At 42.3% G+C, this 72089-nt stretch overlaps 1 protein-coding gene and 1 pseudogene across 1 annotated transcript; both read right to left on the reverse strand.

Annotated features, from left to right (window-relative positions):
• Positions 1-14594: 14594 nt before the first annotated feature.
• Positions 14595-39146, reverse strand: LOC124593689 (tribbles homolog 2). Its single transcript, XM_047131991.1, has 5 exons — positions 38952-39146; positions 38002-38679; positions 35141-35430; positions 16210-16401; positions 14595-16105 (listed from the first exon to the last, which is right to left on the reverse strand). Exons 2-5 carry the CDS (start codon positions 38353-38355, stop codon positions 15865-15867), a joined length of 1077 nt encoding a protein of 358 aa, XP_046987947.1. The 5' UTR covers positions 38356-38679; positions 38952-39146; the 3' UTR covers positions 14595-15864.
• LOC124597049 lies at positions 22069-22186 on the reverse strand (annotated as a pseudogene).
• Positions 39147-72089: the final 32943 nt, after the last annotated feature.

The following is a 72089-nucleotide window of genomic DNA, read 5'->3' on the forward strand; positions in this document are numbered from 1 at the left end:
GGACATCCTTTGTCATGGAAGCAACACAATGCATTCCACACCTTTTGTTTTAAATTGTGCACCGAAGTATTCTCAGTGAAAACAATCAATTTTTTACAGTATAATGTAGTTGTATAGATAATAAGTTTATTCACCAAGAGGCAGAACACACATATGTAATGCCTAATTATAACCCAGTTTTATATGTGTGTTCTGCTGCTGCTGCTGCTTGATGAGGAGATTCTATTATCTATCCAATTATATATGTTGTCAAGTATTCTCAGTGTTTCATCATATCGTACTGCATTGATACTTTTGCCTCTGGAAAGGAACTGAACAAGTGGCGTGCCCTGTGTGTCCAAAACACAGTGCATATGACTTCTTGTGCTGACAACGGTGTTTTAAGTGTTTTGTTTTTTGGGAGATGTGCCTCCATTCAGTCAACTGTTGTGGTTCTGGAGTGACATCACAAACCCAAGATTCATCACCGGTCACAATTCTGCTTAAAAATTCATCTCCCTCATTGCTGTATTGGGTAAGAAATATCACATCCATAAGCATGTTTGGAACCCAATGGGAACACAGCTTGAGAAAATTTGTGACTATCTCCTGTAAAACACCATTCCATCACTCAGTACATTTTCACCATAAATCCTACGTGTTGATGATGAATTTCGGCTGGTTTGATGTTCTTTGTGTTCAAAAACCATATTACAGAAAGCACTTCATTGTTGGTGGGCTCAGAGATAGTCTTAAATATTTTGTACGATTGCTAACAAATGTAAACTCAATAAATCTGGCAGTGACAGCATCAGTGGAAAGACACTGAACCAAAGAGATGAGTGTGGAACTGTTACACTATTGCTGCGGTGGTGGAAGAATGAAACTGTACTCAGTTTCGGAACATGTCTCGCACAAGACTTTTAAATGAGGTATACAGTTGAACCCTCCATGAATAGAAACATTATCTTCACCCTATAAATTTATGGCTCCATAATGCCACTTTCCTACTGTAAAAGCACATACTGAAGGGGAAAGTGCATGCAGCAACATTGTCTGAAAGTTCTTACACTCAATACCAAATGTTAATGTAGTGTTTGAGTATTGTGGTTAGCAAATTGATAATGTATACAGTGAAACCCTACTTTTACACTTTCCAAGGGACTTCAAAAAAGGTGTAAAATGTGGGAAATAACATCTTAAGCTGTAAAAGTTACTTATAGGATACCTCTTGCATTTTATGTAGTATATATATACATAAAAGGCATCAAAAGACTTGTCAGGGACTTTATTATCTAATAAATGTTTATTATCTAATAAAAACCACTGATGTAACTGGAATTGATAACTGTCTGGGAAGTGGAGACGTTTGACTTAATTTCAAACATCATAATCGATGTTTTTGGAAAGCCTGCAGCTGTCATTCATTATTTAAGTAATGAAATACTGCACTAGTTACATATTTTTTCATGCTTATCATGATGCGTTTTGAGAACTTTTTCTCGTTGTCAAGTGCAAATATGTAAATAAGTATTTTGTATGGTGTTTGAATATGTGTTATTCTGCGTCTCTTGCACTGTACTTGTATTTTTGAGGTTATCAAGTACTGTGCCTCATCAGTTACGTAGACCCCCCCATACACACACGTGCACACACTTAAACACAAACACACAAACTATCACTGACATTGTTTGTTTGTGTAACGTTACAAAAAATGCATATGTAAATACTGCACTTGACAACGAGAATAAATTTTTGAATTACATTTTGCTCAGCATGAATACAATACGTAACCAGTGCTGTGTTTACACTAAAAACATTTGAGCAACACAAAGTGAATGACGGTGTCAACTAGTGCTCCACATGGCCATACGCCAAAACACGCTAAATATGGTTCAACAGAGGTGTCACGATGATCACAACAATCACGAAATTGCATTTGCACAGTAGAGACATTTTGGAAATGGTTGTGATTGGCCATGATATCTTCATTCGAATGAACCTTGTTAGTCCCATCAGCCACCATGCCAAGTAGAGCTTGGCAGTGGCGGGAGATCGGCACGAATTGTTACAACTATTACTCATTTACTGGTTCAGATCCACTGAATAGAGTGCCCTGATGTCGAGAAACTTAACCACTTAATATTTGTAAACACTATTCGACGGCCAACATTATGCAAGCATCATATTTTCGCCACAAAACATTTTTTTGTAATGCGTAAATCGCGGGAAAATGATAAATATTTTGACACAAAATCAGGTGCAAATTAACATTGTGGGCATAGGAAATTTGACAGGACCGTTAAGAAATGTCATAAACAGCGGGAAAACGTTAATTCCGGGAATGTAAAAGCAGGGTTATACTGTGTTTCTTCTGGGTGAAACGCATAATGCAGTTTCTCCAGAGATAAAGCAACCAGTAGCACTTTACGTGAAATCAGTGTTCATTTGCAAGTTTGAAGTGATAATCTCCCCTTCCCAAAATAATGTAGCATATTTGTTGTTTATGATCTTGAAATTGCAAATGGGGTGAGTGTGGTTTTAGTGGCTGTAAAGTTGAGCAGTATTTCACCAAATTTTCTCACTAATGAAATAGTTTTATGTATTCCCACTCACAGCTCATCAGTCTTCACATTTCATAGTTTGTGGTTCATTAAATTCTCTGCTCTCAAATTTTCATTAAGATCTTTTGATATGAACTCCATTGTGCATTCTTTACTGTCAACAGAGATAATGAAAAGAAATATTTTATGAAATACACACATTCTTAGTAAACAAATGCACCTTGAATGGCTATGATTCCCACCAAGTACAGGAAGCTATGTGCTCTGAAGTACATCTTTCATACCCAGAAGAAAATGCATGCCTTTGTTGCGCTGTGGGAAGCATCCAGCACATGCACAAAGCTGAACAGGAAAAGAAAAAACATTGTGCTCATCACAGGCATAACCCCTGCAGAATTACCGTATTTACTCGAATCTAAGCCGCACTTTTTTCCGGTTTTTGTAATCCCAAAAAACCGCCTGCGGCTTAGAATTGAGTGCAAAGCAAGTGGAAGTTCTGAAAAACGTTGTAGGTGCCGCCACAACTAGCTTCTGCCATCGAATATATGTAGCGCCACACAGGCATGCTTTGTAGGCACAAAGATAAATACTGGCGCCAAAACCTCTTTCGACCACTGCATTTTCATACATTATCCAACGAAGTAAATACAAATTCCGTATTGTTCATCTTAGAATGTAGCAGCATTTCAATGTACTACGAAAATCCGACTGGCAAGACTGTTCGGAATGTTTGTCAATAAGGCCAGCTCTAGGTTCTGGATTTTTTCCTACCTGTAAGAAGAGATGGTTGCTAATAGGAAATTTTCTGAATTGTGAATCACATGCAGTATTCTCTTCACCATAAGAATAATACGAATATAAACATTTTGCCGTGTATTGTTTCGTGTTTGCTGCTATCTCATTTAAATCCTGCCTGCCTAATAAACTACGAAACTAGAGTGAGACAACAGCAAATGTGGAAGAATATACATATCATGTCATGTTTATATTCGTATTATTATTATGCCTAATAGTGATACAGTCTGAAATGAATTTACTAGATTTTTAAATCTAAGATGACTCTAATTTCTGTGCAGAAAGTAATGTACTAAAGAGGCGCCTGCAAAGATTTTCAAACGGAGAAAAATTTTTGCTAAACTCTCGTTCAGAACATCATCTATCACACGCAGTCTATTATTTGGTTCTTGTTGATCATTATCAAAGAAAGCAGCAGTGGAAGTAACAACAAATAGCAGTCTTTTGCCATTGTTTCGCTAATGAGGCTATTCCTCTCTCTCTCTCTCTCTCTCTCTCTCTCTCTCTCTCTCTCTCTCTCTCTCTCTCTCTCTCTCTCTCTTTTTTAAATTGTAAGCGGCGGTAGCGTGCGCAAAAGCAAGTCATGCCGCGAGCGGTGACAGGCCGTATACACTCATTATCAGAATGTGACAAACAATGCACGACACAGTATAGTAATGCATTTACAGCTTAGAGTGACGTAAACACCTATAGCAAAGAGAAATAAGCAATCAATTCAAACCAGACGAAGCTCGTGAAAAAGGAAGGGTACCCGTACAAATACGGACGGAGCGCCTGACGCATAGCAATGGCTACCTGGTAAAGCTTAACTGCTAAGCTTACGACTCGAACCAAACTACTGTAGCTCTACCGTCATTCATTCGACCTAAATTGTGTCTCATATTACAATGGACCAACTTTGTTTCGATTTGGAGGTGTGGCCTTAAACTTTTCTCTCCCCTTGAATTTCGATTCTCAGATTTCAGGTGTGGCTTAGATTCGGGAAAATTTTTTTTCCTTGATTTCGAGTCTCATTTTTCAGGTGCGGCTTAGATTTGAGTGCGGCTTAGATTCGAGTAAATACGGTAACTGTTAGAGATTTCTACAGTGCCGTACCATACTGGTAAATCTGTTTTACGGTCATCATAGGTAATGTATTCCACGCCTTAAATGCAGCTGCTCCGGGATGACTTTGTGGAAGAGGCCTTATTTGTGTGTAATTGATTAGTTGTAGAAACTTACTGAAGGTTGGTCAGTGTCCCAGGCTGCTGACTTGCAGTCTGATAAGGAAGCAGCTTGCTGTTGCTGAACAGGCAGTGCGTCGTCCTATGGTGGTCAAGTCCCAAATCCTGCCACTCTGTCTTCGGCTCTGAGCACTACTGTGGTCTATCCCATTAGACAGGCAATCAGATACGGAGACAGCACAAAACTGAATACAAATAAAGAAACCAAAAGATATAAATATAATGGCATATTAAATTATGTGGGCAATACCATTATGTATTAGAGGACATGCATCATCATGAGTCTGGTCAGGGTGGTAGGAGATGCATTAATAACAAGCATTTTTAATTCCTTTTGATTCAGTGAAAAATAAAATGTTTCAATCCAGAACTGGTAAGTAAAAAACTGTCCACACTCACTCATCTGACACATCTTCTGTAATTTAGGCTCTTACTTGTTTCACCTACAGAATCTCTTCATCCATTGGGAATCAATTTTCTATCAGCTGAACAGTCACATGTGGCAACAACATGGACCTTTGAGGCAATATTATAGTTTTAGGGAATGTCCATGAGCCCAAGAACCTGAGGTCTACTGCAGCTGAATGGTCAGTACAAATTTTCTATCAGTCTAAAGGACCACTGTCATTATTATGACCCAGACCAAACAACTGGTTATTTTATAAAGTGTGCGTGCTATTTGATGCAGTTAGTTTCATGTAACAGTTCCCGTTGACTAATTCTGGAGTGTGAAGCATGACACACTTCAGCACTGAACTTACAGTAAAGAAATGTCATTATTTTCTTCTTGCAAAATTAAGAAGTTTTAAAGCTGTTTCTATACTATTCTAGCAACATTCTCTGTGAAAACTAGTCAAAGAAGTGAAGTCTAAAGTTAGCTTTCAAATACAGGTTAATGTAACAATATGGACAGTCGAGCCCACACACTGGGGAAATTTAATCGAAATACTCGAGAAAAATTGTCCTGCAAAACAATTAACAGCTGGTCTTTTTCGTAAGGAAACTTCTTGGTAGTAATTAATGAACAGCTCTGCAACACTGTTAGTTTTTGAGTAGAGTGTATTTATGTGCCTGGAACCTACTTAATTGCGTGCACAAATTAAGGAAATACATTAACACTATAAGGATGGCACACTGTAGTTTGTAGCGTATTTGCCTTTGGGAAGTGTTACAGATGTCATCAGTAACTATTTTTACGCGACTGTGAAGTGAGATGTGTCGCTTTTCCTGGTGTTTTTAACTATTTGTGATGCAGTTTCAAGTGCCCAGAAGTAAAAAGCCTGTAATGGTTATAATAATGAGAAATATCTTGAGCAATTAGCTGTTTCAGCTGGGAAGGTATGTACACTTTACAACAGAGCCCAGTTTTTATCTTAGTGTGTAGAATATTTACAACTTAAGAAAATAACTATTAAAATTATTTTCATACGAGACTGACTATATAACAAACACCACAGGAAACTGAAAACCTCTTACAATGCAATATGCCAGTAATCAGTTTTCTCAATCATCAGTCCCACTGAATTGTACCCATCTATGTTGGATATTAGTAGTTGTCAGTGAAGTGTGGGAGATTGCTCCTCAAGACAATCTGCAACAAAGTAAATGTCGTGTAAAAAAGTTGGAAATGGATGACAATTACAGAGAAATAACATGGAGGGAGATGGCACATTGTCCATTGCTCACCGCTGTGCTCATCGTACATCTTCGCCAGTACAATGCCAGCTCATCCCTACAGAAGGAACTCGCTGAATCATTTTATGCTAACTTGTTTCTTTTCCAAATAGTCTGCAGGATGCAATAAAAATTAAATTGAACAATGAAATGTATTTCCGATATTAAAATGTGCTGTCTGACATTCATATGTGTAAAATATATCTAATGAATGCAATACACAAGATATTAACATAGTGAAATTGACAATGAGAGAGAGTAAATGAACATTTTTACTTTAGAGAGTTTGAATTAATTCATTTATGTGAACAGTTAAAAATTTGATGGTGCAGAATGACTCATTATGTTGCTGAATGTGCTGGAGTATTAATTAGTCAGATGAGGAATCAATTTAAAAGCTAGGAATTATACAATATACTCGTGGTTAAGCCATGCACGTAATTTTGAATCTGTTTGTCATACAGTTCTCACTGAGTGCAGCTTTCAATGTTGTTTGACTTTTGTTACATTAATGTCGTCCTCAAAGATGGCAAACATTTATGTACTTTATACAGAATGGGAAAAAAAAAAATTCCAACATGAAGTTCAAACCAGATAGGGAATGACAAATTGAGCTAGCTTTGATTGCACAGCTATAGCCATGAACAGGCAGCCTGTCAGGTACAAGTGCATAGAATTTGCCCCAGCTAATGTCTTTCACTGATGTACTGTACATCACCTTAGATTTGGTGTCAGTGATTCTCAAACAACACAGACAGTACTTTTGATGGAATATAAGTAATGAAAAGGCTAAAGATAACAATTCGACGTATAATTGATGTGTTGTGTGGTGATAGGCACATAAACCAGATATGCAAATATTGCTTATTTTCAGTCTTGTACTAGTTCAGGTTTTTCTGCTTCTCTTTGATGCCCTTGACAGATCAAACAAAACGTGCACTCCTTTGTACATGTTCAGTACCCTGGTTGAAGAGCGAGTCACGTTTCTGATCTTTAGTCACTTTTTTAAAAAAAATGTTTTCAACTTTTGGCTCCTTTAGGAAGGAAATAAGTTGTTTACTTTTGTTTCCAAGTATATGCATTGATATTCATTCATTCAGTGCTCCAATGTTGAAAGTAGATAAAATCTAACCTGAGGGGCTTCTGAAATTTGAAATACCTTGTATTTTTCACAACCATTATTAGCATCAGTTATTCCTCTATTACGACTGAGTCTATTTTTATTGCAGTTTTTAATGTTGCTGAAGTAAGAAGACTGCTGCTATGATACTCTGTTCAGTTTTGAAAATAAATTTTTGTGAGATGAAGAAAATGCAGATTCTGTAGCCACTGCCTTTAGAAGACAGATAATTTGGAAAGTAAAGTTCCTGCTTGTGGAGGGAAAAGCTAGCGAAAGTGAACTGTGTTGCAGTGTGTGTTCTTGCTATATTAATTTTGAGACAGAAGGTTATCAGGCAATTTTTAACCACTGTTTCAATTAAATATATGTGTAACTTTGAAATTAAACTTGGATGACACCAGTTTCATTTAGAAGTTTCTGATGAGACAGAACCTTAGAGTTCAGTATGTATGTAAACAACGCAATGTTAAGTACCACAACTGAACTGATCAGACAGTGAAATCAGTGATTCCAATCACTCTGTGGACTCATCAAATGATATTTTTAATGTTTTTAAGATGATGTTCCCTGGTAGTGTTCCCGGACGTTTTTCACTTTTGTTCAAGAAAATGAGATACCTAATAACTAAGGGACTGGCACCATATTTCCAGGTACATATGTTTCTAAGGTGCATGTTCATCATATTACACATTGAGTTCTGATGAAACTACCAGTGTTAAAGATAAAAATGAATTACAAATAACCATTACATCTTGATCAAAGTGTAAGTTGTCCTGCCGATGATTCAGCCTGCTATATGCTTTGCCAATGAGTGAACTTATGTGATCACTCCAATAATATCATGAGTAAATTGTTACATGCAGGTGTTGAGTGATTCCAATTGTGACTTAACATTTTAATCAAAGGCGTTTTGTGAAGTGCACAGTTTTACTACTAGTTGCCAATCTTTGCATTACTTTAAAGTTAGTTAAAAAAATTTACCGGGAAATCTTCAGACTACATCTTTTCTTTATGTCTATACATTGTCACCATTCAGATTAAATCATTTGTCATCTCTCTTACCAAGTTGATAATGATCAGCTGCTTCAAACTGTGTTGCCTGTGATTGCAGCAGGCCTGTGACAGCGTCTTAAAATTTTTTGGTGGAGATGGTATTGGTAGCCAAGCCATCTTTTGATGTGGTTGAAGGGGTGGAAATTGCTTTGATATGAGCCTATTCTCTAGGGCAAATGTTCAAAACATTTACAGTTGAACTATAGCAACAACTGTTACGACTGCCAGGCAACGTGTGGCCAAGCATTGCCACACAAAAACTAACTCCGGCAATTACTTGGTTTCAATGGATCTTCTTAGTTTTCCTAATGTCCAAGAGGACACTTCTGAATTAGTTACACTTCAACGTTCCATAATGCCCACAACCGAGGTCCTAGTATTGTACTAGAAAATTGTTGCATAATGGCCATTCTTGGCAAGCGAAGACAGTGTCAAAGATGAAACCTGATAATAAGTCCTATTTCTGTGTTCACCGCAATTTTATTATGCCAATTTACATTTCAAAGCCACATCTTCACTAGGGTTTTCTGATGTTGAACCTTCATTGCAATGTCTACATACCATAAATGCCTTTATATGGATTTTGTTAGTATATTTTCTGTTTGATACCTGAATGAAGCAACTCCCAAATGTTTGACTTGGTGACATTGCAGTAATAGTCCACAACAGAATGACCTGATGGTGGAACTGTGGCTTTAAAATATACATTGGCACAATACAAAGTTGGTATTAAGTTTTTTTTGTGGTAGCCCTAACATTTCTCGCTGACAGTTTGTTGAGCTTGATCCACATCATTCACTGTTTTGTATGCATGAATGACTACTCGTGTATCAAACAGCTCGGCTTTATGTCTGTCTGACCATTGAGAAATCTCAAGCTGCTTGTAGACTGGTCATCTACATCACAGTATCTTGCTACCCTGTAAGTACCCACACGTGCAATACATTACTGTAATAAAGGTCTCACCACATTCCGTTATTGCTATACTTTGATTCATTTGAAATTATGTAGTGTCTGACGTGCTTGCTGAATTGCAGAGATAATTTTAATGTTTTAAAACCTTCACATGATACATTGTTTCAGACTTGAGTTTCTAGAACATTTTGTTGGCTTTTTATGATGTAGTTCTTCGTCAGATGGCCAGGTTGTGGGTCATTATCAGGTATGGACTGGTGCTAGGATGTTGAAGTTCAACGCTTTATCCCCATGGAGGTCCCACATGCCTGCGTATGACATCAGATCCTAATCAGTGGTTATGGAAATATGTGGTATAATTCAGCATCATACAGAGTTTAAATAAAGGGAGCCTCTAACCAAGACGTACAGCTTCTCTGACTTGAACATAAGAAAAAAAATCCATTGGAATTTAAACTGTGGGCGATTACTACATGCATCTCAATGGTATCACCCCAGCAAGGCCTGGGATCTTACCCTTCAAAACAAATTAAAGCCAGAATGTAATGATCAAAACATGACTATCAAACAAGAAGTCAGCATAAGAATGACTGAGCAGAGAGAATGAACTTAGAATAGAACATTTGTTGTAACACTGTAACAAGCTTGAGTAGGGGAGGACACTAAAAGGCAATAAAATAGTGATCCAACCTCCTGACATTAATTCATCAGTGTCTTATCATTTTGGTCACTTGACTACAATGTGTGTGTCGGTAATCATGTTGCTGTGTGCCCTCCATTAAAAAGTTATATTGAGTCATAATCATTGCAATCTGTTTTTCTGGGAACGGGAACTGTATCTATGCTAGAAGCGCACACAGACTGCTCATACCTAATGGTTTCCACGAAACAAAAAGCATGCTGATCATCCATTTCATTGAAATGTTGTTTCAGGAAGAATTTGAGACAATTGTCCTACATCAGGAATCGTGATTATTCCACTTAGTACATGTAATGCAACTAATAAAGAAGTTTCTAATTAATCTGTGTGTAACTGTAGCAAATATTTTTTCCCTCTCCTCCAACATTCCAGAACTGTAGTTTTAATGTTGGATTAAATACAATTTCAGTTCTCTGTGATATACCGTGAAGTCCCCAACCTATTATTTCGTGTATCCATAGTGTGATCCAAATTAGTGAACAAGTGGTGCTGAAGCATAAATCAGCTACAACAGAGACAAGTCAACATTTTTAAATATATATATATGTGTGTGTGTGTGTGTGTGTGTGTGTGTGTGTGTATGTAGGTAGGAGGATCAACTGATGAACTGTTGGGGGTCAAGTGACCATCTTCAAATCACAAATTAAGTTACAGAAAGGCTTCATGAATAATGATGATGAAGTCCCGTACTCCTTGACAGAGTATAGGGGATGATGCGGGTGACCCGCACCGCTGTACTAGGCAAGGTCCTAGCAGAGGTCGTTTGTCATTGCCTTCCTCCGGCCGTAATTAGGGATGAACGATGATGATGGTGAAGACGACACAACAACACCCGGTCATCCTGAGGCAGATGAAACTCCCTGACGCACCGGGAATTGAACCCGGGACCCCGTGCTCGGGAAGCAAGAACACTACTGCGAGACCATGAGTTGCAGACATATAGAAGGGCTTATTGGCATTAATTATGTGTGTGTGTTTAGTTGCACAAATGCGCTGCTATTATCTTATGCAATTTTGATCAGTCACTGAAAGAATAATAAGTTCCCTAGTCTGAATTGTGTGGTGTCACCGCCAGACACCACACTTGCTAGATGGTAGCCTTTAAATCGGCCGCGGTCCGCTGGTATACGTCGGACCCGTGTGTCGCCACTGTCAGTGATTGCAGACCGAGCGCCACCACACGGCAGGTCTAGAGAGACGTCCTATAATTCGCCCCAGTTGTACAGCCAACTTTGCTAGCGATGGTTCACTGACAAATTACGCTCTCATTTGCCGAGACGATAGTTAGCATAGCCTTCAGCTACGTCATTTGCTACGACCTAGCAAGGCACCATTACCAGTCACTATTGATGCTATAAAACATGTACCGTCAAGAGCGATGTTCACCAATTATGGATTAAAGTTAAGTATTCCAGAAGCTCCAAGCTCCATACTTTTTTTACTAGACTCAACTCCTTTAACTGTTCCAGACCTCACGCCAGCCTGCGTGAGCTTAAACACGTGTATGTGCAGATGGATGTGTGTGTGTACCTGTCCTTTTTTCCCCCCAGGTAAGTCTTTCCGCACCCGGGATTGGAATGACTCCTTACCCTCTCCCTTAAAACCCACATCCTTTCGTCTTTCCCTCTTTCCTGATGAAGCAACCGTTTGTTGCGAAAGCTTGAATTTTGTGTGTGTGTTTGTATATCTATCGACCTGCCAGCACTTTTGATGGCTAAGTCACATCATCTTTGTTTTTAGATATATTTCTCCCACGTGGAATGTTTCCCGTGTGTGTGTGTGTGTGTGTGTGTGTGTGTGTGTGTGTGTGTGTGTGTGTGTGTGTGTGTGTGTGTGTGCTTCTGCACAATTTCAGTGTATTAATGTGTTCATTGTAAATAAGTATTATAGTAGTTGTATTACATGTTTGTTACCTTATAAATAAATTTTAAATTTTTTTTAATTTTAAATTCAGTGCATTAGTATTTGTAAAATGACTTTCATATAGTGTTCATTAAAAAATTGTGATCATTCCACTTGGGACCTGTGGAATGGTACATTAGCTTATTTGTTTTAGTTGTAAATATTTGTCATGTATTGTTTTTCTGACATGTTCCACATCCTGGAGGACCTCCTCACTATGGATCAAGTGGAATGAAAGTAAATCTAATCCAATCCAATTCACTTCAAGATGTGTATGACAGTTCTGTAATGAATAAAAACTCTGTACTCCAGATTCAGAGGAGGGGAGTAAGTGCCACCTCTTGACCTCCCCCTTGCAAATGCTTATGGAACCATTACATAGGGTAAAATTTTTTTGCTCCATCTTCCCCTTTACCTTTCAAGGAATGTGATCCACAATTCCCATCTCTTTCCAATAGTCCTTTGCCTCACTAAGTAAAAATTGTGAACTGTTTTGGTATTATGTTATTTCCCCACTCCTTTTAAATGCTTCTTCATATCCTGTAATCTTCTGTTGTATCAATATTAAAAACTTTCATCTGTATCTGACTACATTGTTGTATAAAATCTATTCAGTATCAATAAAATTTGGTTCTTGCCAAGTAAGACTCATTTTCCTTCTTTTGGAAACATTTAAGTCAAAACCTGTTGTCAATCTCAGGGAATTCTAGCACTGTACCACATCAGTCATTTCTGGTAGCCTATATCTGAAATACACCACAGAAAAATTATTCTTAAGTTTATGTTGTATTTTATCAATAATCTAATACTATAATTTAGTGGGATTTGCTGTCTCATTTATCTGCTTCTGTAACTTTATAGTAGTGTACCTTCATAAGACCATGTCAGTGTAAGGAACCTGAATGATTTCAATGGCTTTTTTTTTTTAACTCATCCTGCTATTTGTTGAGTTTCCTTGAATATCAGTAATTTTTATATTCTTGCCTCCAGAAAATTTAAACTTTAATTTTGTCCCTGCTATATTCATCTTTAGTTTTTATATTCAACTACAATTAAAAGAAAATATGGAGGTCCATAATTAACCAGAAACTCAATTTTAGGAAGTTGTTATACCTTTAAATCTTTAGGAGTTTACCATTATGAGTCACTTATTTGAAAATTGAGGCAATTCACCATTTTGTCTCCAGATGAGGTAAATATCTGAAAATTACCTTCAAGATTATGCTTTCACTTTCATTTGTAGACAAAGTATTTGCAAGTAATTACTATGCTTAATATGTGGATACTATCCTTGAACCCTGATTATGTGCTAGTCAATGAGAAGACATTCAAAACTGCGTTTCGGAAGGTCAGCGACATTGTCAGTTGTTCAGGTATGTAATACTAAGTGATTTTTTTGTTGTATTTTAGACACACAACGTTTGGGTTGGCTTGCAGTGTGATTTGCAAGGGGGAGGGGGGGGGGGGGAGAAATCAACTAATAAAGTTGAGCAAATTGTAAATGCAAGGAAATCATTTGCTATAAGAGAAAATGCGCTCACACAATGAAAGAAAGTGACATGTTCCCTCAAACTGAGACTTAAGAAGATAAGACAAATGAACTTTCCAATAGCTTTAAACTTTTGTGTAAAACACTGCACATGAGAAACGTTTATTTGATTGTGGAGTATGGAAAAATCTGCACACCGGCAACACTATAAATGAAATCAACTTTGATCCCGAAATTCATGTTATAACTGAGGAACGGAAGTTGTGAAAGCTCTGAATTCCCTCTTACCTAAGATAGCATGCAGTCTATCTAGCTGTATGAGGTGCATGTCACAAGACGATGCAAGAGTGCCACTATCGCAAAACAGAAAATGAAAGGTGTAGACCTTTCAGTATCCTCTGAGCATGAGCCCATCATTATAATTAGTCATATGATCTACATATGTGAACCACACTGGAAAATATTCTTGTGGTATAAATCATTGTAAACAACTAGAATTAGCATGTATAACTTTTTTTCCCTTGGTTGATTGGTATGAATATTTACCACCGCGTTGTTGACTTAAAAATACATAGAATTGAGCAGGTTTATTTGTTGCAATTCCCTAACAGTACATAGATGCGTATTTCAGCCTTTTGTCACTTAAAAGGCATCAGCGCAAAGCTTAATTTCCTGTAATAATGGGGTGCAACAAGTACTGCAAATTGTAATATGAGCAAGCAAATATGCAGCATTCTTTCTGCCCAAAGACATGCATTTGACATTAATTTATGAAGCTCCCCCCATTCATTTTCAATATGCTATTAATTTCAGGGTACAAAATGGATTGCATAGGTCCAGTGCCATCTATTCACTTCTACCCTTTCTTTAACCTATCCCTGCTGGTTCATAACTGATATGTGACAATTTGCAGTTATGACACTGACCTCATATTCAGGAGTACTTAGCTTTTTCCAAATCATTTCAGGCAAATCCCAGGATGGTTCCTTCATCACGACCACAGCCGACTGTGTGTGTGTGTGTGTGTGTGTGTGTGTGTGTGTGTGTGTGTGTGTGTGTGTGTGTGTGTGCGCGCGCGCGCCTTTGCTATAACTAACAAATCCTATGTCATTGTGAGATGATCTGCAGAGGAATAAATAATGTTTTCTCTTATGTGATATAGAAAGTAGAAAACCCACAATTATTTTGAAGTAATTATTTATTACTATTACTAGTCATAAACTAACATATTCACGTAAACTATTTACACAGGAAAAAAAATATATGTACATTTCAGTTCTAGTGTGACATTTGACAGTACACCTTCCTGAGGGCTATCCCACTTCAAAAAAAGAAAGAGATCACAATTTTAACCGAAATATCTCTTCAGACCAGGATGCAATGGAAATTGTGGCAGACTCCAAAAACCCAGCTCTGGAGTGGGTCGTGTAAGCGACACTGGCTTTTTTTTTTCTTTTTACACCAGACATTGTTTTTGTACTAGAAATTTTTGCTATTGCAATTAACATACCAATACTTTTAGATCTTTGGTTGTGTCATTTTTTGCATCCTGGTACTGATAATCAGTCTTTAAAACATAACTGAGTGATTCTGATGGAATACAAGAGAAGATGTGGTTTCCCACAGATGGCAATGGCATTATAACTGCCACTTAAATTTTAGCATTATCAGTCCAAAAGTCTTACTGTAACAAAATAAAAATTAACTTTTTGCTACTGTGATGTATTGCAATATCACACTTTTTGTACCACACAACATTCATACTTTCAAAAATGCCTTCTGGAAGATTTGTTAATTGCTACAATATGCACATCTTGCATAACATGCCAATGAGATCTCTTGCAGCAACCGTAAGCTCACTCTCTCTCTGCCACACACAGACTGGAAGCACACTGCAGTGAGTACAGGTGCACTAGGGGGGGGCAGGGCAAGTGAGGGTCAGGAACTCAGGGAGGGGGTAGTCGCAGCAGTAGGACAGGCACAACAACGACACTACTGGGAAACAACAAATCACGGCTAACACTGCTAAATCACACACATACTAATAAAGGAATATTCAACGGGTACATGTAATCTTTACAATTTCATAACTGATGCTGCTTTGTGCCTGCTCCAGAAGAGCAATGAAGTCACTGATGATGTGTGACTCTAGATGCAAGACACAGGTAACATTGTGCCACAGCAATTATCATATAAGCCAAAACTACAACAATAAATGCGCAACATAACTTTTTGTGAATAACACAAAAATTTACGGTCAATTCACTTTAGAATGACATTTAGGATATTTATGCTCTATGCAGGATACAAAATGCAGCTCCTGGTCCCAGTCAAATTTCATATACATGGCTGTGGAACCTGAAAATGGAAATAGACCCACAAACATCCTTCACGGTTTTAAATTTTTTGGCTTCCTGAAGAAGTCTATAGCAGTCCCTCTGGAGAGATGTTCACTTTGCTTTGAATACTGGAACTACTTGATCGAGCCGCGAAGAGCTTTCCAACTGTTCTTCATTTGCGAGCCACGGGTGTAGCAGCACATCCTCAGCAGACAGCCTTTCACTGGGTTCTCGACGAAGCAGGCTCCTAATTAAGCACTTTGCCCGAGATGATAGGTGATCAGGAATGACGAAATGGCCCCTGCTTATTTTAGCAAATAGACTGGCGTGTTCACTATCATTGAATGGATACCTGGAACAAAGAAAGGCAAGTGAGCATCAAGTGACTTCTGGAAATATATGCTGAAAAATTATCAAGAGTTTAATTTGTGTTTGTTTTTGAAAGATGATGATTACCTTCCAACTAGCATAGTGTACAGAATTACACCGAGACTCCACATATCAGCTGCCCGACCCGAATACTGTGCGTGACTGCGTAGAATCTCTGGGCTGACGTACGCCGGACAACCTCGCTTATCCTGTAGCAAATCGTCATCCGGATCATCCAAAACAACAGCGTCTTCCAAAGTCTCCAGCTTCAGATGCGTTCTGCAAACAAACAAACTGGAATTAAATTTATGCACAAAAATGGCGGAGACAGAGTGACACAGGAAATTTAAAAGTGATTATTTCTTGCCAATCAGTTCAGCAGGAGATGCCATGCACTCGTTTCCAAATTTAATACTCGACTCATTGTGTAAAACCTTTGGCAAAATTATGTCTTAATTAAAATGCTGGCATAATCTAATCATTAAGTCAGTAATTATACAAAATACTGGAAACTATTTCTGATGCCCCCAGAAGCTGTCAGATAAGTCACAATTCCCAGTGGCAGGTTGCCTAACTGACTAATAATATTCTTTGATGAACGGGACAATTATTCTGACGCAATTGTCAAATATCAAAGCACTTAGACGCAAAATTTTACATTGCCACGCATTTCATTTCACACAACACTCAATTGCAAACGCACAGCTAAGTCACTTGAAATACTGATTAATATAACAATTTTCTCCCTCCTCCCCCATAAAATCCTAACTTAATTGGGTTGCACGCGTTTAAAAATACGACCCGAAAGTGTACTCTTGACTACAAATTTGACAATACTGTGTGTCCGAGTGCGATTTTAACAATTGGCACTTCAGCTGTGCACGATTGCGATTTTCTAGTTCTACCTGCACTGTCGAGATTAAGAGGTCGCGAAATGTAAATTCACGTGTGAAAAAGCCCTGAATATCGCGCGTCACATGGCGACACGTCCTGCTCTTTCATCGATCTGTCGTAACTGCAAACAGCTCGTTTCCTGGCCGCCACAGCCGTTACTCAACTCTCCATTCGAAATACGTGACGTCAGACCTTGCAAAACCTTCCGCTTGCCTGCCGTAGCCATCTCCCCTCTTCACACGCCAATCCACCGTCACACTGACAATCCCACAGAGGCGTATGTGTTTAAGTTCGAAATGGGATTTCGGCGTTTACTACATCAGTATACGACAATGAAATTAGTTTTTACCTGCTGTTCATCAAGGAGAGACTGGTCCATCGCAATACCTCTTGACCGTATTCAAATACTTTTCGCGAAATGCGACAGATGAGCGCCCTGGAACCGTATGCGCACAGATGTGTGCCAGTTTATGGCAGTGAAGAATGGCTTACGTCAAAACTCCATCGCCGCTACGCCCCGCAGACAAGAAACAGACGAGACGCAATGAATGTTGCTCAAGTAGACGAAATAAAGCCGAGTGGTATTTCACGCTCGGCCGTTTCGAAATAATTCTCTTTTGTAAAGCACGCGTCTTTCGGGCACCGTATTGCGCAGGCAGCTCCACCTGCCTTTCGAATCGGCTTTCCACGAGTTCACACGTTGCGCCACGCTAAGTGACTGACCCGGTATGCCGGCGACAGCGAACAGATTCTCGCGCGCGGCCCTTGTAACAGCACCTGGGACGTTGCAAATGCAAATCCAACAATGAGTGGTCGCGACAATGACGACGCGTTTGTACAACTGCCACAGGCCGACCTAGTAAACACGTCAAGCGAAACAAAAATGGCGTACCATCTAAATCTGTGGGGCTTTTTTCATTTTTTAGCACACGGTACAGTTTGGGGACGTTGGCGGTGAAATCGGTAAAAGTGCGCTAGATCAGGGGGAGACTGGCCGATGCGGCACGGGTTGCGAAACACGGGCGGCCCATGGCCCGCCGGCGGATCCACTCTCTCTCCGGACGGGCAGCGGGTTGACTGAACCCGGCCGGCATCCGGAGAAAGCACGGGGAAAGTGGATGCGCCCAGCGCCAGCCGGCCTACTCACAGGCGGACAATACGGACTTCGTCTCATTTTCAGTACGGCCTACTCTAATAGAAAGTGTTCACACTTTACGTCTACTGTTCACCTACACCGAGCGAGGTGGCACATTATTAAACTGCACTCTTATTCCGGAACAGCGAGGTTCAGGCCCCGCCCAGCCGTCTTATTTCGGTTTTTTCGTGATGTGCGAAAGATAAGTGCAAAACGATATTTCTTACTTGCTACTCTACGATCTGTGCGGCTCAGGGTAAGGCTGTATTCGCGCCAATGACTGTTTTAATCTCAACTTTTTTTTAACAATACGAATTAATTTATGTTCCGATGTTAGTAATGGGCACAGATTAGGTCAAAACGAAGTTCCCTATTAAAACTAAGCGTCCGAGACGTCTGGATGAGACACGAATGCCAGCCAATGAGCAGTGCTGATTTTTTTTTTTTTTTTTTTAGTATTCACCTTAATGAATGCTGACCAGGACCCACGCTTTCTCAGCAAGAGTATGCAGGAGAATTAACACACTATGACAACATCTGGAATACATCCGATTGCAATGATACTATAGCCCCAAAAAAGTTGCTGGATTACAGTTTGTACTGCGCGCGAAGGATCGATTCCATGCGATTAACACGTTTTCAGCCCCCACAGGTTCCCTTTACACAGGGTCTTTCTTAATCCTGAGACGCCATTATCTCCGCTTGAAAAACCAAAAGTTGAATTAGAAAATTAACAAGATTTAACGAAACAGACGCTACCCATACTATCTACGGAAGTGAATACGAAAACTGCAAAAGTGGTGAAAAATATGACGATTTCAGCGTTAAATACTCGACAGAAAGACCTTTAATTGCTGCTCACTAACATCGAAGCGTCAAGTTACAGTCTCTACACAACTTCTTTTAAGACGCTAATGCTGGACTCTTGAATAGATGTATATACACAACGAAAAAACACGCAACTTTAAAGGGCCCTCACATGCTCAAAATAATATTGACCGCCTGACAGAAAGATTGGTATTGACGGTTTGTGCAATATACTGAAGACTGCAGAGCTTTATTAATACTGACACCCACGCAGTATATTGTGCAATACAATGCAGTTTCTGCGTAGACCGAGAGAAAGTTTCGCAAAGAACTACAAAAAGTAAAGTGTTAATCATCAGGAAGTAGTAGGTGGAAGATTTATATGGAATCGCCAAGTGGTACTTTGGAGAAATGAAATTGCCAGATACCTCGTTTTCCAAAATAGCTGCGGAAGCTAAAGATGGTTTGCGTTCTGGGTAACGTTAAAAAATCCATTATTTTCCCCCATTTAATTTCTAGCACAGTTTTTTTATGAAAGCAACCTTAACACACATTTCTGCTAATTTCATTAATTTCTCTCTATTTTAAACCACACTGTTAAGACCTGAATCCGTTCATTCCTTGTTCGAACATTTCCGTATTTTTGCTCGCAGAGACATTTCCTTTTCAGTTTACCACTGTCTTATCAGAACAGGTTAGCGAGTTTCTTTCGCGAGAGCCAAAATTTTCTATATTCGTGTAACATGCAAATAAATTTATTAGCACTACATCCGACAAGATAATTCAGCAACTGTGCTGATATCTAAAAAACTACTTTTTTTTTTAAATTTGTTAGCAGTTACGCGTTTTTTTCGATGCTTATGATATGGCTATACAGGGTGAGTCAAAAAAGGCTTTACAACTTTGGAATAGAAATTGGAGATAACTTACAGAGGGGTATGTCAGTTTACAACAAGCAAACTCAAGATTCACATAGAAGTTTCGCTTTGGTTCGACATGACTACCATTTGTGATGCGGCAAACACCCCTGCGGTAGTTAATTTCTTCCCACACTCGCGGTAGATCGGGCATAACTTTTGTGTAACGGCAGAGTATATTTAATTTTTCATGTCGGTGAAACTGTTTCGCGCGGGACGATCATACACACAGTCTTTGATGAAAACAGTGGTGTCAACCAAACACGGCGAGCACGCTCCCTACGAGTATCGGGTGGCGGAATGGGGAACTGATGCACTACGTGAATCAAACTTCAGGTTGTTCGCTACAAAATGGCACATTTAAAGACTCTGTAAGTTAACTCAAGTTTATAGATCCTTCCAAAGTTGTCGTCATTTTTAACTCACCTGTATTTATTTCTGGTCGCGCCAGATCGCAAGTGGGTTCTTGGTAGGAGGGAAAAAGCTGACTGCACGTAACAGCCACGGAGTAACGCAATGGGCGAAATCGACCGGTAGGAGGTAGTCGATCCCGTCGCGACATCGGCGTGCGACCTATCGGTGGCCTGTGTGCGCTGAACTTTGCGGCAGTGGACAGCTGTTTCGTAAGAGCTGTAATTGGCTCCGGCGACCACACGACTGCGGCACAGCGCAGCGCGTCTTCCGCGTTGCCACACCAGCAGCTCGCCAGGTCGATACATATTTCGAGAGGAGAGGAGAGGCAGAGCCTTACGTAAGGCCCAAGAGACGGCCGGTTTCTCCAACGGCCGCTGACGATGCAGCAACAGGAGCAGAGCCGACAATGTGCAGGTGCCCGCCGGGGGCCGTTCACCCCGGCCGCAACTGGGTTAAGGCCTACTTCAAGGATTTCCCAAGCGCCGGCGCTCTCTCCCGCCAGTCGCGGAGACACACCACGGTCACGGACTTTCCTACGCAGATCCTGTTCTGCTTTGTTCCGCGTCGCGCTTTCTACGGATCCAGGGTGCTAGTGGCTCCGGGCAGGAAAGAGTGGCTTCTACAACCCCAGCTCTCCAAATAACCAGTGCACGACGTCGTGGAGGGCTTTGAGATGGGTGCGATGCCACGATCAGGTCTCTCATTTCTCTCTCCCATGTGAGCTGTGAGAGGCTCGCGAGAAAAACAGGAGGAGGCTGATGCGACTTCCAACATAAAGTGGTATCCTGTGAGCTGCCGGCCGCTGTGGCCGAGCGGTTCTAGGCGCTTCAGTCCGGAACCGCGCTGCTGCTACGGTCTCAGGTTCGAATCCTGCCTCAGACATGGACGTGTGTGATGTCCTGAGGTTAGTTAGGTTTAATTAGTTTTCAGTCTAGGGGACTGATGACTTCAGATATTAAGTCCCATAGCGCTCAGAGCCATTTCAATCATTTTTTTTTTTTATTCTGTGAGCTGAAGTCTCTTTTGCTTGTGCCTTTATACCGCGGTTCGCAGGGTCGGCACGGATTTTGGAAGGTTAATGGTAAGGGGTGGCCGGATGCCCTTCCTGCCGCCACCCTGTACCCCCCGGGACGGAATTAGTGTACCCCACCTGTCTGCGTCTAGCGTAATCCATGGAATAGCGCAGACGTGTTCCGATGTCCGCGAGTCGTGTAACTGAGGTGGGGTGTGAGGACCAGCCCGGTATTCACCTAAGGGGATGTGGAAAACCGCCTAAAAAACACATCCCAGCTGGCCGGCACACCAGCCCTCTGCGCGCCTACCAGAGTCAAGGAAGGAACGCATTAGCGCTCTCGGCTAACCTGGCGGGTTCTGTGAGCTGAAATAGAAATAATGAGTCGCTGGCTACAAGACAGAGCACGCAACAAAATTACAATTCTTTGCCTTGAGAACATTAAGTACATACTCTAATTCACGTAATTTTCAGTGTAATAAAATAAAATTGAATAATCATCGGCTGCTGAAACTACTTGTAGCGCACTTAATATGTCACCCTATAACCAACCACATTACTGTGCCCGAAACAGGCCATGAAGGCCCAACGTTACCGACCAGCCGCCTTGTCATCCTCAGCGCACAGGCATCACAGGATGCGGAGATGGAGGGGCACGTGGTCAGCGCACCGCTCTCCCGGCCGTATGTCAGTTTACGAGACCGGAGCCTCTACTTCTCAATCAAGTAGCTCCTCAGTTTGCCTAACAAGGGCTGAGTGCCCCCGCTAGCCACCAGCGCTCGGCAGACTGGATGGTCACCCATCCAAGTGCTAGCCCAGCCCGACAGCGTTTAACTTCGGTGATCTGACGGGAACCGGTGTTGCCACTGCGACACGGCCGTTGGCTATATCCAACCACACGAAGGGTGAAAACCTGTTGGGTTGATGGAATATACTGCTGGGTTCTAGCCGAAGACTGAGCTGAACAGTCTTAAGTTTCCCAATGCCCAACAGTACAGGTACTCCACCTTATTCCCATCATTAATTCGATTGGTAAAAAGTACAAGCCTGCATAAGAGATTCCAATAACTTTATGACGACGATTGAGAGAATATAGCTCTCTTTTGGAAGTTAAATCCAAGTAACTGTTAGAATGTGCCAACAGCAAATACACATGGGATTGTTATTACCGCCGATTTTCAGTTGCTTTTGAAAAATGAGCTAAACTACGATAGGAAACATGCTGCGTTTGTTACATGACGGGAACGGCTGGACGAAGGCGTGCTGAAAATATTCAGTGCAAGAGAAAAACATGTAAATTGTTAAATAGCAACCACAAAACATTTTGTAATGCAGTCGATCGTTCAACCAACAATGCACAAGATTCCATATTAAACCTAGGCGGAGAAAGTAAATGAAAATTGATTACAGACGTTCGGTGCAAAATTTTCAGCTAGTCAACGAAAAATAATTACTAACTGGCAATATCAAAAATATTCTTCAGTGTCAGTTTACGCATGAGTATATTCTTAATGTGGCTGATGTCAGTGAACAGCATTCTTTGTACGATTTTATTGCTCAGTTTTCTTTTTATGTCCACGCAACGTCTTTCACAGTTAAAGTTATTACCGCATGGGGGTGGCCCCCACACGTGTCGGGCACGTTCCAGGACGGAACCACTGCTTTCAATGCCTCACTTCCGGCACCTACGATTATTCCCGATGTGGCGAGAAACGATTTTCCTCTCCTTCGAAAGCAGTTTGTCTGCATGTGGGAGTAGAGTGTAGGGTGGAGGATGAAACATTTCCAAGCAATCTGGTCGGTGCTGAATAAGGGCTCAAGAACACGACAGGTCCTGGAGAGTGTTGTTCAGAACGAGTGAGTACGCTTTCGATATAGGAGGGGGCGGGTCTGCGTGACGTGTCGCACGCGTGAGCCTTTGGCAGTCTGCGTCATCAGCTGTGACGCACAGGGTGCTGCCCTCGAACCACCCCAGGGCGGTGGTCTGCAGCCAAGAGCCCAGGAGGCGCTGACTCACGCGGCCAGCATGGGAACAGCGAAGGGGGACGCGCTGAGAGCTGTGATTAACACACTGCTTACAGTTCAGACTCAGGTTTCACGAGCTTTTGCGAAGTGAATTCGAGACGTATACGTCACGTATTAAGGAAAAGCGACGCCCCACAGCGGATGAAACTGGTGCTGAAACGCTTGGGTAGGCGAAGAGAAAAACTGGCCAGGGTCGAGGTGGACTTGCGCACTGACGGTACCGTACAAAATTAATTATGTATACAGACAGTTCACCCGTTCCAGGACTTAAGATATTGACAGTTTTTGTCTGTTACTGACATTGATACTAGGAAGACATCGGTCCCAGTGATTCCAAGACTTTCGAGGATGTTTTAATGTCAAGTTTGAAGTCTGATAACAAGCGCGAGAAAAATGTTTTTTTTTTCGTATGATATATTAACAATTTCGGATTTTTGCTTTTACTTGTACGCTGAAACTATTCTTGCCAAATTTCATGATTATAGACCAACACGAAGCACGCTTTGCGATTTGAATGGTATCAAAATGTGACAAATGGTCGTATTTTGACTGCACTGACTAAGAAGCTTCAGTTTTTTTACATCACCAAGGGACCGTAGAACTTAATGTGACAAATTTCAACTTGGTATCTCTACTCGTTCCTGTGAAGTATCTCTACTCGTTCTATCTGTACTCGTTCACGTGAAAAGTGTTTTGAACCATCTGAACAGACAGGCGGACAACTAAGTCATTAGATAAGGGTGCTGTTTTTACCGACTGAGGTACAGAACCCTAAAAACAATTGTGTTCTGCAGGAGGCGAAGTTACAAAAACCAGAAAGCATTTTTAACTGAAAAAAAATCATGCTTCAGCATTTAATTTTTTCAGAAACGAAATCTAATTCCTTCTGATTCAGATTCCACTAGTTTTCAATTGATCCAGCCCGGAATTATTTTGGCGGAATGGTTAATTACTTACGTCGGAACGAAATGCTAAGTGCCAACCCGTTTTACGTGTAGCAGCCTCGACAGTAGGAAGTAGGTTACAGTACGCTTGTTCGCCCACTGCTTGAATACTGCTCAGCAGTGTGGGATCCTTACCAGATAGGGTTGACGAGCTTTTGTTGAGGTTTCGAGAACATACCTTCACCGAGAAGTCAAGCAGTATATTGCTCCCTCCTACGTATATCTCGCGAAGAGACCATGAGGAGAAAATGAGAGAGATTAGAGTCCACACAGAGGCATACCGACAATCCTTCTTTCCACCAACAATACGAGACTGGAATAGAAGGGGGAACCGATAGAGGTACTCAAGGTACCCTCCGACACACACCGTCAGGTGGCTTGCGGAGTATGGATGTAGATGTAGATGCCTGTTGAAATGTGAATGTTTCTGGTCTCTAAACGTATCTTCTTCTGGCTGGGAAACTGCATAACAAGTTGTGGGAGAGGCATCCGAAATTTAACATTCTCCTAAATCACGCCTCGGAAACCACCTATGATTTTCTAGTGTCCACAGTTGCGATTTGGGCCTCCCATCGCGTAGACGGGTAGCTTGGTGCATGGCTTTAAAAAACGCCATTTGGGCGAATTGCGTGTCGATTAGGGTGAAGAGTGCTCAGTCCTTGAGCGGAGAAAAATTCCAACGCAGCCGGGAATCGAACCCCTTACTTGGCTTTCTGCCACGCTAACCCCTCAGCCACGGAGCAGGCAGCGTCTATACAGTGTTTCGACGTGTTTTAGTATTTTGACCCCAATTTCTGGTCGCTCCCCCCCACCCCCAGCTGTTTACCGCCGAAAATCTCGAGATGTTGCTTTGCGTCAAACTAGCAAGTTACTTCGCCTGTCGGTGTAGCAAATGCTGATTTTTGGACGGCACGTGTCCTGGGTTCTCGCAGCGACCGAGAGGGAAGTAGGTGGTGGCAAGCGGAAGCTCCGGTGTGTGGGCCTCTATTTCTGAGGCTGGACATCACCACGGCAGGGATGGGGCGCCGGCCATTCACCGGGGGTATTTGCGTCGCCAGCGGCGGCCAAGGCCGGCGCCTTATGGGGAATGCGGCTGTGGCGGTAGCTGCCGGCTATTCCTGGCGCTGACGACAGCCGCCACGCCCGCAAAGTCAAGGGCTCTGGCGGGGCGCCGGGCTGCCGCGCCGTCCCAACATGTCTCCCTTCTCTCACAGCAATCACCAACATGTCCTCATTGCAGGCAGTATCGGTAACACAACATCCCTCGAGCAAAACAACGGCTAGTTTTTATCAATTATATGGCCTTCCCCATTTTCCGCCACTTCAAACAGTTCACCTACTGCCTTTCTCCACAGCTGTTTACCAAGGACACATTTATACCTAGGTACGTATACACCTACAGCCCGATTAAAATTACTTGTCGCAGAAGTCTGTCACTTGTCACTACAGTGTTGCTACATCTGCTGCCGGCTACCACTTGGTCATAGGCGACACATTAACACGGCGGGTCACTACAGAAATGCTGTTAATGTTTAATGCTGACCAATATTGGAAGCGGCCACCGGGAGGGTATGACGGAAACGGAAAATGCTCTGCCGACACGTTTTGTAGCCCTGAAGTTAAAACTCGTGTCTTAACCTAACCACAACCTCGCGCTGCGCAATGTGTCCGAGAAAACGGCGATCAACAGTCTGTGGCAGGACTAAGATCACCATCGCTTTGTTCACGGCTTTTAAAGCTAACTTCGACGAGTAAATTCAAGACAGGAAAATTTCATATGTCTGTCTGCACAAACATCGTCCGCAGCAAAATTTCAATTTCAGCAGTAAAAGCAAACTAATTTCTCAAGCAAACTAATTTCTCGCTGTCACTGGTTACCTGAAACCATCCTCACATTGGCTAACGTCCTGGTTGACAATTCGTTGGTTGCATATTTTAGGGATTCCAAACGAAAAACAAATATAGTTAGAAAAAAAATAAGAGCAAATAAAAAAGGCAATACTATGATGAAAATGACGCAGCGAAGTATTACAAACTAAAAAAGTTTCAAGCAATTCATTGAATAAAAATGATGAAGTCTTGATTAGATTGAGAAAAATAATGAATTTCGCTGCCATTGCCGTGACTCGAGCCTTAGACCTTTTCCACGGGAGGCTTACACTGACCACAACGCTATGCCGTTACACTGCAAAATGCTCTTGTATTTATCACTCTCTGGGGTCCCAATCGGAACGATTGACAGTCTTCAAAAATACGGCTTCGCGCAATGTCGCGAGAAGCCTACTGCACTTCGAGCTCTGTGATATCAATAACTATAAATGACGCTCAATGGCGTCTTCTATGGAAGGAAGCAATGGCGTGTGGTTAGCGCCGTGTGTATTTCGTTAGCATCGCACGCGCGCGATCGCGTGCGTGTGATGAAATACGAAACAGAGGGCTCACATCGATGAGTCGGGATCGAAACAAATCACGAGGGACAGTGGAACGAGAAACTTCTAGTGAACTACTTATGGCAACGGCGAACAGTTCGACTTTGACGTTGAGCGTTCTGATTGGAGAAATCTAGCTACAACGCGTGAAGTGTCAACTATCGCGTAATTTTTATTTGACTAACAACATCGAGCAATATTAGATTTAAAAAAAAATACTAAACCAAAACTTCGTCTACAGCACGCCAGAGACATTGCCAGTAGCGGGACCAGAAAAAAAAAAAACAGTACGTCTCTGAATCATTGTGCTGAAGAAGAGTCAGATGATGGGCCGGCAGAAGGAAGGACGAATCTTTTGTAAGACTAACACAAAGCGTGGGAGGGGGGGGGGGGGTGTTATGTAGGAAGGTGACGTGTCGCAGGCGTGTGCAATTGGCACGCTGCGTCATCAGCCATGACGCACACAGGGTGCTGGATGGGATGATCCACCCCGCAGAGCGGCAGCTGAAGCTGAGAGCATGCTCTGACTCATACGGGCAACACAAAAAAATTGTACGAGGGCTCTTCGGAGAGTTCGGTACGATACGAGCTTTGCACGGATGTGTTCGGCAGTGTTTCTAGTATGCCTGTCGATCACATCACGTCGCTCTTTTGAGTTTTGTGCACACAATGAGCACGTAAAGATGCCCACGATAATGTCTCCCGTCAACTATGAGAGGGGGGGGGGGGGGGGAATTTCGCTCGATTTCACTCATCCCCACAAAACGTAATTGTTACGCATTTCGCCGGCCTGAGTGGACAAGCGGTTCTAGGAGCTTCAGTCTGGAACCGCGCGACCGCTACGGTCGCAGGTTCGAATCCTGCATCGGGCATGGATGTGTGTGGTGTCCTTAGGTTAGTCAGGTTTAAGTAGGGGACTGATGACCTCAGAAGTCCCATAGTGGAGGGGGGGGGGGCGGTTGCTTGGGGGAAGAGAGCAAACCGCGAGGTCATCGGTCTCATCGGATGGGGAAGGAAGTCGGCCATGCCCTTTCAAAGAAACCATCCCGGCATTTGCCTGGAGTGCTTTAGGGAAATCACGGAAAACCTAAATCAGGATGGCTGTCCCATAGTGCTCAGAGCCATTGTTTGTTAAGCATTTCCGTCTTCAGAACAATTCTCGGCCGCACACTGCAGGGGCAATGAATACTCGCCTGCAGCGTTTTCGATGGGAAGTGTTTCTTTTGATCACCCACCATACAACCCAGGCTTGACACCCTCTGATGTTCATCTCTGCTCACATAAACCGCTGGCGATGAAGACAACACTCTGGCACAGACAACGAGCCGCAGCCCAGCGTAGAGAAGTGGCAGAAAACACAGGCGGCCACCTGTATGACGAGGATATTGGAAAGTTGGTACAACGCCATGACAGATGTCTAAGTCGGCGTGGCGACTATGTAGAGAAGTAGCTGGAAGGTGCAGCAAACTGCTGCATATAAAATATGTTCACTGTGGTTTCCATTTCGCTACCGATCGGACGTTACTTTCCGAATAGCCTCCGTATAATAGAGGTAAAGATCGCATGGGAAATCCGAATGGTAGTATTACGGCTTCAGTACGTACACATGTAAAATTAGAAATACACCGCGAACTGCATGGATTTGAAAACTAGTGGACAAAACGGGCCGATGAATGAAGAGCACAGAACCTACAGTTTTCCGGTGTCCTTGTCATTTAACGTCTCTTGTGTGGGATGTGCACTGACATAACAAAAGTTACTGAAGCGGCTGCAGCCGTGAAGCGAAACGAGCAGACTGCAAAAATTTTGCAATGACAGCGACCGTCTTCACACAGTAGTAAAAAATTTATTGTGGTGCTCCAAGAAAGTTTTCCACGTATACCTAGACTGCAGTACCACCAGAAAGTACGCTGTGGGTTCACAACCATTACTTGATTATTTCCTCAAATATTACATGTGGTTTACAGTGGTACGCAGTCCGACGCCAATGACGCGGCCATCGGGTTCTCACTGCGTCTTACTCACAGCCTGCAACCCCCACTGAAGTCGCCCACGTCAGCAGCTGCACCTGCCGTGCTGCGCAGCTGGGAGCAGCACGAGAAGGGCTGCGAGGGCCGACGACCGGCGCGCCGGGTTGCGACAGTGGCCACTGGAGGCGCGCCAGTCGCCGCCGCCTTCCGCTTTCTCCGGAGCCGACAACGCGGCGCCCCGCCACTCTATTCAAGGCCGACGACCGGGCACGGTACTTTCTTCCCCACGGCTTGCGCCGGAAGTGACAGTGACCCAGCATTGCGTCTCTGCCTCTCCAACCTCTGGCGCCAGGGAGCACCCACAGGAAAAAGTCCGGTGGCGTGAGGTCTGATGATCGCGGGGGCCATGTCCTACGAGCACCTCCGCCAAATACCCGGCCGTCCAAGAATTCATTTAAATATCCGTGCACAGCACGACTTGTGTGTGAGCGCCCCATTATGCTGCAACAACAAGTGTAGCTGTATGTTCAGGGGAACATCTTCAAACAGGCCGGGTAGAGTTTCTTGAACAAGTGAGGGTAATTAGCCGACGACGATGCGACTTGTCGTCCACGCAGTCAAATGGGGGAGATGTTTCAGATGACCGAACGACCCCCTTCGATTCTTGCACTTCCTGTACTGATTGCGCTCTCTTTACTTGGCCGCTTTGAACGGTGGAAGTTTGTCGATGTCGAATGTTTACTGTCGCTGCCAACATTAGCTACGTAACGGTATTGTGCGCAGTAACAAGCAGCCGTCGTGTACATAGTGTTGAACCGGTGCGGTCTTGTGCGTAGTGATTGTCAATATTATTTAACGAAGCGAGAGAAGAGGCTGTACCTGGTCCAAGTAACAACTCGCCATCAACTTTCGTGTCACTTCTGCGACGTTTTATTATACGTTCATTCCTTTTGCATGCTGTAAGCTGGCAGCTATGGAAGGAGGCAGGGCTTGCCTCACCAGCCAATCTGCTAGCTTCCACTCCCCGGCATCCTCCGCTCAGGACTCGAGTAAAAGTGAGCGAGCTGTCACATTCCATTAGTGACAACGCATGTGTCATTGACAGCCGATGGTATGATCACGTCCTGGTTTTAAAAAAAAGTTTAACCTAGAGAAGTATCGTAAACAGTACAGACAATTCGAGGCAGCGTCAATAACCCACGTCGTACGATTGTGTCCCGGTTGACAATGGTTCACTGGGCACCAACTCTATTCAGAACCATCTGTCGACAGTAACTAAAGCCATAGACAAACAGATTGTAAAGTCACGACTCCAACTTGGCTGCTGCATTTAAGATTTTAAATTCACAACAGACAAACCTGTCTGTACCTTGGTTTCAACCCTTTCCCTTTTATTGTGTGCTCGGATAAGCTGATTTACCGATCAGTTCCCATTACAATCGTCCCTTGTCAGGACAGAGTTAGCTATTGTCATGTTTGACTACTTGAAACGAGTGGCAGTTGTATAAATTTTCGTGTTAGCATTTGTATTTATGTACAGGTCAACATTCAAGATAAGTTCACCAACTAAAATGAGTTTTCCTGGAGGGCTGTCTTTCATTCAATAAAATTATTTATAAGTCACTACTGGCCAGTTTCGACTAATCTGTCATTTTCATATGATCCATTATTCTCGCAAGGGTACATGAAATATTTTAATTTTAGGACTGATCGACAGTAAAAATATTGTACACTCCACATACATTGGGGATTCAGGCAGCCAGTAAAATACCGCCACAAGGTAGCAACATTGCCGTGTAATATACTTAGGATTATCCGGATAATTATTTCAAAAGGAGAAGAGTATGATAAATGCAGTGCTATTTTAGGACACGCTAATCGCCCTGTGTTCTCGATGCCGATTACGCCGTCGGCGACGCCACTGCCGGAACAAGTGCGGCGAGTGCGCAAGCTGAAACCGCTTGCGTCAGCCAGCGCGCAGGTGAAGGTCAGGTTTACCCCTACCACCTCCCCACCTAATGTCAGTTATTTTACACGGCTCTGCGCTGAAACGATGGCGCCGGCAGCAACAGTACCCACGTACAGCGACTGTACGTCACTATACACTGCTGGCATACGCGAACACAGCACACACCATGTCGATAATATAGACTACTAAAAACTAGCAACATGGAAAAAGCATAAAAATGGCATGCCAGAATACTGGAAGTTCACAAGGTGCCAACTGGTTTGGCCACAGCTCAGATGCACGACGTACGGAAATGGAACACTGAGGTCAGCTGTAATTGGCGACTTCTTGCGGCACGGCAGCGGTTTGCACACCTCCGACGGCCGAGACCTGGTCTACCACGAGGTCATTCGTTACTACGCCGCTTCAGCGGCTTCGAGGTTGTTTGGTTGTTTGCTTGATCGCGTGATTCAAAAACCTGATAGACTATGTTTCCTCGGTGCCGCCACATCTTCAGGAAGGAAATACAGAATGCCCTCTAAGCCATCTACAGACCGTCAACTCGCTGCCTCGTGGCCGTTGCCTGAATCTTTCGCAGACTACTATTACTTCGTTCACGCGGGACTCCGAAACGCCGCCATCTACACGACTATATAATTCGGCATCTTTCCTGTTAAGTAAAGCTCCCATCAACTCTAAGGCTGGAGTGCTTCCCTAAACATGGTACTGCTTGAGGGGCTGTGCTGTTGCCTTTGAACTGCTTTACCCATCATTTATAGAGGGACATACAGCTTAAAGTGGACACCCAAAAATAGGAGCAACTCAGCATTTTCACATCACAAATACTGTCAGATGTGGAACAACTGATAAATGACAGATAAAAATCCTAGAACTGACCAGGATTCTAACCAAGGGCCTGGTAATCTGTCGTGTGGCAATTTACCACTGACCCAGCGAGACTTTCTCGTAACGGGAACAAAATTTATGTCATTCAGACAGTACCCTAGAGTGTTTTCAAACTCCCATTTCCTTTCCCAGACACTGATCTTCCAAAACGGGCAAAAAGCTGCTTGTGCGTAAGTGGCAACTTAACACCGTGTTTCAGATCCTACGGTAATCTGCTGATCTCCCATTATCAGTTGGTTCCAAAGAGGCTATTTCACCCAAGAAGACTACTGTTAATAAACAGCTCTTGTGTTTAAACTGGTCGATTGAAGACAGCTCTCTACAAAGGAGAGGAGACCCGCCCGAGGGTCAAGGATACCACCGGCCGCGTCCGTTGGGGGCGTGGTGTCCGAGGTCACCTACTTTCGGCGCCGCCCGTTTCATTTCCTAAGCAGGCAGGTGGGCCGGCGTTTCGTCACGGACCTTGGGCAGCCCAGCCCACTGCAGTTGCAACACGGCAGAGCACAAAGAGAACGCACGCCTCGCACGTGGCGCCGCCACCAGCTGCAACCCCCCCCCCCCCCCCCCTCTCTCTCTCTCTCTCTCTCTCTCTCTCTCACTCACTCACTCACTCACTCACACACTTCTTTGGTCAAAGATATTTGATGGTGTAATAGGGATCTTTGTCAAATGTCGTCTAATATTTGATCAAAAAAGTCGCTCGTCTTCTTTTCACTGCAATGTGACATGTTACCACACGGAGCGCTAGCATCGCTGCATTCTGTCGTCTGCAGTGTTTTTATAAACATTGCTGGTAGATACAATTGGTGTGAGCCGACAACTACAAAATTAATAGAGATGTATGAAGCTGATGAGGCGCTTTACAACGTGAGGCACGCTGAATACAAAAATAGATTACGAAGATTGGAGACCTGACCTGACCTAACTTAACCTAACCCTCTCCTGTAGCAAGGAATCACAGTGTTACAGTGAGCCTGTCTTCTGCAGATGTAGCAGTTCTTAAGTGAATATTGTGCTTTGTGATATGAGGATACACTTCATTGAGCACATGCTCATCCATTCTTAAGTAATTGATGTACGACTTGACGTCCTCCACTATAAGCTCACGTAACAAGTTTTGTTGAATGCTTTTATCGGTCTTAAAACCCACGGCTTCACCCAGGTATGTTTCCTATTTTTCTCCCGCTTCTCTTCCGCATGTGCACACAGTGCAATTGTGGTACATGCAACTGCTGCGGTTGATAAGTAGTTGTTGTCAGCCATCTTGCACTTTGACGAAACAGTGTAATACCCCCCTCTAGCGCTACGTCCAAGATCTTTGTCAAATATATTTGACGGAATATTTGATCACATCTTTGATCAAATCTTTGACAAAGAAATTTGATATTGTAATACCGGCCTTAGCGAAAGCCCTTTAATAAGTACAGAGACCACCACTAACACTTTCCAGTTCCTTGGAAGAAGTAAGTTTTGTCATTCGTACAGGCCGTCTTTGCAGAGACAGCTGACGTGTAGCCACTTACAAGACTTTGTATCACCAGCATCTCGCGCCAATAGGTTAAATTCCTAACAGCTGCACTGTGTACAGTTGTGTGACTTCCCAAAACATCTGAGCCGGCATGACGTTTCATCATCTTGCCTCTGTGTGTCTTTACCGTACATGCATTCATCAGTCATCTACCTTGAACAATCACCGAAATTGCTGTCCGCCTATAGGCTTGCATCGCACGAAATGCTGAATCACTTGCGGAACATTTACGTGTCACCGACACTTACGTACCAAAGTAATTGTTATGCAGACGACTGTTTTCTTATTCATCGGGCACCCATAATCACTCTTCACATGTAAAAGCTACTTTTAACAGGCCCGTTTTGACTGCAAGTACGTTCATGAAAAAACGAGTAGGTGCCCGTTATCCTAAATTAGTTATTGGAGATGGCATGAACGTGCAGAATATTCCCTTTCCGGGCTGACGCTCATAGTATCACGTTATTTTTACGTAAGTCATGGGATCAATGTTACTTATACACAATTTTCGCGTCACACTGACCCGACAGCTGAGAAATAATCGGAATAGACATCTTTCTTTGTGGCAGTACTTTCCCCTCAAATAAAAATTTAATGCAGTGCAAGCTGTATAAACGCCCTCCTTGTATCAAAGTAGTGATTAAACAGCTAATCTGTTTATATAATTTACCAGCCCTTATGCTAGAAGGTTGTCGTTAGAACTTTATTTTCAAGGCCCGGAAAAAAAACGTATGTCTAAGTCTGCTAGAAAATTGCATCTAACGTCTAGATCACGGCAAGTAGCAGTCGCAGCTCATGGGCTGACAACCCATCAGTTTCGCCTAGCCAGTGGGACGAGTCTGACCTATTCAATAAGAGGCCAGAACAGGGGAAATGTATTCCTAGCGCCGACGCTGAAGTCTTTGTTTTGCTTGCTATTTTTTGGTGTGTTAGTGAGTAATATTTTGTGATTATGGCTGCCACTGCGACAAAGTGGGCTGATTTAAGCGAATTAGTTCTGCAAAGCGATGCCATCCGTTGGTGCATGTCTCATGGATTAACAGCAGAGACACGAAAATTTATCATATATGGTGGTGAAATGACTAAAGATTCGAAGGTTTGCATGGATGGAATTATCTGGAAGTGCAACAAAAACTGATACTTTTTAATAAGTCGATCAATGTTTTTTAATTCAACCATGGAAGAAGATAGAGGCGCACGTGCGATATATTACAACACAGCAGAGAAGTATTTCACTTTTTTCGAATATCATAGAATGCGACGCTGTCTTCGGTTTGCAGTTACTAGCACAGTTTAAACAACTGCGGCTCAAACAACGAGTAATTAAATTTATAATCAACGTTTACAACAGCTTTTCACACTCTTCCGAATGAATCACTTTGAAACACGTCCTCCGTCTGCAGCTCTCTCATTGGCTGCATAGCACGACACAATTGACACACCTCTTGTTTCCACCATACCTCACGGCAACCGCCGACAGAATTCCTTCTACACTATACTTTTGCTGTTAATGGCGGATAATGGCTATAACAACGTGACTCAGGCGTTAAAACACATTGTATAGATAAACTCATGTTACTGAACTGCTGTGCAACTAAAGGCAAGGTACGTAAGATACGCACAAATTATTACAGGCTCTAAAGCAAAATCTATTGTGTGCGCCGCACCTTGCGACTAATAAAAATATATATTCTTCCATTTACGCACGTCCAGTTCATTATTATGCACGAGATGCGTTTTTTTGATTGTGTGTGTTGGCAACCCACAGTGCTTTTGCTATAAATTCTATGCAAACATAAGTGGCACTATTACACTATATTACACAAAAACATTGGTATATCTACATCGTTTTGTATTTTCATCAACTATTGAAGTTCACGGCCACAAAATAAAAAGACCTGAATGTTCAATTTTACATAGAGCTTCTGTCGCCGCACGCCATGAGTTGGCAACAGCCCACTATCAGTTGGCTGCACTGCACAGTCGCAATCGTGGCCAGACAGCAGAGCCATCTGCAGGCAGTTCTGGTTAGAGCCACGTAACGAACCAGACGAATGTAACGCTGCGGTAAAGCGGCACTGGTACCAACCTGGCGGCGTCAGCGAAGACGAATTTGCGCAGCTTGAGATCTCGTAGCACGATGCCCTCCTCGTGACAGGCGCGCACCGTCTCGGCGATCTGAAGGAACAGCTGTCGCGCCTCGTGTTCGCGGAGGCGCTTGCGCGTGCGCACGTACGAGTGCAGGTCCCCGTGCGCCTTCGGGAACACCAGGTACAGGAAGCTGGGGCCCAGCACGACCTCCCGCGTCCGGTTCACGTGCGGGTGCTCGTCCAGTCGATGGTGCGCTGCCAGCAGGCCGCCCGCCTCTCGTCCCACCACCTGTACCACCAACACAGGCTTAGGCCACGCAATTTGCGGCCCATTTCCTAACGCGCAAATATTTCCCGTGATGCCATGACGTCTATGTACGTGCTTCGAACACGTAACAAATGTCGAAGAGTTTGCAGCATAATTTGCAGATCGTAAAATAGTTCAGTCGCAGAGGTGCCATCACCGTCGTCTACAGATTTCGTAACATCCCTCTCGATAATTATTTGCAAAACGTGACAAACAGTGAAAATTATTTCATAAATGTACAACATACTCGCAGATCTCAATACATGCCATACAACATGATTAAATTCAAGTTAATTTTTCAGGTTTCTATTTCAGTTCATGTCATACTAATGCTATTTATCATAAAGGGTTAACTCACCTACAGCAACAATATCGTTAGAAATCCATGACAAAAAAAGCAATTCTGGGCAACACACAAGAGTGAAAACTAATTTCTATTCAGCTGCCCCTTCACGTAAGCTCACAGCTATGTACTGCACCACAGCTTTGACATTTCATCAGCCACCACAACCTCTGTGCAGCTGGTCGTGCTCAAACCCGGGAGAAAAAGTATCACCAGGCAACAACTAATACTTCAATACTAGTAAATATATACTAACAGACAACTGTTGACAAAACTTACTGGCAGATTAAAACTGTGTGCCCGACCGAGACTCAAACTCGGGACCTTTGCCTTTCGCGGGCAGTTTTAATCTGCCAGGAAGTTTCATATCAGCGCACACTCCGCTGCAGAGTGAAAATCTCATTCTGGAAACTGTTGACAACTTCTGCATATTAAGAACATTACGCTGAAATTTTCAGAACAAAAATCTCGTGTTGGTCGAAACACTGTGGCACCATATTGGGCAACTTGTGTATAAATAAATCACTATTATTACTCCGTGACAAAGTTTAATTTGTGCTTTTCGCATTCCTCATCAATGGCTAACGCACTTCCAGTCTTTATTCCTGTAGTGCGTGACAAGAGATACGAGAAGTGGTCAGAGTGTTACAAGCAATTTGCGCCCCACTTTTTCCCGACGGTGACGAATACGGAGCGGCGAGGCCAACCTGCTGACCTAGTTGCAAATTGGGTGCACTATGGCGACATTTAAATACAGCGCATTAACTACCGTTCAGAAGGAATTAAAACACTTCACCGTTCACCCCAATCGCGACTATATTGGAACCGATAACAGCTATCTCGCTTCGCATGGGCAAATAGAGCAGGAAACGGCCACTCAATCAATTTCATCTCCATTGGGCCTGTTGGGGAAAAAATGTATAGGCACGACACAGATGAGCAAGGTGTTCTTCAATCTCTAGTATCAATCTGTTCAAGTGACAAGGGATGAAATTTCCCTTTTCCGTGGAACAATGTTGTACAGGATGGAGCAAGATTAAAACGCCTGTTGGCCCGAGTTGCACAAGGTCTCCAGTTTACGCAAGCACAGCCGCAGCGCTGCTAGCGCCAGCCAAGTGCAGCGGCAGGCCGGAACATCAGGCCAAGGTCAGCGCCGACGGCTGAGAGCGATTACCGCTCATTCGACTGTCTTCCGGAGCGTCTATGTTGCAGGCGCAGCTACTGAAGACATCACTTTTCAACTAAATGTTACAAATGCATGTACAAGTACACCGCTGATGTTAGGTCCTGCATTTTGCATTTTTGATTATTTTCTACATGATAGAGAAAAGTAACTTTAGGACCTAGTGAACTGTATTGGTTCTGCAGGGAATTCAAGATAAAAGTTTTAAGGAAGCCGATGTAAGTATGGAAAAGATCGCCTGCAGACGTAAGAAATAGATCGACTGTAAACGAAGTGTTAGACGGAGTTTGCAGTCATTTCAGTGAGTTATATCCAGACGGCTGTTACGACTTTTAAACACACACACAATGGAAATCTGTTACAAGACAGAAAAGTGAAGTAAATGCAGCGTCGTCTATTTGCCAATTAAAAGAAGTCTTCTGATTAATTATGTTCACGTTGGTTGCTATGCAATATTTTATTTCAAACGGTTTGACGCTCCAAAAGGGACACGTTAACGCTCATTTGCTCTCTGACGTTCAAAAGTCAAACAAAATAACGTACATACATGACGGAACATCAGATGGTAAAATTGTTTTATAAATATTCCGGCATTCAAGCCATGACTTAAGGCAACCATGGAGAAGGCAACGAACGCGATGTGTGCCTTTAGACTATTGCAACGATCGGATTTCTTCTACAACCATCTAAGTGACATTAACGCTAACGTCAAAAAAAGATGTCGCGTCCACTAACCTTCCAAAGATTGTATATACAAACACTAAACGCAAATTTTTATACTAAAAAATTTGTTTTCGCCGATGACACTTCGTTGTGTCAAAAGCCCATAAAACAAAGACGGGCATACGCAAGTTAAGCATGTTTCCGTTACCGCTTTTAAATAATAAATAAAAAACACAAACTGTTATACACGCCAGTGTCAACAAAAGCAAGTCAATTTGGGGCAGCAGAAGCAGTTTATATTCATAGTGAATCCGAAACATATGAGACAAATTTGACATGGTGGTATACACAAATCAATTCTTACCTTACACACGAGTTCCTCTTGCGTATGGACGTTAATACACCGACACAGCGTGCTGCCTTCAACTTGCTCCAGCATCAGGTACTTATCGGCGACGAGAGAAACTGGTGGGAACTGTCTCGAAGATGGTGACACAGGTGGAGGAACAACGGGGAGGTTCGGGCACAAGCCACCCTGGGCCACCGGCGGAGGCGCCTGTGCATCAGGCTTGAGCAAATCACAGTCCGCGTCACTGACGGCATTCTGTTGCTGCAACTGTTGTTGCTGTTGCTGCTGCTGGTCTTGCGGAGCAGCCTCTTCCTGATCTTTCAGCCTTGAAATAGGCAGGTTAAAGGTGGGAGTATTTTCCACTTGCATTTGGATCTCCTTGGCAATTACACACGAACACAAGATATTGCAGTTTGTACTATATAAACACCTAATTTACGGTTCCGCACACGCGGATCACTAAATATGCACGTAAACACTGTCACTGGAAGACTTTACAACTTCAGGGCCGTAAATTGTAAAGCACATAACACAAAACGATGTTATCCGATTCCACCCTCACGGAAACCTTCGGTTTCTGTAGTAATTATTCACGGATATATAATATCCAGATTTTAATACAAACTCGATGACTTCGCCGTCATCGAAATGACGGATCAGCGCCCTTTTGGAACGACAGGTCCGATTCTTTTCCTGAAACAGAAGTGTTAAATTCGTTAGCATTCGGCGGCTACCTCCAACTCAATGACTGTTACTTGTACATCTCTACGAGTATATATATCGAACGTATGGTTGTCTCAATATGGTGTAATATCAAAGTAACTTACTAATTGCAAAATAAGGTGAAATATAATACAATATAGCCGTACATAGAATGTGTTAATGCAAAGAATACTGCAAGTAAATATTCTGAAACAAGTTTACGGAACTTCGAATGAAACAAAAGAACAGATAAAACAGCTTACCGTAGTAAAGCTTGTTCCTGAGTGGATATCGTTCCAAAACTTGACCGTCGGTACGAGGGATGTTCGTCTGGCCCTTGCGACAACGTCTCCGTAACCTGGACAGGCCAATTTTTGGGCCGGTCCCCGCTCAGAAACAGACTTCACAGCTCGTACAACACGCTTTACCGCACGCCATTGTGCAACTGAACAGCCGCTCGACGTTGCGCCGCGTCAAGTACCAGCGACTGCGCGAGCAGCTGGAAGTGTATCCCTCCGCGCGAACAAATTCACTTGTTTTAAAGCATTTACTAAGCCTTTAATGCAACAAAACTATTCAAATTACTCATGATACTACTCAAATTTCATACAGAGCCTGCAATTTGGCTTAAGAGTTTAGATTTTCACTTGAACTATTTTATGCTTCCGCGATCTTGAGTTCTCCACCTAAACGGGAAATGCAGACGCTATTATGAAACTCCAATGAGTATTTCGTTCGACTTATGCTATCAAAGCGACATATCTCCAACTGGAGGATACAGCCGACAACTTTTTCGGTGATTTTGGAAAAGTCTCTTGCAAATGTGCAATTGAACGTAACGGAAGGAATCGAATTCTTTTGAAAATCTGGGACAGAGTCAGCAACAAATGTGTTGCTTTTTATAAACGATGGGCTTACTGAAGCAATTTAAAAAAAAGTGACATCATTTTGATGTTCAGACCGTTGTAATTCCCCTCATTTAATCTCTGTCCGTTCCTGTTGCTCGCTAGTAAGATATTTGTCCGCGAAATTCCTTGAATGTTTTACTACACCTTGTTCACATAATACTGCCGTTCTCTTTGAAGAATCCAATGAAATGAAATAAGAACTTGAACAAAGTTTTTATCAAGTTCGTACTGATTAGGCACCCTTAATTCTTCTTGCTGCTCTAAAAGTAAACATAACGTTCTAAAGTTGCAAAACAAAACTTTTTCAGAACAATTACACAACACTCATAGTATTTCATGTAATTCTTCGTCTGGTCAGTATGACCGTGGTTACTGTACAGTACTTTTAAGATATTTCAGAAATGACTGTTCAGCTACTAGAATGCGTATTTTACCTTCCGCTATACGTTTTATTGAATTAAAATATTTATGTGCTATAATTGTGCAATACTTAGTTGTGTAAAACAAATATTTTCTTGTCCGCCTAGATTGCTAGATTAAAGTAATCGCTGTTTAGATTGCTTTAATCTAGCAGTCTAGGCAGACAAGAAGAAATCAGTTCTACAACTATTAATTAGCAATTTTCTCCGAGGTTATTGTCAATTTTTTTGCTAAATTTAGTGGTATGTCACAGGAGAAAATGCCCAGAGCATCGAGTGAAAATCAAATTAGGCCAAAGGCTAGAATAGTGAGAAATGTGCATCTACACGACACTTAACGGATGTGAACAGTAAACATACGAAAAGGTTGGAACTAAAAAAAAAAAAAAAAACTTCCATCCATTGTTAAAATAACAGTTTTTAGATCGACAGCCAAACCAACATTATAAATAGTTTTGATTCCAGATAAACAATGTTTTAATTCATGAAAGTGTCATGCACATGGTAAAATAAAAATTTTTGTGGTTGCATGGATGGATCTGAATTACGGGCACCTGAAGAAATGTTCCGTATAAATCAATGTATTATGTGGTAAGTCAATGTCTGTCACAAACACCAAGAATGAACGTATCTTTTACTAATAACGTCCTACGCACATTATAAGCCAAGATTTGGATTATAATTTTGGTTCGTATTTGTACTCAGACAGTAGTTTTGACAGAAGTCTGTCAGTTAAAATGACTTCTAGACACTAATCACCGACCATTAACCGACTATGTCTCTGTGTTGAGCAGTAAAAATTTGTACTTACGTTGCGGCAAAATTACCGTTTACCTCGCGGCTGCCCCATATTTGATCGGAACTATAGATCAATGCCTCAATCGATTCGACACACACACACACACACACACACACACACACACACACACAGAGAGAGAGAGAGAGAGAGCATTTTCAGTAGAGATTTTCGTTATTACCGTAGTGTTGCGTTCCTGAATGAAAAACTTCGACAGCTGGCGCAAACAGCGCCGGACGTGACTCGTAGGTCGATAGCGAACGGCGACTTCTGTTTCCAGGCAAGCAATGGCCCTGGTACCTCCCAGTGCAAGCACATATCTCGATTACTGCTCAACGCAACTTGCACAACAGTCTACGGTATTGGTCTAGACATTGACACACACACACACAAATTGTGTAAGTCATCACACATTCAAAAATTCCACGTGACTTACAAGTCGGTTTCGTCACCATATTTGTTACTCTACATGGGGTAATGCTTGCTATGTCGCGCTTCCCTTCATGATGTAAGTTCTGTCCGTGCAGAAAACTGTGTTTCTGTGACCGACTCAAAAATTCCGATTCTCTGTCGAACACCGTGCAAGTAGACTTACACGTTTAACTAAATGTTATAGAAGTCAAAATAAACGACGATTCGAGTATGAATAGGGCCGTAGCGAGGGCATGCCGAGATAGCCGCCCCCCCCCCCCCCCCCATATGTCTCAGGTACAGAAGGGGTGCAAAATATGACCAATTAACAAAATTGGTTTAGATATTAACTGGGAGAAATACGTGAGTTCACCTACCCCTACCTACAAGGTAGGGATGACGGTTATCGCTGAAACAACCGGTTTTCGGTTCCATTGGTTTTTTTTGTTTTTTGTTTTTTTTTAACGCCAGTTTAACTGGACCGTTAGGACCGGTCAAAATAATCGGTTTCTGGAGTAACCGATTTTCGGTTTTTGTTCTTGTAATACACGTACAAATCGAACAAAGATTGAAAAATTTGGACTCCCTCACTTTCAAGATGCATACTCTCAAAATAAGAAATTAAATAGGCAAATAAAAGAAAACTCAGTGTGTCCAATGTTCGCTGCTTTTCTCGAAAAGGGACGAGTGGCTGACTGCCACAAAAAATCACAAGTGTTCTCCAAGTGATTCTAATTTTTTGGATCTCTGCTAAGAAGTCATGTTGTGATCGGAGATCATACCACTGTTTGGACATTCCGAATAGTCGATCTAAAGGGTGAAAACTGAAGTCAAAGAACTATTTTTCGTGTTGATTTGTCCGTTTTCAAGGGCTACAAGCAATGTTATCCAGACACAAGCAGCAGGTCAGCTGCTTCCTTTTTTTATTTTAATTATGAATGAACTGTTATCTCTTTTCTCGCAAATGTGTTGTGACTTCTGCTGGTTTTAATCTTTTGAACCAAACAAAGCATTGTACTACACTGAGACCGCACTTCGTGAAATACTTCCAGACTAGGGATGGTGTCATTCTGTAATACAACTGATGCCCGACGACGACAGAAACTGTCACAAAGACCAGATGGGACAAGACTCGCACATCACATGTAGACGCTACCGCCCAATAGGCCACGCCACGTAGTAACCAAGTACATTATTATCTCAGCAATGCCGTACCAATTCTTATGCCAAGTATTTGTTGCACTTTTCTGTCGGCACTGTTATTAAAATAACACTGATCGCTTTTCCCACTTTCTATAATAACGCAATAGTTCAGAGAAATGCAGATGTTACGAGTAAAAATTACATGTTCGCTTTGTTACTCGGATATTGTCCGCCCGTGCCGGTCGGAGTGGCCGAGCGGTTCTAGGCGCTACAGTCCGGAACGGAGCGACCGCTACGGTCGCAGGTTCGAGTCCTGCCTCGGGCATGGATGTGTGTGATGTCCTTAGGTTAGTTAGGTTTAGGTAGTTCTAAGTTCTAGGGGACTGATGACCACAGCAGTTAAGTCCCATAGTGCTCAGAGCCATTTGAACCATTTGTCCGCCCGCGGTAGCTGAGTGGTACCGTCACGGTAGATCAGCGTGTTCGGCCAGCGAGCTGGTTGGCCTCTGTAATAAAAAAACTGAGCGGAAGGATCAACAAACGAACTTGAACGGATGTCATGTCGTCGTGTGAGGATCAGAGGAACGTTAACTCCATTTCAGCTACTTTAAAGGAGGTTAAAAAAACGATATTTCAAGAAGTACAAAAATGGTTCAAACGGCTCTGAGCACTATGGGACTTAACTTCTTTGGTCATCAGTCCCCTAGAACTTAGAACTACTTATACCTAACTAACCTAAGGACATCACACACATCCATGCCCGAGGCAGGATTCGAACCTGCGACTGTAGCGGTCGCGCGGTTCCAGACTGTAGAGCCTAGAACCGCTCGGCCACTCTGGCCGGCTCAAGAAGTATATTTCGTTTTTCAGTGACTAATACAAACTTTATTGAAAAATTTCTACACTACACATAAATACACTTAAAAATCTGTCAGATGATAATATATTTATAAAAATTGTTCGTACTGGACTACCACTATCAATTTTTAATATGGTGCTAAGGAGATACGTCTTTATGATCCTAAGTGAATAAATCTACATAGAGGTTTTACACTTTGGAGATACGCATTTGGTTTGCCAAAATATAACTTACAAAGATAATTTACTCATTAAAAACAGATAGGGTACAGTAAAAGTAAAAACATATGAGCGGAATTTGTGCCTACATCACCAATGAATGCTCACTTTCTAGCTAACTTCATCACAACTGTTGCCACCACAGTATGAATCTCCAGCTATTTCTTCTTGAAGATTCGTGTAAAATGCGTGGTACTGTTCCCTGATAATGCCACTGCGGCGTAAATCCAGGAGGTCTTTTACCTTCTCTTCCTGAAGTTTCAGTGCTCCATGGTATTTCTCAAGGGATCACCAATTTAGTATTGGAGGGCAGCGTGGAGGGTAAAAATCGTAGAGGGAGACCAAGAGATGAATACACTAAGCAGATTCAGAAGGATGTAGGTTGCAGTAGGTACTGGGAGATGAAAAAGCTTGCACAGGATAGAGTAGCATGGAGAGCTGCATCAAACCAGTCTCAGGACTGAAGACCACTACAACAACAACAACAACATGGTATTTCTGTTCCAACTGGAAGACTGTATCGGAATTTTGGGATTTTCTGGAAACTGGCAAACTTTTGAATTGTTGATTATGGAAATGCTTAAAAAAGATGTGACTAACATCACTTTTGCGATATTGAAGTTGCGTCACTTTAAGCCATTGTACTTGATTTCCTTCACTGTCAAGTTTAGCATTCTTAAACTTTTCCTTCTGCATAGCACCAAAATCCAAAAAGTCCTTCTGGTCCATTTCAATGACTTCATACAGTCTTTGTTTTGTAGCAGTTTGAACAACAGTGGCCGCGCGAGATTAGCCGAGCGATCTAGGGCGCTGCAGGCATGGACTGTGCGGCTGGTCCCGGAGGAGGTTCGAGTCCTCCCTCGGGCATGGGTGTCTGTGTTTGTCCTTTGGATAATTTAGGTTAAGTAGTGTGTAAGCTTAGGGACTGATGACCTTAGCAGTTACGTCCCATAATATTTCACACACATTTGAACATTTTTGAACAACAGTATACCACCCCGACGGGTCACAAACATTAACATTTTTTGCAGCCCTTTCTATAAGGGCATGGACTGAATCACACTCCATTAAAGAGTGGCCAGGCTCAGAGAAGCACTGCTGTATCACCGGGATGTTCAATGTTTGGACAGCATGAAGGAACTTGGTACTCATGTTGACATTTCGGTTCGTCCACCAAAAGTTCAAAATGGTTCAAATGGCTCTGAGCACTATGGGACTCAACTGCTGTGGTCATCAGTCCCCTAGAACTTAGAACTACTTAAACGTAACTAACCTAAGGACATCACACACACCCATGCCCGAGGCAGGATTCGAACCTGCGATCGTAGCAGTCGCACGGTTCCGGACTGCGCGCCTAGAACCGCGAGACCACCGCGGCCGGCGTCCACCAAAAGTGACGGAGAACAAAACAACTGGACGGCCATCTGCAATCTTCTGGAGTTCTTGAAATATACATGGTGCTACTTCAATTGAGCCGCGTTTAGGCACACCTTCATGCCACATGTAATTTCTAGCTTTCCTGGTAACATTATTGTATACTGTGAGGTTGCATACCGCCAGCCTTCTTTTGCAAAAAATGTCTTTAGCTGCTATGTGTGGACAGTATCTCACAGCTTCTAGGTCAAACTCCAGTAAATGACATTCTCCTGCTTTGGCCCGATCCTTCAATTCATTTTTTAGTATCCTAGCAGCCTCCTTACTCTTAGGTGTTCTGAGTGCTGGTCTTTCTCTGCCTCTTGATTTTCTTCAGAGAGATTTTGAAAGCGATAGGAGTGGTCATAAAAACCTTTTCTTGGTATATGAAAGCCTAAGTTAAACTCTGTATTGAATATTTCTCTGTAAAGCCAATATTTTCAGCAGTAACCTGTTCCTCTTCGCAACGTTTCTTATATAGTTCGTGCATTATTTGCATATTCAAATCTCCTGGTAAGAACTGTCGCACAGTGCTCTGTCGGCAGTAATGCGATGGAATGGTAGGAAATGATTTTATGTGGTTCCTTATTCTCTCCCTTGCCTCGTCGGACCTCCTTATACCTGTACGATGATGTCCCCTCTTGTCAGCAGACACAATCATGTTGCTGCTGTACCTTTTCTTCTGTATATATCGCACAAATGTTTCTGATATATTAAAAATGTTAAGGAAAAACTCTAGACACACTTGAACTTCACCACCATTTTTCAGGAGAATGTACTTCTTTGTGACATTTCTTCGAGACTGCGCACCTGCAGAACGTGACCTTAATAAGTGGAGCTAAATACTGTCGCTGCTTTTCTAAATCTTTCATCATCCAGAATCCTTGGAACATCTGTCTCCCTTCAGTCTCGCTGATGTTCTCGCTACACTTTCTCGGGCATTTGGAACAATCCTTGTACTTAAATGTTCTGGCTGGTACTTCTTTATTAGCAGTTGATTTGTACGCCTTTCCTGACTGCCTATTCATTTTTCTTATGTTCTTTTTCCACTTGTCAGTGTTCTTACTTCTTTTTCTCGTTTTATTTTCCTTACCAACTTCATTTCCTCTGTCAGATTGCACATGTTCTTGATCATTAGACTCAACGATCACTGGATTAACTTCTTCCTGTTGCATTTTCATTAACATCACAAAACCTTTGCCCACACAAATTGAAGAATCAGGACTGAATAGCTGATTTATCGGTGAACGTGGATTTCCGTATTGTATCTCCTTTGTGACATTGCCTGGAAAGGAGAAATTTATATTACTGACGTTAGTGCCTTATCTAGCATAATATACCACAATAATCAACTATGAATCTTACAGTCCCATTGTATTTTAAAAATTATGGCGTGTGATAATTACGACAAAATGTACCGCTTCACCCAAAGACAATAAATGTGACCTTAGCTCTATTGAAATGCAGATGTGTTATTATTTTAGTAACATCGCAGTTAGGAGAAGAAATAAATCAGAATGTAATTAAGGACCACTAAGAAAATGCGTACACACAACCATATTCAAACGATATTCCCAGTATATGTATTTTGTTTGTCAAATAATTTGGGACTAAGAAATTAGTATTCGAAATGTTAAACAACACCCACCGGATTATCATTTTGCTTACCGGGGTTTTCTAAAGATATTTGCAGATTCTGTTGAACTGCAACTCTCCTTTTCTTTGGCCTCGGAGATGGTGATGGTGATGATGATGATGAAGGATCAATGCTGTTTTCGGGTATGTAATCATCTGATGAACCCGAACTAATAACTTTGAAATCATTGCAATCTTGCAGTCGTTTCACATCGGAACAGTTTTGTATTGCAGACGAGGTTTCACCATTCTTTTCTTCTGCTTCTGTAATTTCTACAATATGGTATACAAACAATGAATGGGAATCAAGTCAATCAAACTAACGATCCGTATCTCCGTTGATGATTACATCATAGATAAAATTAATAGTAATTCATCTTACCTTCATCGGATGTAGAATTACTTTCACTGCGGTAATTTTGCATCACTAGCTCAACCATTCTCCTTCCTCGTGAAGTTTTTATTTTTTTTTTATTTTTTTAATTTAACAGAGAGCGCACACTAACAACAACCTCTTCACAGTGAATACCACACGAAACTAAACAGAATTTGATGTGACAGTGACAGCAACGTGACTGCGTTGACAATGCTTACAAAGGACACTCATTGTTTAGCGTTTCTCCGCTTATTGATTCTTGCGAGGGAAATACAACGGCTTGAAACCTCGTACGTAAAGTGTTTCGAGAACTGATGAACAGACGAATGATTCAGCAGGGAGGCGTGATGCGAAGTTTCTACTTGGCGTCGCAAGCTTCGTTATTATCTGCTAGGAAAATAGTGCACAAATGCAGCAAAATCGTATTACACAAAACAAGCAGATAATGGTATCTGCTGAATAAAAGCATATTTCCAAATTTACTTCATGAAGTAAGCAGTCAGAAGAACGTAAGCGCCCATACGTTTTGCTGATCCGAAAACAGAGATGCACTGACTGGAGACAGAAGAACGTAAGAGCCAATACGTTTATCTGCATCTAAATTAAGCTCACAACTTGGAGATACGCAACAGCTTATTCTTTCAACGAGAAGAGATAGAGATACGCCGTTTTGACACAACAAGGACCTGGTTACCGTAAGGACATACGTTAAAAAAACCTTTTGGAGGTACTTTCGTCTGACTCTCACACGGCCTTGTGACGTCCGCAACGACCAGACAATATATATATATATATATATATATATATATATATATATATATATATATATATATATATATATAGTGTTAAGCGCGACAGAATGTCACTTCTAAGAGCCCGGGTTCGATTCCCGTCTGGGTCGGAGATTTTCTCCGCTCAAGGACTGGGCGTTGCGTTGTCCTAATCATCATCATTTCATCCTCATCGACGCGCAAGTCGCCGAAGTGGCGTCAAATCGAAAGACTTGCACTCGGCGAACGGTCAACGCGGCAGGAGGCCCTAGTCACACGACATTTTATTTACCCGGATATTAGAAAAAGAAAACAAAAACACCCGTAATAATTGAGACCAAACAAATACCGAAAAATACCGATTATTCAGAACTGAAATACCGGTATCTGTTTTAGCCTTCAGTTTTCCCCACCGTTACTTCGAGAAGAACCCTTTCGCTTAGACGGCGAATGTAAATGCGCGCTGTTGTCACAGCGTCCATTCTACAATGTCATATCGCCCAAACAGCATGATGAAGAAACGACTGCTACCGATTACGGAACAGACGTCTGTCGGTAACATGTTTTACGTGGCACCAGCGCACTTGCTTCATACAGCTGCCGCCTACCTACACAACTCGTTCATGTTCAACTGTGGAGCTCTTTGCTGCAATTTCGCTTCGGTATTGTAGGTCTCAAACGTAGGCAAACTGGTGCAGAAGCAAATACGCTATTTGATTGAGAACATCCGATTTTTGTCGGCTGAGGACTGGAACGAGACTGTTTGAACGAGAGTGCTTTAAAGTATTTAACATAATAAAATGTGCAATGCAAAATAGTTCTCACATATATTTATTTCCCCGTCACTAAACAACTTAAATGAAAGATCTGTGTTCTATATTGCAAAAAGTGCAGCTGGTTCTGGTGCCAAATTTGTAAGCGTTACTGACAAAGCGTAATTAATTAAAGTAATAGCCGCTGTCAAATTCTATGTGAAAGAGCCGATTGTGAGCACTGAAACACGTTCCCGTTTGGGTATTTCGAAGGTTCGTCAAAGTATGAGCTTATGCAGAGCTTATCCAAACGTCGAAATAGCCTTGTCACGGACTGTAGTGCTTTAGGTGAATGCAGACTGTTAATTCAAACATGTCATCCATAAAGTACGACGTAGCTGTTGAACATGACTTCAATAACCAATGTATTTACTACGCTTAAAAAAATTAAAATCAAAGCAAAATTATAACACAGACATAATTCTACAAAGGGATATTGCCTCAACTCTTAATTTGCCACTTTTTCTTCTAATAAGTAATGTATGCACTATTGATAATTTATAAAGAACAAATAAAACTGTTCTTTCTTATTGCTGTTATTATTAACATTAACTGAATTTCCGTTGGTGCTTGGAAGAACACGATAATAATATTCAAAACGAAAAACGCTTCATGTAGTTCTGCAAAATTATATTTACTTGGTCACGAACCGGCTTTCGGCTTCTCAAGCTATCTTCAGGTGACAATTGAATGTCGCAAACACAGGTAAGCATGATGAGCGACTCACACAGATATAATTTGTACAGAAGAAACAAAAAATGACCGAGTGTTTACGTACGAAAACATTACATATTTTGATCACATAGAAATAATTGCATTAACTATGATGGGGAGGGGGGTAAACAAAGTTGTTATGTGGCGGTACGTTTAACAACAGATGAAAAATAAGATGAAATTACAGTTTGAATCTAGTATTTGTAACGAAAACTTAATTTTCCGAAAAATGAAAGTGCATAAAATTACAACATTCCTGTACGCTGGCCAACAGCAATCACTCAGCAGTTACTAAACCTGTTGGAAAATGCTATACATCGGCAACTCTTCAGACAACCTCTTAAAAATTTAAAGTCTCACAACTGCAGACCTGCATTCTATAATACCAATAGCACATCAAAATTTTTATTCAATAGTAAAGACAAATGCAGCCCTTGGCACAGAGTGGTGTTTATAAAATCACCTGCAAGCAGTTTGAGGTAGTGTATACTGCTGTCAAGCAGAGTGTGGCAATTAGACCATGTGAAGATTTAATCTTCGGCGATCGGCTTTTAGCAGAAAACCTTTGATATGATGTAGAACATGAAGTTCACATTCTGTTTAAAAAATGCATAAAGATGAACCTACTGGAAATACTTGAAATCAACAAACACATGACACAGAATGGAGCCTAGTATTAAATGACCAGATTCAGTTTCCATTTTCCCCTTTGTTAAATTAAGTTTTCGTTACAAATAATAGATTGAAACTGTAAACTGATCTTATTTCCCATCTGTTGTTACATATACCTCCATATAAAAACTTTGTTTATCCCCTTTTTTAGTTAATCTAATTAATTGTACATGACCAAAAAAATGCAATTCTTTTCTATGTAAACACTATGTCATTTTTTTGAGTCTTCTGTACAAATAATATCTGTGCAAGTCAGGAAACGTAGCGACAGCCCCCGACATTTGCACAAGCCCCGCCCATTTACCCCCCTCCACACCTACTCCCCTGCCACACCAACCAAGAGTGCATCAACATGATCTTTGGTAGTCCTCGTCGCTGTCGTGTTTTTGTTCGTTGGTTTTTTTTTTTTTTTTTTTTTACCGCGATTGTTCATACTACCAGTGTTGTGCTGTTAGTACTTCTTAGCAGTTTGTGTAATACTGTCAAAATGAAACATAGATATGCACTCTCAATAAAGTTATCATACACAAGGTACCTAATCTTGACTGTTGTGGCCAACTGCTGTCAAAACTGATATCTAACATGTTAAAGTACGATAATATGTGTTGGAATGACACTGACGAAATTATGTACATATGTTTAACAATAGGCAGCTCTAAAGCTCTCAAACACTGAAGAAGAACTCAAAGTAATCTTGTGTCTGCTGTAAAAATTCACCCATTACACAGGCAAATATTAATGAAGAATGTCACTGTATAAATATCTGACTGCTTGCATTACGCATTTCTACATTATCCCACTCTTACATTCTTTAGTCTTAATGACGTAATCAGAAACAAACCAAGACATCGACTTTGCCTTGTTCATGCACAAAATTGACTTTAGACAATCGAGGTAATGGACAGCATCCTTGGTGATACTACCAATTAATATTTCCCAACAGAATTTCTTACAGTACGCGAGGTGACGGAAATTTGCGCTCACTGCAGTTAACTAATATCACATTTTTTGATATAGTGCAGATGAAAGCTCATGAAATAAAAAAGACAGTCTGGATACCATTTTTATTTTTCTTTCTTATTGGTGATTTTTCAACTCGCACATTAATGAACATATTTCTAATTCTTTTCACAATGGTACCGGAAAAACTGTATTTCGTGCTAACTGCTGATTTTCTCCCTTGTTATAACTGGCATATCTGTGATACGAACCACTTTCATGTTGGAACATGCGGCAGACCATGGGCGGAGCTTAGGATGTGGATTGGTGTGGAGGGGTGTGGTTGGGCGGGACTTGTGCACCGTACGGGGCTGTCGCTAACGTTACGTGTGTAAGTCGCATATCATGTTTGTCTGTGTTTGCGACATTCAGATGCCACGTGAGAAGCCGAAAGCTGGTTCGTCACCAAATAAATATAATTTTGCAGAACATTAGGAAGTGATTTTCTTTTTGATGTTATTATTATTTGCGTCTGATCTCTGTTGCATCACGTAATGCTTTCAGATTTGTTATTCCGGTCTCCCACATGGCTCTCATTCTCTCTCCATAGCCTATTTTCATTTCTTGAGTTCACTTGGTTCCCAGTTCGTTTGGCACCTCATTCTATCCAACAGTTTATCTTTTGACTGAACAGCTTTCTGTTTACTACTTCCACTACTTCTTTCTGGGCTTTCTCAAGATTCTTTCTAATCTTTTGATCCATTGTATATTATTTAATTTTCCGATGTATGCCATATCCTGGCGTGTAAGTCTTATTCTTGATAGTCTTCGAATGTGTTCAAAAAAATTTTAATCCTCCTTTTCTAATGTGTGCTGTCAGCGGTGACCATTTCTGTAGTGCTTTACAAGATTTCAGTCTCTGTCGTGCCTCTGTTTTGTCTAGATCAGCAATTTTCCTCATACACTGATGTGACAAAAGTCATGGGATATCTCCTAATATTGTGCCGGACCTCTTTTTGCCCAGCGTAGAGCAGCAACTCGACGTGGCAAGTACTCAACAGGTCGTTGGTAGTTCCTGCAGAAATACAGGGTGATTCAAAAAGAATACCACAACTTTAGGAATTTAAAACTCTGCAACGACAAAAGGCAGAGCTAAGCACTATCTGTCGGCGAATTAAGGGAGCTATAAAGTTTCATTTAGTTGTACATTTGTTCGCTTGAGGCGCTGTTGACTAGGCGTCAGCGTCAGTTGATGCTAAGATGGCGACCGCTTAACAGAAAGCTTTTTGTGTTATTGAGTACGGCAGAAGTGAATCGACGACAGTTGTTCAGCGTGCATTTCGAACGAAGTATGGTGTGAAACCTCCTGATAGGTGGTGTATTAAACGTTGGTATAAACAGTTTACAGAGAATGGGTGTTTGTGCAAAGGGAAAAGTTCTGGACGGCCGAGAACGTGTGATGAAAATGTAGCACGCATCCAGCAAGCATTTGTTCACAGCCCAGGAAAATCGACTCGCTGAGCTAGCAGAGAGCTGCAAATTCCACAATCAACTGTATGGAGAGTCCTACGAAAAAGGTTAGTTATGAAACCTTATCGTCTGAAATTGGTTCAAGCACTGTCTGCAGCTGATAAGATTAAAAGAATCGATTTCTGTGATTTTATCCTTGCTCAAATGGAAACAGATGAATCTTTCATTTCAAAGATTGTGTTTAGTCATGAAGCAACTTTCCACCGTAACGGGAAAGTCAACCGTCACAATGTCTGTATATGGGCCACTGAGAATCCGCGGGAAACAACTCAGTATGAACGTGACTCGCCTAAGGTGAACGTTTTCTGTGCCATTTCAGCCAATAAAGTTTTTGGTCCCTTTTTCTTCGAAGGTGCTACTGTAACTGGACTACAGTATCTGGAGATGTTAGAGAATTGGCTGTTCCCTCAGCTCGAACAAGAAGCACAACAATTCATATTTCAGCAGGATGGAGCGCCACCACATTGGCACTTATCTGTCCGTAACTACCTGAAAGTCAACTACCCGAGGCGATGGATCGGCCGCCAGGCAGCCCGCGACAGAGCACTTCATCACTGGCCTCCAAGAAGCCCTGATCTTACCCCCTGCGATTTTTTCTTATGGGGGTATGTTAAGGATATGGTGTTTCGGCCACCTCTCCCAGCCACCATTGATAATTTGAAACGAGAAATAACAGCAGCTATCCAAACTGTTACGCCTGATATGCTACAGAGAGTGTGGAACGAGTTGGAGTATCGGGTTGATATTGCTCGTGTGTCTGGAGGGGGCCATATTGAACATCTCTGAACTTGTTTTTGAGTGAAAAAAAACCTTTTTAAATACTCTTTGTAATGATGCATAACAGAAGGTTATATTATGTTTCTTTCATTAAATACACATTTTTAAAGTTGTGGTATTCTTTTTGAATCACCCTGTATTAAGCCATGCTGCCTCCATAGCTAACCATTGCGAAAGTGTTGCCGCTCCACCATTATACAGGACGGCGGCCCTGAGGTCAGTGCTAGAGGAACTCGATAAAACCAAGGCTGGCATAGTTGCCCTATAGGAAATGCGATGGAATGGACACGTAGTGCTTGATAACAGAAGCTGAGTAATTTTCTACCATGATCTAGTGAGCAACCATAAATCTAGTACAGGGTTTACAGTGAGGCAAAAACTTAAGCATATGGTGCGCGGATTTACTGGAATAACATTTAGAATCTCGCAGATGAAATTGGAGGCCCGATTCGCAAACTATTCATTGATCAGTGCTCCTGGAGCTACAGAAGTATCAGATGACCAGGATAAAGATGCCTTCCATGAGAACCTCGAGGGAGCCTATAACGCATGCCCTATGCATGATATTAAAATAATTATTGGAGACCTCAGTGCACAGATTGGAAAATAAGATCATTGCCGTCCAAATAGCCTCCATGAATACACAAATGATAATAGACACAGAGCTGTTCAGTTTGCACTGTCATGTAACATGGCTGTAGTTAGGACTATGTTCCCACGCGAAAGCATCCATAAAGCAACATGGTGTAGCCCTGGTCAGCATACCTACAACCAAAACGACTGTGTAATTATTGACGGTAGGAATTTCTCAAACTAACTAGGCGTACGTACTTGCAGAGGACTTAATGTGTATTGCGAAACTAAGAGCTAGAGTATCTAACGCAAGAAAAGTGTAAGGAGCATCTGCTAAAAATGAAGAGATTTCTGAAACGTACTCTGAGAAGGTTATTGAGAATCTTGCACTATACACGCCTAGTGTAAGTGATACTCTGGATCAGGAATGGAGCAGTTGTTATGGCAGTAGAAGAAGTGGTAGGGACCGAATGAGAATAAGTCATGAGAAAAACCTTGCGTATAGGAAGATGCTTGAGAAATCGTATACATGTTTTGTGGTACGAAATTATGAAGATAAAAGAAAGAAAGAGAAGAAACTGTATCGGAAGAAGAAAAGGGAATGGGAAAGAAAGGAGACTGAAGAATTGGAGGCAATCGGAAAAACAAATGATCTGAGAAAATTCTACAAGACAATTAGTAGTGAAAGAAGAACCTTTAAGCCACTTATTGATATACTTGAAAGTAAAAATGGGGTATTACTAACCGATGACCCATAGATATTGGAACGTTGGGTTGAATATATTATAATGAACTGTTGGGTGCTTCAGAGCTTCATATTGAAGAGATCCTAATCCACCTGGAAGAAGACGTTGAGGCCATAGTCCCGCCCAGCTCTTAAGGAGAAGTAGACAAAGCAATTGCCCGACTGAGGAACAACAAAGCAGAAATGACTGATAATATAACATCAGAACTATTGAAAGACGGAGGAGGTATGTTACATCACAGCGTACACAAGATTTTGTGCCTCATATGGAAAAAGGAAGAATTGCCAAAAGAGTGGAATGTAGGTATAATGTGTTTGATACCCAGAAAGGAGAGATATTTAAGTGCGTTAACTACAGAGGCTTACATTCTTAAATATTACATACAAAATACTGTCAAATATCTTGTTTAATAGACTCTCAGTTGTAGCAGAAAACATTACTGGAAGTATTTAAGTGCGTCAACTACAGAGGCTTAACATTCCTAAATATTACGTAACAAATACTGTCAAATATCTTGTTTAGTAGACTCTCACTTGTAGCAGAAAACATTACTGGAAGTTATCAATTTGGATTCAGACCAATAAAGCCAACTTTGAACCAGGTATTTACTCTCCGGCAAATAGTAGAAAAGACCAACGAATTAATTGTTGGTATGCTCCATCTTTTCATTGATTTCAAATTGGCATATGACACAATAAATCAGGCCAAACCTTAAGAGTCAATGCAGGAATTTTGAGTGCCTCGGAAATTGGCGTGTTTGGTGGAGGTTACTCTAAGGCACTGGTTCCCAACCTTTCTTAAAACATTACCCCCGAGTGCAATTAGACATTAGCTAGTACTCCAGCCCTCTCCCGCCACCCCCCCCCCCCCGCCCTGGCACCTGTTGTCCCCCACCCCCCTCGCCCACTCCCCTACATTACCACCAAATTTAGCACCTAACTAAACTGTAGAATGAAAGACTTTTCTTCGAACACTTTTATTTTTAAAATCATGGAAGATGAATGATATTTAGTATGTGTGTGTGTGTGTGTGTGTGTGTGTGTGTGTGTGTGTTAGAACGGATGACGAAGGGATTCGTGGTGCATCGCAAGTGATAGCCACAACTGACTATCCACAATGAGGGTAGACACTTGTCACAAAACATACCTCTCGTGCATTACTCTTTTCCATTGCGGCACTGGCTTGACCTGCACACCGCAATCGCATTTAAAATCAACGAAGTTGAAAAGTCTGCAATATACTTGCTGTTCGTAAAACACTTGATTGCTGCACTCCTTATTTCTGGCAGAAATTGGAAGACTTTAAGCTGTCAATGCTTTGTGCCTGACCACAGCCACTAATAGTAATAATAATAATAATACTATGTACAGCACTATGGTAGCCCTTGTGTAGTTACTGCTGTGTAATGCTGTCAGTTAATCATTTACCTGTTTCGAAGCGAGTAATGAAGCAATTTCTGGACTACTGCAGTTACTATCAACAATTTGGAGAAGGCATTTTCTTGAGATATTTAGCATTTTTTACGTACAAGTCTCACTTTTATCATCAGCGATGTATGGGACAAAGCACAAAATACGTGTGTAGTGGGTGACCTATGTGAGGAACCTGTAACCTCCACCGCGTTAATGCTACTAATTGAGAAAAATAATTATCGATAACTTATCGCCGGCCGGAGTGGCTGAGAGGTTCTAGGCGCTACAGTCTGGATTCGCGCGCCCGCTACGGTCGCAGGTTCGAATCCTGCCTCGGGCATGGATGTGTGTGATGTCCTTAGGTTTAATTAGTTCTAAGTTCTAGGGGACTGATGACCTCAGCAGTTAAGTCCCATAGTGCTCAGAGCCATTTTTTTGATAACTTATCAGTATTAGAATCTTACAAAATGGTGATAATAGGAGCGATCTTTTGAAAATAATTTAGTTTCATGACTGAAACAGAATATTTTTGCTTCCGTGGGGATCTACAGCCTCTAAGTGTTTTATTAAAACAATACACTGTGCGCTGTAGGCTGTATTGTGCTTTGTTAAAATAGTGCTTTTAGCTAACTTCGGCGGTGAGCCATTATCAAGCACATTTGCTTTGTCATGCATTACATATCATGCTCATTGTGTGATAAGCACGATGTGCAATACATGACACAGCAAATGTGCTTGATAGTTCTCATGCTCATTGTGTGATAAGCACGATATGTAATAAATGACACAGCAAATATGCTAGATAATGGCTCACTGCCGAAGTCAGCTAATATCACGAGTTTAATAAATCACAATACAGCCTACAGCTTGTACAACTGTTGGAATATGCAGATAATTTGGACCTAATGAGTAGAAGATTTAGAGATCTACAAGGTGCATTCTTAGCTCTAAAAGTGAGTGCCGAGAAGATGGGCTTGAAAATTAATGAAGGAAGTAAAGGTGTAGTGGTACAAATCAACCCTTGCAGCCCACAGTAACCCTTGATGGAATGACTTTTGAGCGAGTAGAATGTTTCAGTTATCTGGGTGCAAAGATGGAAACAAATGGCAGCACTTCGACTGAAATTATGGCCCGCGCAAGTGCTTCTCATCGGTGCTATTTCGGAATGTTGCGACAAATTAAATCCAAGTTTCTATCACGAGAGACTAAGTGCCAACTCTATAAAACACTGATACGCTCAGTACTTACGTATGGCTCAGAATCATTGATTACAAAGGAGGCTGAAAGCAGACTGAGTTCACACACAGGAAGTGTATTGAGGAGAATCTTTGGACCTATGTATCAAAATGAGAGTTGGAGAAGGCGAAGGAATGACGAGTTTTATGACCGCTACATGGATGATGTGGCCAAGTTTAATGTTGTGTAGGTTGAGATGGCGTGGACATGTAATACGACTCGACGAGACAGATCCTACAAGGAAAGCCTGCTGCAATGAACCTGGAGAAAGGAGAGCAAGAGGACGACCGAGGTTGAGATGGAGTGACGAGGATACAAAAGCACTGCTCGTGTTGGTTGCCGTAGCTAGAGGTCTACAGCGAAGTCCAAACAGGAACGGCGTGAAATTATCGAGAAGGCCAAGTCCCATCCTGCGATGTTGTGCCAATGGAAGATGAAGATTTCTTCACCTGAATGGTTGTTATTAAATAATGAACGGATGTACTCCCATCTGCCCAAGTTCCGTTCAATGCTAAAAAGTAAAGATACCAGGATGTGACAAAACGAGATCAACCTTAACGTACCTAATATTTTTCTATAGAGATCATAATATCCCATCTGACACTGAAATTGTTTACTATAGCGTTTCAGCCTACACACTGTTACCATTATTATTATTATCATTATTATTTGTGGCTGTTGTCAGACACAAAAAATCGGCAGCCTAAAATCCTCAATTTGTGCCAGCTGAAAGATGATTTACAAACAATAAATATAGTTCACAGATGTTAACTTGATGGAAGGCGGGGGGGGGGGGGGGGGTGCAGGATATGAGTGAGCACGTTTTACGTTTTGTAACAAGTGTCTCCCCTCGGTATGGACAGTCGACTTTCTTTTCTGAGAAGAAATCGTAGGCAGCACTCGTGACGCACTGAGAAACGTTCATCATTACACAAGAAAATGTTGTTAGAAATAAACAGTACCAATTGTCTCACTGACTCTTTAGTTCAAGGATTAAGGAAAATTCTTTTTCATTCTAAAGTTTAATTAGTCGCTAATGTTAAAGATGCTGGGGGTATATAGGGGAGGGGGGGGGGGGGCTGAGAGTTACTAACTAATATCTGATTACACTCAGAGGTATAGTCTCTGAAGGGTTGAGAACCACTGGCCTAATAGGATTATTATATCGTTTTTTGTTATATATCATACTAAAACCAATGTGCAGTAGCTCAACTAACAAAAACATATCGTTTTAATTTAATTTTTTTAAAAAGTATTATACTTATGATTTGTTTATTACAATGATACATTTAATCATTTGTGCGCAATATTCCGTATAAATATAGTTCAACGAAAAACATAAATTTATTATTATCATAGCTAAACCAGTGTACAAAAATGTAGAAATAAAGAAATAAAGTTTTATGGGAAAAGTAGGGGAGGAGGGGGGGTGCAGGGCGCAGATTTTGCTGTTCCGCAAAGTGAGCAGATCTTGTCGGTACGGCTCGGTGTCTGAAGAAACAGATATTGGTGACGGCCTGTAGCTATACTAATATTACGATATGTCGCAATTGCGAATATAGTACTACAGCTGCAATCCGGGTTCGAACCCCGGACCAGCACAAATTTTCATTCTCATTAATCCATTTCGCTGCTGAAGTCTAATCATATTCGCAATTGCGAATAAATTTAATGCATGACATAAAACAGTTGGACAAAATAAAGACAACTTAATGCCGCCCATTAAATGGAAACTATTTCATCAACTTACGGTGGTTCAAAATGGTTCAAATGGCTCTGAGCACTACGGGACTAAACTTCTGAGGTCATCAGTCCCCTAGAACTTAGAATTACTTAAACCTAACTAACCTAAGGACATCACACACATCCATGCCCGAGGCAGGATTCGAACCTACGACAGTAGCCGTCGTGCGGTTCCAGACTGTAGCGCCTAGAACCGCTCGGCCACTCCAGCCGGCCAATTTAAGGTGGTATCAATACAGTTACATTCTATATAATGTATTATTGTGTGCTTTTTGGTATATTGTTGTGGAAGTCAGTAGCGTATAACGTACTTATTTTTGTGTGACTTTCTTTAAATAAGCATAATTAAAGAGTGAACATAAATCCAGATTTTGCTTATTTTAGAGCTCCGTAAAATATTTAGTATGTCGAAAGGGTTTCGTTGCCTAAAAAGTTTGAGCTGGTCTGTAGTTTTCCCCACCTGGGCTGCTACCCTTTGTAAGTAGGCTGTTTATGTTTTCTCTATGTAAGTAGGCTGTTTATGTTTTCTTATTGGCAACGTTACGTAGCGCTCAATATGAAAATCACTGGCTGTGCTGTGTGCAGTCTGTGGCTAGTTTGCATTGTTGTCTGCCATTGTAGTGTTAGGCAGCTGGCTGTGAACAGCGCGTAGCGTTGCGCAGTTGGAGGTGAGCCGCCAGCAGTGGTGGATGTGGGGAGAGAGATGGCGGAGTTTTGTAATTTTTCATGAACTGCTATATTTAGTATATGATGATATCAAGGTAAATACATTGTTTGTTCTCTATTAATATCTTTCATTTGCTAACTACCCCTATCAGTAGTTAGTGCCTTCAGTAGTTTGAATATTTTATTTAGCTGGCAGTAGTGGCGCTCGCTGTATTGCAGTAGCTTGAGCAGCGAAGATTTTTGTGAGGTAAGTGATTTGTGAAAGGTATAGTTTAATGTTAGTCAGGGCCATTCTTTTGTAGGGAATTTTGAAAGTCAGATTGCGTTGCGCTGAAAACATTGTGTGTCAGTTTAAGCACAGTCATGTATAAATTGTTCAAAGGGGACGTTTCACCTTCTTACTCGCTGGACCGACTTGAGCTTTGTCACCTTTCGTTGTTCCAGCAGCCTACGGTAAACTGTTAAGACGGAAAAAGCGAGTACGAACCGAAGAAAAACACCAAAACGACGATAAAATAAATTTTCCGACTAGCATACCGTGATATTTTTTCATCTTAGACGAAAGGGGCTTTGTCACTGATAGAAGTAAGAGTGATTTCAGGTGTGCCGCATGGGAGCGTCGTAGGACCTTGCTATTCACAATATATATAAATGACATTGTGGATAACATCGGAAGATCCCTCAGGCTTTTTGCGGATGATGCTGCAGTATATAGAGAGGTTGTAACAATGGAAAATTGTACTGAAATGCAAGAGGATCTGCAACGAATTGACGCATGGTGCAAGGAAAGGCAATTGAATCTCAATGTAGACAAGTGTAAAGTGCTGCGAATACATAGAAAGAAAGATCCTTTATCATTTAGCTACAATATAGCAGGTCAGCAACTGGAAGCAGTTAATTTCATAAATTATTTGGGGGGTAGGCAATAGGAGTGATTTAAAATGGAATGACTATATAAAATTAATCGTCGGTAAAGCAGATGCCAGACTGAGATTCATTGGAAGAATGCTAAGGAAATGCAGTCCGAAAACAAATGAAGTAGGTTACAGTACACTTGTTCGCCCACTGCTTGAATACTGCTCACCGGTGTGGCATCCGTACCAGATAGAGTTGATAGAAGAGATAGAGAAGGTCCAACGGAGAACAGTGCGCTTCGTTACAGGATCGTTTAGTAATCGCGAAAGCGTTATGGAGATGATAGATAAACTCCAGTGGAAGACTCTGCAGGAGAGACGCTCAGTAGCTCGGTACGGGCTTTTGTTAAAGTTTCGCGAACATACCTCCACCGAAGAGTCGAGCAGTATATTGCTCCCTCCTATATATATCTCGCGAAGAGACCATGAGGATAAAATCAGAGAGAGCTCACACAGAGGCATACCGACAATCTTTCTTTCCACCAACAATACGAGACTGGAATAGAAGGGAGAACCGATAGAGGTATTCAAGGTACCCTCCGCCACACACCGTCAGGTGGCTTGCGGAGTATGGATGTAGATGTAGAAGTTGTTTTGCGTAAGAAAATTTAAACTGCTCATTTTTATGTTTTACGGTAAATTTAAAAATGTTTTTCATGTCCTGAGACATAGAGTAAAGTAGTATATTTCAGTATCTCAACCCCATGATTTTATAACAGGCATTAACAACAGATTCGTTATGACATTATTAAAATCATAATCAAATTATCAGAGGTTTGTTTTACATTACAGTAAAACACTTCACAATTGCGCAGGCAACCAGCAGTTATAAACTGAAGACAGTACGAACGATATAGGAGGAAGGAAATGGAGGAGGAGATTAGTGAAACTTCCTGGCAGATTAAAACTGTGTGCCCGACCGAGACTCGAACTCGGGACCTTTGCCTTTCGCGGGCAAGTGCTCTACCATCGGAGCTACCGAAGCACGACTCACGCCCGGTACTCACAGCCTTACTTCTGCCAGTACCTCGTCTCCTACCTTCCAAACTTTACAGAAGCTCTCCTGCGAACCTTGCAGAACTAGCACTCCTGAAAGAAAGGATATTGCGGAGACATGGCTTAGCCACAGCCTGGGGGATGTTTCCAGAATGAGATTTTCACTCTGCAGCGGAGTGTGCGCTGATATGAAACTTCCTGGCAGATTAAAACTGTGTGCCCGACCGAGACTCGAACTCGGGACCTTTGCCTTTCGCGGGCAAGTGCTCTACCATCGGAGCTACCGAAGCACGACTCACGCCCGGTACTCACAGCCTTACTTCTGCCAGTACCTCGTCTCCTACCTTCCAAACTTTACAGAAGCTCTCCTGCGAAACTTGCAGAACTAGCACTCCTGAAAGAAAGGATATTGCGGAGACATGGCGTAGCCACAGCCTGAGGGATGTTTCCAGAATGAGATTTTCACTCTGCAGCGGAGTGTGCGCTGATGTGAAACTTCCTGGCAGATTGAAACTGTGTGCCCGACCGAGACTCGAACTCGGGACCTTTGCCTTTCGCGGGCAAGTGCTCTACCATCAGAGCACTTGCCCGCGAAAGGCAAAGGTCCCGAGTTCGAGTCTCGGTCGGGCACACAGTTTTAATCTGCCAGGAAGTTTCATATCAGCGCACACTCCGCTGCAGAGTGAAAATCTCATTGAGGAGATTAGTGTTTAACGTCCCGTCGGCAACGAGGTCATTAGAGACGGAGCGCAAGCTCGGGTTAGGGAAGGATGGGGAAGGAAATCGGCCGTGCCCTTTCAAAGGAACCATCCCGGCATTTGCCTGAAGCGATTTAGGGAAATCACGGAAAACCTAAATCAGGTTGGCCGGAGACGGGACTGAACCGTCGTCCTCCCGAATGCGAGTCCAGTGTGCTATCCACTGCGCCACCTCGCTCGGTAGGAAATGGAGATTAGAATTCAACGTTCTAATGTGTACGACCTCATCAGAGATGGAGTACATGCTTTGATTGGACAAGGACTGAGCAGGAAAACTGTAGTGATCTCTTTAGAGGAGCTGCCCTGCCATCCGTCTTAAGCGATGTAAGGAAAGAACAGTAAGCCTAAATCTAGGTGCCTGAAAGTGGATTTGAACCCCTATCCTCCTAAATGTGAGTTCACTGTGTTCACCACCGCGACGGAACGTTCGACAGAAACAAATTGAATGAAACAAAAATAAGTTGTATTGCATTTTGCACATGAGATAACTTTGATAGAATTTTTTATTTACAAGCGCGGAAACCAAAAAATGCTGTTATATCCTGATGTTGACAGATAACCCAGACTCATCGAAAATTGATGTAGTTGAACTCCGCGATTGTCTCAATATAGTGCTCAAATAAATCGCCACTATCCGCTGTGTTGTAACATTGTTCTTTCAGACCAGTTTCAAATGGACGCTTTCAGTGGTGCTCTTGATCTTATTGATAATCATTATAGCATTTCTCGAGATGGGCCATGAACTTCAGTGAAATTAAAATTAATTGAAGTGTTCTGTGACTAACATCATTCATGCATGCTGCTTGTTTTATGCCGTGAGAAATATAGATCGTTTAAGAAATGACCTGAGTGGAATCGGGCCGCGATCTGAGGCGTTAGAAAATGTGAAACATGAGGGAAACAAGGCAGTCGGTTCATCGTGCTTTCCGCCACGTTACGCTATGTTTATGTGGTAACGGAGGTGGATGGAGCTGTAGTGCGGTGTCTCAGATGTAGCACATTTTCCACCTTATTTGTGAAAATATTCGCCGCACATAACACGACTACTGCCCCCTATAACTGCCCTATTCTTTACAAGGGTGCTGGAGTGCTCTTGAAAGAAGCGCATAGCCCCTTAAAAAAATATTGTAGTTGATTCAGTATTCTACATCTACATTTATACTCCGCAAGCCACCCAACGGTGTGTGGCGGAGGGCACTTTTCGTGCCCCTGTCATTAAATCCCTTTCCTGTTCCAGTCACGTATGGTTCGCGGGAAGAACGACTGCCGGAAAGCCTCCGTGCGCGCTCGAATCTCTCTAATTTTACATTCGTGATCTCCTCGGGAGGTATAAGTAGGGGGAAACAACATATTCGATACATCATCCAGAAACACACCCTCTCGAAACCTGGACAGCAAGCTACACCGCGATGCAGAGCGCCTCTCTTGCACAGTCTGCCACTTGAGTTCGCTAAACATCTCCGTAACGCTATCACGCTTACCAAATAACCCTGTGACGAAACGCGCCGCTCTTATTTGGATCTTCTCTATCTCCTCTGTCAACCCGACCTGGTACGGATCCCACACTGATGGCCAATACTCAAGTATACGTCGAACGAGTGTTTTGTAAGCCAACTCCTTTGTTGATGGACTACATTTTCTAAGGACTCTCCCAATGAATCTCGACCTGGCATCCGCCTTACCAACAATTAATTTTTGCCAGATAAACTAGTTATAGGCACCCATTTGTGTAGCAGCTTTAATTAAAAAGATATTTTAATAACTTGAACGACTGCGATTTATTTGAAATGTTCCAAAAGAGTCAGAAGAAGTATAAAGTAAGATATTCTAAAACTATTTCCCTTAAGAATCGGTAATTTGTATAGTGGCCTAGTGCAGCTGTGTGTATTTGTTATTTCCATTAAGAGAACTAAAGAACACAACGGCCGGCCGTTACTGTTTCTATAAGAATATACAGCCTACAGTTCCAGGTTAACTTCATCGTGTACCTAGGTTTCAACGTTAGTAATAACGTCTTCTTCAGAAAAGAACCGCGAAGTCCTCGCTGTCCGCAGTCTCTAGTCACACGACGAGGCCCATACAACGGGCTTAAAGTGAATCTGCTACAGCTTGTGTAATAGAAGTGACAAAACCTTATGGTTATGCATCAAGTTTTATAAAATTGACTTAGGACATGACTTGTTTTAGGCAAACATTTAAATAATATTTTATGTGCTGAAGAAGACGTTGTTACTAACGTTGAAACCTAGTTAAACGATAAAGTTAACCTGCAACTGTAGGCTGTATATTCTTATATAAACAATATCAGTTGCTGTCGCTGCATAAAAATGTTAAAAATTACGTTACTGTTTCCCATTTGTACGAGCCAAAAAATCTCCTTCAAACGATGGACAACAGCTCCACGCGAGTTGCTGCGCAAACTTACGGTGAAAAAGTCACTGTTCTGCAAAGGGGGGCGGACCTGCCTCGTAAGGGGCCTCCCGGCCAATGACGCCAAACGCTTATATCCATTTCTTCTTATTATTATTATTAATGTTAACGTAATTCTGCAAAAACTACAAGGTGTCCTGGCAATACGAATTATTGAACTTTCACTTGGTCTGCTACTTACGGATAGCCCGCCAAAAAATAATGATAAGTATTCTGAAATGACAGGCGACGAGAAAGCGATGTTATATGTGAAGGGCCATGAATAAGATTTCAACACAGTCTCGCATTATCTTTGTGAGGGTGCTGTTTATAGCAGACATTGTTTTACTTAGGCTCTCTCTTTAGAATTTCCCTGTGGTGGTGCTTGTGAACTGGAATTACTGCCAAGGATGGCACCACGCCATTCCCTGACTATAGCCCCTTGTAATGGATACGCGGTATGCCTTTGTGGGCAGTCACAGACCCATCGTTGCTTGATGTCCAGACGTGTTCTGGCCGACTACAGCGTCTTCTAATGGATAGTGTCTTTGTCGGCAGTTTCGCAGGTATAGTAGCTTGAGGGGTTGAGGATTCGGCGCCGATGATTCAGCCGCACTGTCATTCTCCGTAAGGGAATTCCAACGCTACCGAATCGCCGAGTGAGACAATGTTATGACTGTCGCAAGTTTCTGCGTAGAGCGGAACGAAGAAGTGGATGGTTCATCACGGACATGAAGGCAGGCCTGTCATCGACGTTGTATTTCACGGTCCACTGCAGTATGTTATTTCATATGCTTACTTTCTGTTTACCTATTTCATTTGCGCGATAATCATGGCGTCATGGCTGTTTCAGAAACTATTTAATCTATAACGGATAAGTTGAATTCTGCGACTTTTTCCAGAAAACAGAATTCAGTAATAACATTCTTTATTTTTTTCTTAAATTTCTGACACTTTCTTACACTCGTTCATATCAACAAAGTTTTTTGATTTATGTCCGACCATTTCCAGTTAGCTGAAAATGGAACACAATATGTCAGACTCCCAGTAATCATTAAGCAATGCTGACGGTCGAAATCTTCATACAAGTATAGGTGGATAAGACTGGTAAAAATATTGTTATTAACCTCAATGCCCATAACTAAGTGACACTCGACATTCGTTTAAAAAATTCTTTCAAAAAAGAAATTTGTTTCTGATTATTACTCGATTAAGGCAAAGAAAACACAATTTTCTGTCTGTTAAATATGTTTTGAGCGTCTGCTTAACACAAGCAAAAAATTGGCGTGGTCCGGACTCTGTGTAATACAGTCGATCTTCTAAAATGGCTGCGTGAGCCAGAACTTAGGTCTGAGGAAGATCAGGACATACTACTACCGAAACGACAATTTTTAGTAAAGTATTGTTGCTGAAATAAGTTTCTTTGATAATGAATGGTTTTTTGACCTTTTCCCGTCTTTTTTTTTTTTTTTTTTTTTTTTTTTTTTTTTTTTTTTTTTTTTTTTTTTTTCTTTAACTCTGCTCTCTTTGCGCTGTTGCATTGTTTACGAAAGTCAAACCCTCATCTTTTCGTTATCTGCTTTTAGGTACGGTTAGATTTCATAACCCTCCATGGTTCTCTGTCCTCAGCTTTCCTCTTCATTTTTATGTGTTGCCTCCTTGTCATCTGCTGACGTCATCATCTTGGTATCTTATTCTGGCCTTCCATCGCTTCCCCGGAATAAAACTTTCCATTGCTGCTAGAAGAAAATCTCGTCTCAAATTATGCCCTATCCATTTTAGCTTACTATTCATGACTGTCAGCAACATCTTACACTCTTCTCCAACACTTCTCAGTACCTCCTCATTCCCGTCTTTACCAGTCCACCTGATCTCAATTCTGCTCCATATCCACATTTACCAAGCTTTAGTTCTCCTCTCGTCTTGCTTTCTCAAAGTCCACATTTCTGCTCCGTACAGGATCATACTCCGTATCAGGCGTTTCACCAGTCGATTCCTTAATTCTGTGTTCAACCCACAAGCAGTCGCTCACTCTTCTCTACCCTGAGCAGCCCGATTTTCTTTCAGGTTTTCATTCAAAAAGATCGAACGAGGAAGTTGGCTATACTATGTCTCCCACGGTATTGAATTTTAACAACCGAGATGCAGAAATTGCGAGGCTTTTACTATTTGATTTGATTATTGCTGCAGCAGAAATGAAATGTGTCTATTATATACTCTCTTTTTGTCCTCGAAGAAACACGCGGTAATTGTTTCTAATGCAACTGTATTGTTGTTCGCCGCCCAGAGTGGACGAGCGGTTCTAGCCGCTACAGTTTGGAACCGCGCGACCGCTACGGTCGCAGGTTCGAATCCTGCCTCGGGCATAGATGTGTGTGATGTCCTTAGGTTAGTTAGGTTTATGTGGTTCTAAGTTCTAGGTGACTGATGACCACAGTAGTTAAGTCCCATAGTGCTCAGAGCCATTTGAACCATTGTATTGTTGTTCGTAAACTAGTTCTCGACTCAGGCAGGGTAATTTAATTAATTGTTCATATCAGTGCACTCTGGGATTACGTAAAGTAAAATCACTGTTTAATTAATTTTACGTGTTTTTAATCTTGCATCAACTGTTTATACGCTGAAGAGACAAAGAATCTGATAGACCTGCCTAATATCGCGTAGGGCCCCCGCGAGCATGCAAAAGTGCCGCAACACGACGTGGCGCGGACTCGACTGATGTCTGAAGTAGTGCTGGAAGGAACTGACACCATTAATCCTGCTGGGCTGTCCATAAATCCGTAAGAGTACGAGGGATGGGAATCTCTTCTGAACAGCACGTTACAAGGAATCCCAAATATGCTCAATAATGTTCATTTCTGGGGAGTCTGGTGACCAGCAGAAGTGTTTAAACTCAGAAGAGTGTTCCTGGAGCCACTCTGTAGTAATTCTGGAAATGTGGGATGTCGCACTGTCCTGCTGGAAATGCCCAAGTCCGTCAGAACGCACAATGGACATGAATGAATGCAGGCGATCAGACAGGATGCTTACGTACGTGTCACTTGTCGGAGTCGTATCTAGACGTGTCCGGTGTCCCGTATCACTCCAATTGCACTCTGCACACAACATATAGAGCCTCCACCAACTTGAACAGTCCCTTGCTTACATGCAGGGCCAACGATTCATAAGGTTGTCTCCATACCTGCACTGAAATCTGCAACAATTTGCGGAAGACTCGCACTTCTGTCATTTTGAACTATACCTTTCAGTCGTCGTTCGTCTCGTTCTTGCAGGATGTTTTTTTCCGGCCGCAGCGATGTCGAAGATTTGATGTTTTACCGGATTCCTGATATTGACGGTACACTCGTGAAATGGTCGTACGGGAAAATCCCCACTTCATGGCTACCTCGGAGATGCTGTGTCCCATCCCTCGTGCGCCGACTATAACACCACGTTGAAACTCACTTAAATATTGATAACCTGCCACTATAGCAGCAATAACCGATGCCCCTGTTATGGCGTTTAGAAATGGTTGGACAATTATCCACGCCACCATCATCGTGAAAGAAACAATTTGATGAAATAGCGCTTATGGTTTGGCACTGTTACCTATGTGGAATTTTTTGTTGGAAGTATGTGAAATTTTTGTTTTATTTTGTTTCGTCGGACGTGCTAATGGTTTTTTTCCTCTTTCACGCTTTATATTTTTATTTCATTTTAAGATATCTGCAATTAAAATAAAGTTGCACGAAGAAGCAGTATTCTATATTTATAGGACTCAGACGAACGGTGGATTTGATCCTGCAACGATATGCTCCAATGTCTGTCGACAGTCAATGTGTTTCTGACAGTTGTCCAGTACCTCCGCCGATTACTACAAAATACGTATAAAAAACATCGCTTTGCATAACAATAAGTTAAGGCTTATTGGTCTAAAAAATAATTTATGATTCTGGTTCTAGAGCTGCTATTCACTTTACTACAAAGAAATGTAAAATGTAAAAGCAGTAAGATTGTATAAGGGCCAGTCAAATGAAACCGAGATCGATGGAAAAAAGTAGTATTTCAAAAGTAATCGCCGTAACTGTTAATACGTTTATCCGACTGTGAGACAAGGCAGTCAATTTATTAATTTATTAACATTACAGAGTAGCCCGTCACATTGGTAGTTATAGTGGATCGTTTGCTACTATAAACTAGCCAATTTTCAGAATTTTAGTAGTTTTCTTGCTTTTTTATATAATTAATTGCTAATTTAAGAAGAAAAAAACGCAAGATGCATGAAGTACAATTGGGAAAAATTATTATTCTTAAGAATAAAAAATACACGAATGGAACGATTTAGATAGCAAAAAAGGTCCCATTACCTAACTATTTCAAGCGCAACAGCTTCGGTGATCACTTACAGCCTTTCTCACCTGAATTAGCATATTCTGTTCTAATACAGGTACTACTACGTGTATGTATGTTGTGATATTAACTCTGCATATTTTGTGTGTAAGTTATGAGAGTACTATTTGTTACCACAATTGCTTCCTCCACTTAACCGTAGGTGGCCTCGAGCCTCGTCTCCCCGAAGGGCGCTTCTTATCTGTGCTGCGCGCATGTGTTTGTGTATTTATGTCTTGTTATACTGCATATGTATGTTTGTGCACAATTTTGTGAAGTTCACAAGTTTCCATCTTATACATTTCACAATGTACATATTTACATGTTTGAAAATAATGAGCCAAACAACTAAATAATTTCTTGTACAAACAGGAAACTTTGTTGTTTTATTTCTGTTAGTAATTTATTTATAAATTCCATGTTTGTACTACTTGTGGTATTGTTGCATTTATCTGATCTGTTTCTGTGCCGTATATGTATTTGGTGATATTAGAGAGTTCATGTCATCATCTGGGTCCACATGCCCATCTGTTTCCATACCAGTGTTTGAATGTCTGTTGTCCCATGCATCATGTTGCGGTGTAGAGTGTGTTTCGGGTCGTGGCCTTGTGTACGGTTGTTGCTGATTATAAGTGATGTGTAGCGCTCTTGATATTTCATCAGCATGCTCCAGTAATCTGGGTCACTTAAAGCTTGCCCTGTGTCTTCGATTTCTGACGTCGGCCTTACGTGTGTGAGTGAGCCACATTTTAATGTTATGTGTTCGGGGGATCCATGTTGTCCACATTCACATATATCACTTTGAATAAGACCAAAGCGGTGAAGGCGTGTAGGGTAGGGCCCATGGAAGTGCACCATACCGCCACTTGAGTCAACTTGTAAAGGTTTTTTAAAAATTATCGCTACCAGTCACAAACTTTGTCAGCTATTGTATTACTTATTTATATAGCGACATGTTTCGAGGGAGCCGGCCGGAGTGGCCGAGCGGTTCTAGGCGCTACAGTCTGGAGCCGCGCGACTGCTACGGTCGCAGGTTCGAATCCTGCCTCGGGCATGGATGTGTGTGATGTCCTTAGGTTAGTTAGGTTTAAGTAGTTCTAAGTTCTAGGGGACTGATGACCTCAGAAGTTAAGTCCCATATTGCTCAGAGTCATTCCATGTTTAGAGGGAATACCTCCTCTTCAGGATAAATGGCATTACAAAAACAACATTACAATATGGTCACACTGATGTTACATAGTCTTTTTATAAATGATGTGGTCATCCTGTGGCACAAGAGAAAACTTAGTAAGAGGCGATGTCACTTTGGAAGCTGGACTGATGTTCGCACTAAAATGTTTTTAACGGTCACTCACTTTGCTCTTCCGGCGTGGCAGTCTTGTTGTGACGCGCTGCGATGTTTCCATTTCCGTGGCTCTCCTGGCTTTCTTGGTCACTGTTCACAAATTTTCACTAAATAACAGTAACTTGGAAACACGATCACAAACAAATCTGTAGTGCAGTGGACAAGACGACGGTCGAAATACAGCTGGTTTCGATTTGACAATCGATTTGTCGATCTATGTGGTGTCAGGTGTTTACATGTCTTCTGCACGTCTGACACCACATACACTCCTGGAAATGGAAAAAAGAACACATTGACACCGGTGTGTCAGACCCACCATACTTGCTCCGGACACTGCGAGAGGGCTGTACAAGCAATGATCACACGCACGGCACAGCGGACACACCAGGAACCGCGGTGTTGGCCGTCGAATGGCGCTAGCTGCGCAGCATTTGTGCACCGCCGCCGTCAGTGTCAGCCAGTTTGCCGTGGCATACGGAGCTCCATCGCAGTCTTTAACACTGGTAGCATGCCGCGACAGCGTGGACGTGAACCGTATGTGCAGTTGACGGACTTTGAGCGAGGGCGTATAGTGGGCATGCGGGAGGCCGGGTGGACGTACCGCCGAATTGCTCAACACGTGGGGCGTGAGGTCTCCACAGTACATCGATGTTGTCGCCAGTGGTCGGCGGAAGGTGCACGTGCCCGTCGAACTGGGACCGGACCGCAGCGACGCACGGATGCACGCCAACACCGTAGGATCCTACGCAGTGCCGTAGGGGACCGCACCGCCACTTCCTAGCAAATTAGGGACACTGTTGCTCCTGGGGTATCGGTGAGGACCATTCGCAACCGTCTCCATGAAGCTGGGCTACGGTCCCGCACACCGTTAGGCCGTCTTCCGCTCACGCCCCAACATCGTGCAGCCCGCCTCCAGTGGTGTCGCGACAGGCGTGAATGGAGGGACGAATGGAGACGTGTCGTCTTCAGCGATGAGAGTCGCTTCTGCCTTGGTGCCAATGATGGTCGTATGCGTGTTTGGCGCCGTGCAGGTGAGCGCCACAATCAGGACTGCATACGACCGAGGCACACAGGGCCAACACCCGGCATCATGGTGTGGGGAGCGATCTCCTACACTGGCCGTACACCACTGGTGATCGTCGAGGGGACACTGATTAGTGCACGGTACATCCAAACCGTCATCGAACCCATCGTTCTACCATTCCTAGGCCGGCAAGGGAACTAGCTGTTCCAACAGGACAATGCACGTCCGCATGTATCCCGTGCCACCCAACGTGCTCTAGAAGGTGTAAGTCAACTACCCTGGCCAGCAAGATCTCCGGATCTGTCCCCCATTGAGCATGTTTGGGACTGGATGAAGCGTCGTCTCACGCGGTCTGCACGTCGAGCACGAACGCTGGTCCAACTGAGGCGCCAGGTGGAAATGGCATGGCAAGCCGTTCCATAGGACTACATCCAGCATCTCTACGATCGTCTCCATGGGAGAATAGCAGCCTGCATTGCTGCGAAAGGTGGATATACACTGTACTAGTGCCGACATTGTGCATGCTCTGTTGCCTGTGTCTATGTGCCTGTGGTTCTGTCAGTGTGATAATGTGATGTATCTGACCCCAGGAATGTGTGAATAAAGTTTCCCCTTCCTGGGACAATGAATTCACGGTGTTCTTATTTCAATTTCCAGGAGTGTATATCGACAAATCGTCCGTGAGTCAAGAGCACTTGCAGTTGATGTACGTATCTCCACCAATACTTGTAATACTTGCAGCACAGGGATACCAACCTATCGCCCGCTTTACGACCCAAAACCAGGCGTGATGGTCTGTGGTGACATTTCATTTCATAG

The sequence above is a fragment of the Schistocerca americana genome, chromosome 2 (assembly GCF_021461395.2).
Source record: "Schistocerca americana isolate TAMUIC-IGC-003095 chromosome 2, iqSchAmer2.1, whole genome shotgun sequence".
NCBI lineage: Eukaryota > Metazoa > Arthropoda > Insecta > Orthoptera > Acrididae > Schistocerca > Schistocerca americana.

Bases quoted from the DNA above. Each gene is read 5' to 3' on its own strand.
- LOC124593689 (XM_047131991.1), bottom strand. From the start codon at position 38,355: ATGCAAGTGGAAAATACTCCCACCTTTAACCTGCCTATTTCAAGGCTG. The intron at 16,402-35,140 runs GTTGGTACCAGT...GTTTGTTTGCAG, and splicing joins GTCTTCGCTGACGCCGCCAG to AACGCATCTGAAGCTGGAGA. The intron at 16,106-16,209 runs GTAATCATCATC...TCTTTGTTCCAG, and splicing joins TACACTATGCTAGTTGGAAG to GTATCCATTCAATGATAGTG.